Genomic DNA, 72,089 nt, shown 5'->3' with positions numbered 1-72,089 from the left:
TTTCAACATTCATATTGATACTACTTCATCTAAACTGAGAAATGAATTCCTATCCGTACTGGACTGTTTTGACTTGACACAACATGTTGATTTTCCCACCCACTCTGGTGGTCATATATTGGATCTGATCTGTACATCTGGACTATCTGTTGCCAACACTTACAGCATTGATTTGGGACTTTCTGACCATAAAGCAGTACTTTTCACTGTCTCATTACCTCTCCCTCCTCTTACCTGTAAATGACAAATTTCTTACAGAAATCTTAAAAATATCTGTCCCTCTGTTCTTTCTGGATCCATTTCTGATCTTTTACTGTCTGCATCTATTCCGTCAACACTAGATAGTCTTGTTGACCACTATAACTCAGCCCTTCATTCAGCATTAGATAAAATGGCTCCTTTAAAACATAAGGAGGTTTCCTTTAAGGCTTAAAGGCTTAAAGTTTAAGCATTCAGCTCCTTGGTATAACTCAGAATTGCGATCTATGAAAGCAGCTGACTGACGCCTTGAGAGAATGTCACGTAAAACTGGCCTCACCATGCATATCCAGGCTTTCTCTGACCACCAAAGAGCTTGCAGAGAAGCACTAACTGCTGCCAAGAACAGCCATTATGGCAGAATAATAGAAAGTGGCCATAATAATCCAAGGGTTTTGTTTTCTGTAGTTAATAAACTACTCGAACCCACATCTGGCCCAACTACATCTTCTACTGAAGTCTGTGAGGAATTCCTCCACTTTTTCTGTAACAAAACTAAAGATCTAAACAATTCAACTAACATAAATACATCATCTGTTTATATCTCTCCCTGTTTTCCCATTCCATCCAGCTCCTTCTGTAAGTTCTCACTCGTCACATCTGTGTTTGTTAATAACCTGCTTTGTAAGATGAGGCCGACTACTTGTGTACTGGACCACATCCCCAGCACACTACTTAAATTATGCTTTCATGCCATAATCCCGACTGTTACAACAATAATAAACTCATCCCTTGACACTAACTCTGTACCGCTCACTTTTAAAATTGCTTCTGTAACACCAATGTTAAAAAAGTCTGGTCTTGATACTGACAGTCTTAACAATTTCCAGCGTATTTCCCACTTACCTTTTCTGTCAAAAGTTCTCGAGCGTGTTGTAGCCTCCTAACACACCAATTACTTAACCTCTAATAATTTGATGGAACCCTTTCAGTCTGGTTTCAGGGCGCAGCACAGCTGTGAAACTGCTCTGCTACGGGTAACCAATGATTTGCTTATGGCAGCAGACTCTGGAAAAACCAGCATATTAATTCTATTAGATCTCAGTGCAGCATTTGACACTGTCAGACATGACATTCTGCTGTCCAGAATGGAGAACATGCTGGGTATCTCTGGCACTGCCCTCCAGTGGTTTAAGTCCTATCTGACTGATAGGCAAGAGTTTGTTAGTCTTGGCAACAGCAGATCCAGCTCAGCGCCGGTCACACAAGGAGTCCCTCAAGGCTCTGTCCTCGGCCCTCTTCTCTTCTGTATTTATAAGCTTCCCCTTGGCCATATTATTCGCAGCTTTGGACTGGGTTATCATTTTTATGCAGACGATACTCAACTCCATTTCAATGTTAAAAGTGGAACTTCATCAGAGCTTTCTTAGCTCACAACCTGCCTCAGTGAAATTAATACCTGGATGGAGCAGAACTCTTTAAAACTAAATTGCAACAAAACTGAACTCCTGCAAATTGGGACTAAAGTGCAACTTAATAAAACAAGCTCCTTCCAAGTCCATCTTGGCGGTGATCTCATCAGACCTGCCTCTACTGCAAAGAATCTTGGTGTAATTTTTGATTCCTCCCTTTCTTATTCCACCCACATAAATCACATTAAGAAACATTCTTACTTTCACCTCCGTAACATATCCCATATTCACTCCTTCCTCTCCTTTTCTAATGCTGAGAAACTTGTCCATGCGTTTATCATATCCCACATCGATTATTGTAATACCCTACTGGCAGGTGCCCCTTCTAATCTTATATCACACCTCCAGCTTATTCAAAACTCGGCTGCAAGAGTCCTTACATGGACCAGCAACAGCGAGCACATAACACCCATCCTGCTCCGCCTTCACTGGCTCCCTGTGTCTTACAGAATCAAATATAAAATCCTACTAATAACCTACAAAGCCTTAAATGACCTTGCACCAAACTACATCAGTGACCTTCTCCATCACTATGTGCCTGTCCTGAATTTACTGTCTTAATCTTCTTTACTTATTTATCCAGTTTGTACAATGCTATATACTGTATACCTTGCCATTCTTCTTAAATTCTGTGAAGTGCCTTGATCGTGGGAAAGGCGCTATATAAATAAAATGTATTATTATTATTATTTTGGCAGGAACATAGAGGTAATTAACGTAGAGGTATCATCATGAAATCTCTTACTGGACTCCAGGTTCAGAGACGAAAATCCACTTTTCTTGCCTGAAAAAGTCATTGATGACATCTTCATAGTCTAATCTGGATGCAATGTCTTTTCTATAGATAGGACAAGCCAACCCAGCAATTAATGGGCTATACCTATTTTAGGAAGGGATTATACTGGTGACCCTTTTCGGGTGATGAATTTGGACTATGGAATGTTTTCAAAGACGTACATGTATGGAATTTGACCTTGAAGAGGGGTTTTTAAAAGGGTTCCTCTTAGAAGCATCTCAGATATATATACACTGGAGAAAATAACTTGACAAATCCACTCGAACGGGACACGCAGACCTCAAAAGCGGGGCCCCCTTAGGCGTGGGGCCTGGGGCGGTGGCCCCACTTGCCACCCCAAAACACCATTCTTGATTCCGATGCTTACTTTATGCATTCAGTCCTTGACCTTATATATTCAGACATTGACTTTAAATATTCAGGGATGACTTTTTATTATTTAGAAATTCAACATATATTTGCCTGCTTGGCACCCATAATATGTATGTATCTGTATATATAAATATGTATATAATTTATTTATTTCTTTTTTTGTTTTTTAACTTATTGCTAATTTGTGGGCATTTGTTGTATTTTGTTTGTGGTTATCATTCCATCTGTATCTTTTATTGTTTGAGGCTCAGTGCTGCAGTGGTTAGCAGATTGTCCAGTTCAGAGAATTCATAATTACTGAAAGCATTTAATCTGCACTATGGCTTTTATGGTTTCTTAGAGAAATAAACTTGGAGATGTTACTTTCAGGCTTTACCTGACATTGCCTATCACAACTGCAATTGGTGAACGATCTTTCTACAAGCCCAGGTTAGTCAAGAACAGGCTCAAATCCACAACGGGACAGGAAAGGCTGAATCACTTGACTCTGATGTCTATTGAGAGTAATTTGGTTCAAAAACGGGATTTTTGTAATCTGATCACGGACTTTGAGGCAAAGAAATCCAGTAAAGTACAGTTTTGAACAGTACAGTATTTGTCTGTGTTAATATACAGAATGGCCTAAGCAGTATTCCAACTTTTGTAGCCATTTCCAAAAGGGTTGTTGGAGTGACTTTTTAAAACTTAGATTGTGATGGTTACTTGGTTACTTGTCATCTGTGCAGCAATGGTTAATTAAACATATAACCTTTGATATAGCTTACTTTGTCTCTCATACTTTTGAAGAGTAGGCCATCTTTTTTCTGTTCTTCAGATTGTTGCCTTTCATTTGAAAGCTAATATGCTGTAGTTGTCATTTACTTTACTCTATGTGACTCCAAGACCTTGAAGTTGAAGTGCACTCATGGCATTTTGTGTTGGTAGGGCCCCACAAATGCCTCTAGCCCAAACTCATTACTCTGGCTCTGCCCATACCTCAAAATGTACACTGCTATCGCTAGATGCTTACCTATATAATATGATCTGTCTACTAAAATAAAAGTGCCTCATCAAACTGACTATTTAAGATAAGTTTGAAATTGCATTACTTCAGAAGACTCTATCACCATTGGAGCAACTGGTGCAGCTGCTCAAACCCAGTCAACGTTCCCCTTTATCTTCTTGGTGCACCAAGTTTAACTTAGTTTGGTGCAAATAAGGCTTAAGGGTAGAGGAGGAAAGTATCTTGATTAGTGCCAGATGTCAGATCCAATTGCATAGTGTGGGAACCCGGGGTGCGTACAGCCAACCCAACCCGACACAGACAGGCAGAACCGCAGGTGCAACACACAAGACACTTTATTGAGAGGGGAGAAGTGCTTTTCTGTTGCTCCCCACAGCAGCACAGTTAAAATAAGCACCCGTACACATTCCTTCTTCTCTCTTTGTCATCCGCCTCCACTCCTCCTCCTGGCAAGCTTTGTCCCTCTTCCTACTGATTCTGGCTCACGAATGGAGTGAGGCGGCCCCTTTTAAGCAGACCCTGGGAGTGTTCCAAGTGCCTCATTAATTAGACCTGGAATCACCCCCCAGGTGTGGTGAAAACCCCATGTAGGGCTCTGCAGCTCCCCCTGGTGGCCCCCACAGAACCCAACAGGGCTGTGCCACACTCCAACTCCCAGCATGCCCTGCAGAATCCATGGTGCCACAGCTACCCAGGAGGGCTGCCATCCAACATCTCGGGGCAGGTAGTGTCTTGTAGATGCTCTCTTGCCTGGTCCTTCCATCCAGCAGGCATCCCGGCTGGGTAATGGCCGTGGATGCCCACCACAATAAGTACAATTTTGCACTGTAATGCAGTTCAGAATGACTGCATAGTAGTGTCTGAATGTTCACTAGGTCAGTCAGACATTACATTTTATCAAGGATATTTGACTCCTAAAGTCTGCGTCATTTATAATTCTTATTTCTCTATTCTTTGCCAAATGCCTTACCTTACCTTACCTTACCTTACCTTACCTTACCTTACCTTACTTCACCTTACCAGTAATGAAACTGAGAATAACTGTTAAAACAAAATGTTAATTTACAGTATATTTCAAAGGTTTTTAATTGTATTGTTGCCTAGAAACATTTTCCATGTCACTTTAGGTTTCCTAGTATCAGTTCCCTTTTAAGGCCCATGATTTTGTTCTGTTTACAAATATTTCTTGCCTCTTGGCTTCCGATCTGCTCTGCTAGTTTGCAGACATTTCCTAAATTTGATTGTGCCCTCATTAATTGAAAATGAAGCCTCTTTTCTGGGTCCATCTTCAATAGTGCCTTGGTACTAGTAGTAGTAGTAGGTTTAGTACCCCAGGCCAATTGAAGATACTATGTTTAAGCAAGTCCTGATAATGGAAGACCACACACACAACTGGGATTTGTGAATAAGCAGGTTATTCAAACAATCACAGTTAATCTATGTTGAGAATGATGCTGTAAAAGAGTATGTGGAATTAAACTGAATATAGTTTGTTCCAGGCCCACTGAAATGTAGCCTATCCTTTGGTCAGGTCACCGTAACTGACACGTGTTACATTCAGATGTCAAAATCAGTATTAAAGAAATATTTATTGCCTTGAGAAGAAGTGTTTTTTGCTTGGTAGTAATTCGTTGGACTATATTTGACTGAATTACTGTTTGTCTTAACAACTGGCTTTGCAGTTTTAAGTCCAGATTTGTGACTTACCATTTATTTTAAAATAATGAATCCTTATTTTGTTGCATATTATACCAGTAGTAGATGTGTTTATCAAAAAAGGAGTCTTACATATGCTTGCATCATAAGATTCCTCTTAACTTTAGCCACAGCCTCCAGGTTTCATTTGGTATTGGCCTCTTAAGGTGCTCTACTCTTCAATAAGCTTAGCTTGCCACTTTATATCTAATAGCAGTATTTCCTGTCTGTGCTTTCATGCATTCTGCAATGTTCTACAGTCGTCATATGATGCCTATATTAGTATATACTGTATTTTATACAAGGGCTTATATATAGGCCACAATTAAAATACATGAGCTCCGTCTCTCCACTTTTAAAGCCCCCCCTCCCCTTTTCCTTGGCAGGAAATGGGCACGTGCCAACTTGTGTCATTTTATCCAGTTCCTATGCCATGTTCCTTTTATTTCCGTTCTCACAGCCACCCACTTCCTGCATCCCAAAGATTTTCCTACTGTCTGCTTCTGTCAGAAACTGACACTTCCTGTCCGGCACCAGGGCCCGGGGACAGCAGACTTGACAGGAGGTGGGCTGACAACTTCTCTGACTGTTGCAAGCAATCAGGAAAGCATTTTTTTGTTTTACCCCTCCTTTAACCGCCACCTTATCGTGGTGGAGGAGTTTGCGTGTCCCAATGATCCTAGGAGCTCTGTTGTCCGGGGCTTTATGCCCCTGGTAGGGCCACCCAAGGCAAACTGGTCCTAGGTGAGGGATGAGACAAAGAGCGGCTAAACAAACCTCCTATGATGAAAAACAATTTTGGACGGCGTTTTCCCTTGCCCGGACACGGGTCACCGGGGCCCCACTCTGGAGCCAGGCCTGGAGGTGGGGCTCGATGGCGAGCACCTGGTGGCCGGGCCTGCACGAAGAGGCAACGTGGGTCCCCCTTCCCATGGGCTCACCACCTATGGGAGGGGCCAAGGAGGTTGGGTGCAGTGTGAGTTGGGTGGTGGATGAAGGCGGGGACCTTGGCGGTCCGATCCTCGGCTACAGAAGCTGGCTCTTGGGACGTGGAATGTCATCTCTCTGAAGGGGAAGGAGCCTGAGCTAGTGCGCGAAGTTGAGAGGTTCCGGCTAGATATAGTCGGACTCACCTCGACGCACAGCTTGGACTCTGGAACCAATCTCCTTGAGAGGGGCTGGACTCTGTACCACTCTGGAGTTGCCCCCGGTGAGAGGCGCCGAGCGGGTGTGGGTATACTTATTGCCCCCCGACTTGTCCACCGGGGTAAACCCCAATGTACAGGCTCCGAGAGGGTAGCCTCCCTTCGCCTTCGGGTGGGGGGACGGGTCCTAACTGTTGTTTGTGCGTATGCACCGAACAGCAGTTCGGAGTACCCACCCTTTTTGGAGTCCCTGGAGGGGGTGCTAGAGGGCATACCTTCTGGGGACTCCCTCGTTCTGCTGGGAGACTTCAATGCTCACGTGGGCAATGACAGTGAGACCTGGAAGGGCGTGATTGGGAGGAATGGCCCCCCCGATCTGAACCCGAGCGGTGTTTTGTTATTGGACTTCTGTGCTCATCACGGATTGTCCATAACGAACACCATGTTCAAGCATAGGGGTGTTCATATGTGCACTTGGCACCAGGACACCCTAGGCCTCAGTTCGATGATCGACTTTGTGGTCGTGTCGTCGGACTTGCGGCCACATGTCTTGGACACTCGGGTGAAGAGAGGGGCGGAGCTGTCAACTGATCACCACCTGGTGGTGAGTTGGCTTCGATGGTGGGGGAGGATGCCGGTCAGGCGTGGTAGGCCCAAACGTGTTGTGAAGGTCTGCTGGGAACGTCTGGCAGAGCCCCCTGTCAGAAGTAGCTTCAACTCCCACCTCCGGCAGAACTTCGACCACATCCCGAGGGAGGTGGGGGACATTGAGTCCAAATGGGTCATGTTCCGTGCCTCTATTGTTGAGGCGGCTGACCGGAGCTGTGGCCGTAAGGTGGTCAGTGCCTGTCGTGGCGGCAATCCCCGAACCCGTTGAAGGACACCGGCGGTGAAGGATGCCGTCAAGCTGAAGAAGGAGTCCTACAGGACCCTTTTATCCTGTGGGACCCCGGAGGCAGCTGATAGGTACCAGCAGGCCAAGCGGAATGCGGCTTTGGTGGTTGCTGAGGCAAAAACACGGGCGTAGGTGGAGTTTGGGGAGGCCATGGAGAACGACTTTCGGACGGCTTTGAGGAGATTCTGGTCCACCATCCGGCGTCTCAGGAAGGGGAAGCAGTGCAGTGTCAACACTGTATATGGTGGGGATGGTGCGCTGCTGACCTCGACTCGGGACGTTGTGGGTCGGTAGGGGGAGTACTTCGAAGACCTCCTCAATCCCATTAACATGCCTTCCAATGAGGAAGCAGAGCCTGGGGACTCAGAGGTGGGCTCCCCCATCTCTGGGACTGAGGTCACCAAGGTGGTCAAAAAACTCCTTGGTGGCAGGGCCCCGGGGGTGGATGAGATACGCCCGGAGTTCCTCAAGGCTCTGGATGTTGTAGGACTGTCTTGGTTGACACGCCTCTGCAACATCACATGGACATCAGGGACAGTGCCTCTGGATTGGCAGACCGGGGTGGTGGTCCACCTCTTAAAGAAGGGGGATCGGAGGGTGTGTTCCAACTACAGAGGGATTACACTCCTCAGCCTCCCTGGAAAAGTCTATTCAGGGGTCCTGGAGAGGAGGGTCCATCAGATAGTCGAGCCTCGGATTCAGGAGGAACAGTGTGGTTTTCGTCCTGGTCACGGAACAGTGGACCAGCTCTATACCCTTAGCAGGGTCCTGGAGGGTGCATGGGAGTTTGCCCAACCAGTCTACATGTGTTTTGTGGACTTGGAAAAGGCATTCGACCGTGTCCCTCGGGGAATCCTGTGGGGGGTACTCCGAGAGTATGGGGTACCGGCCCCCCTGATAAGGGCTGTTCGGTCCCTGTACGATCGGTGCCAGAGCTTGGTCCGCATTGCCGGCAGTAAGTCGAACCCGTTTCCAGTGAGATTTGGACTCCGCCAGGGCTGCCCTTTGTCACCGATTCTGTTCATAACTTTTATGGACAGAATTTCTAGGCGCAGCCAGGGCATTGAGGGGGTCCGGTTTGGTGGGCTCAGGATTGGGTCACTGCTTTTTGCAGATGATGTTGTCCTGTTTGCTTCATCAGGCCGTGATCTTCAGCTCTCTCTGGATCGGTTCGCAGCCGAGTGTGAAGCGGCTGGGATGTGAATCAGCACCTCCAAATCCGAGACCATGGTCCTCAGCCGGAAAAGGGTGGAGTGCCCTCTCAGGGTTGGTAGCGAGATCCTGCCCCAAGTGGAGGAGTTCAAGTATCTCAGGGTCTTGTTCACGAGTGAGGGAAGAATGGAGTGTGAGATCGACAGGCGGATCGGTGCAGCATCCGCAGTAATGCGGGCGCTGCATCGGTCTGTTGTGGTGAAAAAGGAGCTGAGCCGCAAGGCGAAGCTCTCAATTTACCAGTCGATCTATGTTCCTACCCTCACCTATGGTCATGAACTATGGGTAGTGACCGAAAGAACGAGATTGCGAATACAAGCGGCTGAAATGAGTTTCCTCCACAGGGTGTCTGGGCTTTCCCTTAAAGATAGGGTGAGAAGCTCAGTCATCCGGGAGGGGCTCAGAGTAGAGCCGCTGCTCCTCCGCATCGAGAGGAGTCAGATGAGGTGGCTCGGGCATCTGATCAGGATGCCTCCTGGATGCCTCCCTGGTGAGGTGTTCCGGGCACGTCTAACCGGGACGAGGCCCCGGGGAAGACCCAGGACATGCTGGAGGGACAATGTCTCTCGACTGGCCTGGGAACGCCTTGGGATTCTCCCGGAAGAGCTAGAAGAAGTGGCCGGGGAGAGGGAAGTCTGGGCATCTCTGCTCAAGCTGCTGCCCCCACGACCCGACCTCAGATAAGCGGGAGACAATGGATGGATGGATGGATGGATGGACCAAAAAAAAAAAACACACAGAAATTGCTATTTCCACAAGGTTGGCACCATTTGGAGATTTATCATGTTTTTCCAAATGACAACATACTGCATTTTACTTTCTGAATATTGTTATTTGTTTCAGTGTATTCTTTTCACAATTTTGTTGAATGTAAAAAAGTTAACATACTTCTTTTAATGAAACTATTCATACATCCCAAAGATTAGCAGGTTAGGTGAATTGCCACAGTATGCATTACGTGTAGATGTGTCTGTGTATAGGAGTGTTTCTTTTTAAATTTTGTTTTAGCATTAATGCTTATTATTAGTTATTAGCAGTACTCCAGTGTTCCTCACTCATCCCAGTTATGTGAATGTTAAATCGCATTGATGAATGTCAACTAGCCTATATGACGAGTGTGTGTATGTGGCATGTGATGGACTGGTACTCCATTTAGAATTAGTCCCCTCTTTGTATCTAACATAGAGTGATAAGCACTGGTTCCCATGAACCTGTACTAAGTCAGTGAATTAGGATACTGGATGAATGGACGGACCACTTCTATACTTGAGGCTACAGTTTTTCTGTTATTTCATCAGCATAATAAGCTGTTAGCATTTGTAAGGGCAGTGCAATGCCACAGTAAGTTGCTTGCCAAAATCAGAGTCTAAGTTAGGGTTCAATCTTTGTGTAAAGTTTATATACCCTTTGTATATGTTTTGAGAAGGGTCTTTCTCCCACAGTTTAAAGCCATTCTGTTAGAAGGATTGGTTTTGTGTGAGTGACTGGACCAGTTCCTGCTTTGTGAGTGTGGCCTGTTATTTACTTTGTCCTGTAAGAAGAGGGTTCTGTATATGGATGGATGGATGGACTGAACATACTATATATTATATTTAAAACCGTTATATAGAGTGACATGACGTTGGTTAGTGTTGTTGCCTCACAGTAAGAAGGGGTCTGAGTACAAATAAGCTACCCTCATTGCCTTGCTGAGTGTCTACTTTCTTTCATGACTGCATACTTTTTCTCCAGATACTTGAGTTTTCCTCCTTCATTTTAAAGACATTATTTTAATCCTAACCCTAACCCTAAAGACAAATTAATTTAACTGTGTGTTTATGAGTGTGTCATGATGGACTGCCACCCTACCCTTGCCGGGTTTCTCTTGTGCACAGTGCTGTAATCTGAAATCCCATCGATGCTGAACTGGACCACACATTATTTAAACAGAGTATGACAGTGGCGTAGGGAAGAGTGTGCCCAGCCAATCAGTTCATTGTATATGAAATTTTCTGCTAAATTTTGTAATTGATTGGGTATTTGTTATTTTATCTTTCCTTCGATTTTGAAGTGATATGTCAAATCCCATTGATTTACTGAACTTTCAATAAATAAATAAATGGGGCAGTGTTACGGTGTAGTCATTTGAAAGTTAACAGAACCTTAAGTTGCTTAATTGAGTATCTTCGGCGAATTCCAAGAAAGAGTTTCTTATTTTGAGGGATTATTTCTGATATGGCAAAACAAACAGAAATATCAAGGTTTTTCAAAAGACCTTGTTTAGCTATATGGAATAAATTCCCAGGATGCAGAATACATAGTGTTGGTCCAACAAATTAACAGAAAAGAGGAAACAAGACAGCAAAATGGTCATCTCTTTTGGAGGTGCTTGACAACTGCCCTGCAGACATTTTCACTAATCATAATGCTTTGTTGCGGGTAATGGTCACACTTCCAAGTACAACTTGCAGTGTTAAGTTTTTTCATCCATAAATCAGATCAAGATGCCTTTGAGATCATCAGTATCATCAGTTTGTTTCAGCAACTTGACTATCTTATCATTTGAATATGATCTTGCTGAAAATCGAGATTGTGACGAAATCTTCAACCAGTTCAATCTAAAGCCCTGACACCTGGGTCTGACATAAAACTTTACAAAAATGTTTGATTGCCAAATTAATTTTTGCTGAACTTTTGCATGGTCCTGATAATTCAGTTATGTGAATGTACCACAGTAAGAACAGATGTGTTTTTTGGAGAAGTGCCTTTATATATTGTCCTAAAAACACCCATTTTTACACAGGCACACCATAAAATCTATTCCTGGCTACGCCCCTAGAGTACGATATGGTCAACTTAAATAAGAAACACCAAAGAAGAGATATAACATTTATTTAAATTGCAAACTCATTTATTAAAGAAAAGAAAAAACAGGAACAATCAAAAAAAGGAAACAAGGTTACATATTCGTAGGTATCAAAAACAATGTAGAAAATATAAAATATTAACAACTTGTGCCCAGCAACAAATTGCAAAAATTATTTGAATGAGATTAAAAGGCTTTTGCATTTTTTCTTTTAATGTCATGATACAAGTAAATACATTCATTTAAATATACATCTTAATAATTCATAACAGTCAACTGTCACATTGAGTTCTTTGTAACCTTTATTATAATTTTTTTCTGTAATCAGTATTATGAATGTAGAGACTTATGCTCTCAGGCTGCAGCTTTGTTTACAAATCAAGACATTTAAGCCTGGGACATAAACAACTTGAGAGTTAACCATGAAGCAAGTTTGCTACCTCTCAAATAAACTCTGTTTAGACATAATATATTTGGAATGCTTTGACGTCCAGGGTTCATAATCTGTCCACCCTTATGAATGAATGAGACCAAGAGGAAATGTGTTTAGTTGGACTTCCTGCCCAGATCTGCACCAGCTTCATAACCCCACAGAGCTAACAGACCAGTGATTGTGTGTGAGCAATATGAGAGTAACAAAAAATATACAGTGGATAAAAAAAATTTTTGATAATAAGACTCTTGTCTTTGTGTCTCACTACCATCCAGAGTGGTAGAGGTGTATTTAGTTTTTTCATGAGTCCTGCTAGAAATAAAATATTCTCTGTAGGAAAAAAACACTGTGGCCAAAACAGCGGACTGTACTTATTAAAACATTAGCTGATAAAACTAACACGAGTAAAAGTGGATTGTCATCAAAATGAGAAATACAGTACTGAATGCTTTTAGGAGAAACAGCACCCCAAATGCAACTTTACACATTTATAATTAGATTACATGGCAGTTATGCAGTGAACTAGTGTTTCAGTCCAACAATGACCTGTGGAATCGGCTGTTGCCAGCCACAAACCTGTGACATTTAGCTTGCAAAGAGTTGGGAAGTTGCCTCTGAGTGTGTCATTGTAACCCAAATGTGATGGCTTTGTAGCTGGTGATCACCGATTTAACAGGTGAATGATGGACTGGATCTGACAGAGTTTTGAAAAGGCAGTCATAATTCTATTAATACACAAACAAGTTCCAGTATGTGTATTTGTGATGTGCACATATTTTTATCCATGCATCACAAATTTTATTAGTTATTTTCAAAAAACAATATCATTTCATACATACTGTATACACTATAATCCTTTCACATGTGACGGGAGGCCTATCACTATAAATGTGTTTATTTTCAGGTCCTGTCCGTGGTAACATCCCTTTTTGTTGGCAGCATCTCCTAATAATTGGTGATGACATAGTCATTTGCAGCTTGTCAGTTATTTTTCTGCTTATGCTGAATTTCTTAATCATTTGAGACTCAGATTTAAGAGATTGTTGTTTGTGTTCCAGTTTCTTTTTTTCTGTGTCTTGTGTTTCATCCATTCCTCATACAGTATTTTGTTTTTATCATTCACATCTAGATCTCTCACTCTCTTCAACAATTTTGATTTCCAGCTTTGTCCATCTGCTCAAGTTACTTATTGTTCGGACATTGACCTCTTTAGACCAGGTCTCTGCTAGTCTCCCAGCTATTCTGGATTCTTTTGAAGTAACCCTGAAAGCAGGTTTTGCTGTTTTTAGAAAACAGTTTTATTGTTCAGGCTTTACGGAGAGACTATAATCTCATTTGAAGGCCAAAACAATTAACATTGAAAAAGACCCCAGCATTACACAGCGGGGGTTTAATGATGTCAGATGCTGCTCTTATTAGGATAAAAATGCTTTTTTCTTCTTTTCAGCTTTTTGTTGGTGTGTAAATATGTAGCACTGGGAATCTATCATTAAAAATAATGCTAATTAATAATAAGAGTATTTCAAAATATAATTAAACATTCGTGGTGGTGTCCATATTCATGGCATGCATTTGAAGGCTTTACTTTGTATTATAAATAAACAAAATCATCAAATGAGGGACATAAGCAAAATCTGGAAGTAAGTAATGTGCGCTAAGCCAATCAAAACAAGATGAAAAAGGAAGCTCTTCAGGATGTGCCGTGTATTAGAAACCCCAAAGGGATAAATGCTATATACCTGCTAAAAAAAGAGGAAATCATTTAAACACCATGGCCTGCTTTTGAACACTGCATGTTTACTGAGCATTGGCCACATTCTAACCACTGAGGCTTATGGCTTTTAGGAGCATGCTCTGTTAAGAGGAGACTCTGCGTGCAGGTCCGCCGAGTGACGAATATGAGTGCAGTAAAACATACACACTGCAGCTGAGAAATTTGTAGGTTTTAACAGTGGGGTAATAACTTGAACGCTTTATCAGGTTGACATGGATGGTGATATTCAGATCCAGTGAGGTTCTGTTTGCATTTTTGTAGTATTTTTTGTGATATTTTATTTGATCTCACTACACATGTGATTATAAAATACACTAATGTGATTATCATATGGTTTATGCATTATGTTACAGACACTGGCATCTGTTTATTTTTGTTGGTTGTTCATATAAGATATCCAATCCTTTTGTTCAAAGATGACTCGTCACAAGAAGGACCCTGGGCGCAGTCATACTGTAGTGAAGTCCGATTTCACAGTCAGTATCAGTGTGGCCCTTCTGCAGTGATAACTACATCCACATAAAGGGATGGCTTTGTGTAGAAGATTTTAATGATTCCTAGTCCTCTAGGGTATAAATCCAAAAATATTACACATTGTTGTTTTCTCTGTGATGCTCATAAATGAGACCAGAGAGCTATTGGGGTATCCCTTTGATCTTGGAGGCTTCTGTTGCTGTTATCTCTAAGGAGAGTGAAGCTATTGAATCTACAAGAGGCTGGAATGAACAACAGTTACACTCTCACTTGTGCAAATCACCATCTGCGTAAATCTGCTCCTGATACTGTAGGATTCTACTAGCACATCAAAGTCCTGCACTTTGGTTCAGGATGCAAATGTGCAACCTCTTGAACTTCTTTCCTTTTGCAGACTACAAAAACAATCACTTAGCCTTTTGAGCTTAGACAAGTCTAGCAGCCCAGAAGGCAATTTTGTAGTTCACTGTTAAATTTCTGATGCCATCACAACATTTTCAATATATTCACACTAGGCCTTTAAAAACAGATCCACTGTGTGATCCTAAGCAAGTCACTAAATCTGCCTGTACTGCAACTGAAGGAAATTATGTAACCAATTATTTTGGAATGTGTGTTGTCCTTGCTATGCTATGTTGTTTTATACATTTAAAGTCACATGCAGCCTTAAAGTTGGACTTATTTTTGATTGTACTTTGCAAAGAATATGTCATGCTTTTCTATTATTTTCAAAAGAAAAATAATTTTAAAATGTAATGGTTCAACAGTAAGTAGTAATAAGGCTAAACATTTTTACAGAATTCATGACCTTCTGCATGGAGTAAATAACAGTCAAGACTTGGACTTGGTAATTTTGTTGTCATGAGTGTCTATGAAGATGAAAGTTAAACAATGTGTCTTATACACCTGCAATGTAAAAATAAATAGCTGGCTAGAAAAATACTATAATTAAATTTAATACCAATACAAATTGCATTTCTAGAGTGTTTTAAGTGACAGCAGCCTGATTAAACTAAGAAGTTTTCTTATCAAATACAGTGGAACTGTGAAAAGTAATAAAGAAAAAACCTTTGCGCCTCATAATAACAGACACAAGTCCTGAGCTTGGCGGCAAACATGGAGATTGAACATTTCAATATTAATGCTCCACCACTCAAAACTGCATTAAGAACCATCCTTCCTTATTCTGACAATGCATTGTTTCCCTTAAGCGTCATTTCTTTTTAAAGAAAAACATGTTGTAACAGTAATTTGTTGGTCGTCTGTTTAAAAATAAAATCAAATATTTAGGCAACAAATGATACTTAATGAACACACAATGACATGATAACACGATGATAATATAATGAGCAGGAATATGGAATGTTTCTTGTAAGGTGAAGTTGACTTCCGTTGTGATGGTAAGGGTAATGATTATTGTGCTGGTAAAAGTTACATTTTTTTCCAGGGTTTGTTTTTGCTAGGGGAATGTTACAAACAGGTAAAAATTGTTTAATTGAAAGATTAAACTAAACACAAAATATTGCACATCGATATAATATAACCATGAATCATTCCTTTTTATTAAATATGTTCTGCAAAACTTAATTTTTAATTGATAATTGATTCATCATGTTTTCTGCTTTATTGTTCTGTTCCTTTGGCTTGTTGTCTAGCTGTAACTATAGCATGGCACCTAAAGAGTCAAAGGCAAGAGAAAACAAACTCGCACATGACCATCATAATAAATATCATGTGAACCAACAAAGGTAAACTGGTTTCTCATGCTTTTAACTATATTGTGTCTTTTAGGTATATAAAACATAGTATTGGACAGCAGTAGTATTCCAGGATTTTTTTCAAGATAAGTTTGTTTGTACAATTTTAGATTGAGTAGGAACCCCTATATTGATGTGGATAGGACGGGATATTTTACAGTGAGAAAGAGAAGACCTGTGATCTTCAAGAATTCTTACTGCAGCCACTTTTCCAACACGTCCAGGTTTGTCTTCACAATCGATTTCCTTCTTCACATAATGGTGGGAAATCAGGGAGTTTCATCAGACACCCAAGCCATATACACTTTCTGAAGTTGGTGCAAGCAGGTAAAATGCTTCTTACTTTTGGGACTGGCCTCAACCACAAAATGTTACATTTTTATGGCTGCCCTTTGAAATTTAGGGAAATAATGTCGTCATGGAATTTTCTAAAGGCAGACACCCACTATTTCCCATATATAATACACTCAGTTCTTGGCAAATTCACTCCTGATGTTAGCAAAATTTTCATCTTCATTGTTATCCTCCACCATAACCAAGTGGGTGAAAAAATCAAAATGACTCTGTTGTGTAATCATTAAGCAGTCTAGAAGTATACGATGAAACGTCCAGTGTTTGCAGTAAGAACACTACACATGAAACTGATTGTGCTTTTAGAACCAAATTTGAGCATAGGTGCTGGGAACAAAAACACAATTAAATGTATATTTCATTATGATTCCAAATGATGTTCATTCTTTAGTGATAGCTGTGCAAGTCACCACTGAATCTGAGTGGTTAGCTATATCCTTAGATGGAAGATCATTCACCTTCACTGGGTGGAGGGTGAGCCCAGCTCAGGATCTGCAGTACCTGGAAGGAACGCTTCAGGCTCATTCTCCTGCTGGTGGAGATCTTCAGTTTCCCGATCACAAGGGCTGCGTAAGGTCTTCTCAAAGTCTAACAACTGGCCCATAAAGTTAAAGTTAGGAGAGATGTTGGATTTGCGGCGTTTAACAAAGTCATAGGCATCGTTTAGAGACAGGTTTAGCCGCTGCATGAGGTAGGCCACTGTCACAGTGACTGATCGGCTCACTCCAGCCAGACAGTGCACCAGCACACCGCAATTCTGAGACAGTGCCTCATCTAAGGGGAAAACAAAAGAGTTTGATCAGTAAATGTTTATAAGCTCAGAAAAGAGAAACATCATTATAGAACTTGTCAGAAGGTAAACTAGAAAGCTGGATTTCAAACTGGTTAACTAGCAGGAGACAAGGAGTACAGTCAAAAGTTCAATGCTTCACGTGAAGTGAGGTCATCAGTGAAAACCCTCAAGGTTCTATTAATGGACCATTACTTTTTCTAACTTACATTAATAACATACATTTCAGTACTGTACAGTTAATAAACTTGTGAAATTTGCAGATAATACTAAAATCGGAGGAATGGCAGACACAGAGGAGGCAGCAAAAACAATTCAAGAAAATTCAGACAAACTTCAGAACTGAGCGAACACTTAGAAAGTAAATGTATATTGTAAAGAAGAGTAAAGTGCTACACATGTGGGCAAAAAGATCGTCACTTATAAATAAAAGATGGCAGGCACTATCCTAAAAGAAGCAACCTCCGTAAAGGATTTAGGGGTTTATGCTTAACATCATTTTTGTCAACTGAAAGAATGCACAAAAACTATTAAAAAGGGGCAGCAATATTAAAAAGGGGCAGCACGGTGGCGCAGTGGTAGCGCTGCTGCCTCACAGTAAGGAGACCTGGGTTCGCTTCCTGGGTCCTCCCTGTGTGGAGTTTGCATGTTCTCCCTGTGTCTGCGTGGGTTTCCTCCGGGTGCTTCAGTTTCCTCCCACAGTCCACACGGGTTAGGTGCATTGGCGATCCTATATTGTCCCAAATGTGTGCTTGGTGTGTAGGTGTGTGTGTGTGTACCCTGCGGTGGGCCCTACCCTGCCTTGTGCCCTACGCTGGCTGGGATTGGCTCCAGCAGACCCTGTGACCCTGTGTTAGGATATAGCAGGTTGGAAAATGACTGATTATGACTTTTAAAAAGCAAATAAAATGTTAGGTTATATTATAAACACTGTTGAATATAAATCAAGGTATGTTATCCTTGGGCTATATAATACACTAATAAGACTGTATCTGGAGTACTGTGTGCAGTTCTGGTAACCACACCACAAGAAAGACATAGCAGCAGTTGAAACTGTGAAGGGGTCCATCCTGGGACTTAAGGACATGTCCTAGTCTGACAGATTCAAAGAATTAAATCTGTTTAGTCTCGAGCAGAAGAGACTGTGAGGGGACCCATGTATAAAGAAGATCCAGGGAACTCTTTCAACTAAACTGCGAATCACTTACTCAAGGACACCAGTGTTAAGGGTAAGTGTATTTAGGACTGAAAACAGGAAGTACTTTTTTATGCAAAGAGTGGTGGTAATCGGGAACAAACTACCAAGACATGTAGCTGAATCAGAAACCTTGTCAAAGTGTCAAAGTGTCAAAGTGAACTTTATTGTCATCTCAACCATATACAAGTATACAGATAGACGAAATTGCGAAGCTCAGGGTCCACAGTGTAACAACATGATGTGCAAATAATAAATGAAACATAGAATTAAAATTTAAATTTAAAAATTAAAAACACAAACAAGACAAGACATTGTGCAAAGACAGGACAAAGAAGTAGCAGCAATATTGATGTGTAAAATATGTACAGTAATATAATAAATAAATAATAGGTATAGATAATACAGAAATTATCAGTGTATGATAATAGTTGTTTAAGACCTGTGTAAACAATGACAGGTCAGAATGTTTCACAGCAGAAGGATATCAAGAGTGTCAAAATACTTAAAGGTCAGTATGAGATTTTCAGTTCTTTTCTACATGCACACTCGTCTTTGCAGGAAAGTGGCTCGCATGTATAAAAGTTCTGTTTTTTGAGGTGATTGAGGCAGTGTGAAAGATCCCAGGGGGCAGCCTGGTGTTAAGAAGTCTAACAGCTTGGGGGTAAAAACTATCCTGCAGCCTGGCAGATCTGGCTTTGATGCTGCAGTATCTTCTCTTGGATGGCAGAAGTGTGAAAAGTCCATGTGAGGGGTGTAAGGGGTTCTGCACAATGCTGCAGGCGTTGCGGACACTGCGTTTGTAAAATATGTCCTGTAGTGAAGGGAGAGGCACCCCAATAATGTTCTCCGCTGTCTTCACTATCCCTTGCAGGCGCTTGCGGTCAGATATGTTGCAGTTGTTGCAGATATGTTGTCAACCGTATTGAAGTATCTGTATGAGATACTGGGACAGCTTAGCTATTAACTAAACAAACAGGCTTGATGACTGAATGGTTTCCTCTAGTTTGTCAAATTTCTTATGTCCTTATGTATCCAAAGGCAAACCAATGTGAAAAGGACAATAAGCAAAAAAAGGGGTAAGATGTAAGTACTGTACTTAAAGTTAAGTCACACTCCAGCTGGTATAGGGACAGAAGTGGAAATGGCCCTAGTATGTACAATAGTTACCCAGCTCAAAACATTACAGGGGTGCTAAACAGGGGCTTGCTCGCGGTGACTACCGCAATATAAATTCCTGTGGTAGAGATGATCCCTTATGAATATTTTATTTTGATTGTCAAAATGGGAGAAATATTATCTGCATCTTTGATTACATACTTGATTGCTTAGTGCAGCATCCTCAGACTGAAGGTTTCATTGTCAGTGCCATAGACCAGTACTAAGATGGCGTAAAATATCCACAGACTCAATTTAACTAACATTTATAGTATTTTAGTGTTCACCTGCCATAATGATGCACCCTAAGCCAATAACCATATACCATAGTCCATATTTCCAACCAACACTTGCATAAGACAAATGTGCAGAACACCTACTCACTTGCACAAAAGCAGTAGGATCCTGTCAACAATTCAGTACCAAAAGCTAAATGGGAATAAGGAGCTCCACTTTGATGTCATGTCACAAACTATACATTTACTGTAAAAGTACACAAGGAAGGGATCAAGTTAAACAGAAGAAAAACATAAAGTACAAATGAGAATACAAAACATGAAATCTACTGCCCCCCTTGGCTGTCCTTAAATTGGCCTACATACCTGTCTGTGAGGCAGAGAGGCTTGCCCACGTGTTCACCTCAATCCAAGCACTACTCCTGACTTCAGTTTGTTGAGCATCTGGCAAGATGTGTCTGTACATTACATATTAGGATCAGTAATGGTCTACTTAGGCTACTGGAACAGCATGGTGTTCCTGCAGCCCCAACTCCTATGTAATCCTTGACAGAACAAGTCTCTGAGGAAAGTTACCCGTTCTCTTGAATGGGTAACATATTACCAATTTCCAACACTCAGAGACTATGTTCTGCAACACAGCAGCTTGGTGGGAAGATACTGGCCCCTTTCAGCCCTCTCCAACCACACTGCTAAGGAAGTCATTTGTTTCCAGCTTCCTTGCTTAGGGACCTGTGCTGTAAATTATTGTCTAATTGGTTTAGTTTTTCATCCTAGCCCTGCATGGTCCCTCTTTTTTTCTCTCACCCATAGAGAACTAAAGTACAAAAATAAGAGTAAACCTCTCAAAACCACAATATTAAACCAAAAAAAGTTTTCAAAAACATAGTCAACAAACAAGAAATCCCACTAGAAAACTTCTTAATAAGAAAAGTTAAATGGAAAATGCAAAAAAGGAAAAACACATAAAAACAAAGTCTTATCTGTAAGAAGAAAGCTAGCCTGGAAAAAAGGAAACTGGAGTCAATGCCTCAACAAAGACTTGAGGCTGCAACATCTTCTTACAACACACCATACTTAAAAGTACATCTTGAAAGTTAACGGTAAGTGAAGGCTCTGTGCTCAGGTGCTTAGTCTTAAGGACAAATAGGGGAAACATAACTCAATCAGAGTAGTAAAAGGGCTGATGGTGTCACTAAAAAGGCCATTAAAAGTCTAGAAGTAGGAGGTTGGAGCTTGACTGGACTTAAGAAGTGGCATACGTTATGAGATGAATCAATGAGGGGTAAATGATATTATGGATTATGTGTGTCAATTAGAGAACCACCTAGTATGTGGAAACAGAAAGGACGAAATGTGATACACCCAGATGCAGTTTAGGCATTTTGGTTTAAATGTTTAAATTTAACTTTGGCTCTTATGGGTAACCATGACAGTGGTGTGTGTGTGTTTTAAGTTTGTATCAGCTGTAGCTCTCTTCACAACAACACAGACACAGGTCAGTTCTTTGAAATGGGAGTTTATTGCTTGGGCTTGTCTTACTCACACCATCACGCCTCCACGCCGTGAGAATTACATGGTGAGTAATCAGTACAAACACATTAGCAAATACACAGTAACTTGCATACACACACGATGAAATAAAAAACATTTAGTGCAAACATAAAACAAAAGATGTTTCACAAAAAAAAATACCTCGTTGGCTGCTTGTCATGAAAATAGGTCCTTAAATCACTTTGATTATCTGTTTTAGCTTCAGACATTTATAGTTTGAAACCATTAATGCAACATGGCAGAGCCTCATGAGAGACATCTGCCCACCTGCAGTCCATGGGGCAGGTCTTTCTCATGTTCTCCTGATAACTCCTAAGTGCGTTCTCGCGAGACACATTACTTTACATACAGTACATATTATCTTAAAGTCACTTAACAATAACAAATGAATTGTAACATGTAAATTTACTATATACATCATGTTTTAAATTTAAACTATATATTTATGAAGTTATGTAACCCATTATAAATCAATTATCTAAAACAAGAACTTTACATTAAATATTGTTCAACAACATTTACAATGGCCGACCCTTTTACCCTGACCGGCAACTACACAACAAGACTAGTGACTTGGCTAAACTGAGGATTCTCAAGATAATAACAAGCCCTTAAAAACAGTCTTTTTCCCCAAGCGACGATATAATAGGCAATGCAAATCAGTGATGTAAAATTAAGTGCAGATATATTGAAAGTGAAACAAATATATATACTGTACATATATACAAGGACAGACAAATACTCAATATTATATATTGTGGCGGACACCCCTTTGACACTGGATCCAGGGGAGCAGCCATGGGATGCACGCTATGTCCCCCGGAACACTTGGTGGAAGCCCCCTGGGTTGCATCGGGGCCGGTAATATGGAACACCGGAGCTCATCCTGGTTGGGCTCTGTGGCCATCACCAGGGGGAGCTGCAAGGCTTCCTGAGCCCATGTGGACAGCAATGCAGCCACATCCAGAAGCGCAGCCTAATTGAGGTTAATTACCACCTGAAGCACTTCCGGGTGGGCTATAAAGGGAGACTGCAGCCACTACTCAGGGCGCCAGAATCGGGAGGAGGAGGACAAAGCTGCCCTGGGAGGACTGGAGGAAAGAAGAGTGTGATTTGGGGTGTTTTATTTGTGTTTCGGGATTGTGTAGGGCCAGTGGGACACGGGGAAGACGTGTCCCACAGCTGAAAAAAATGACTTTTTGTTTATTTTGCCTGTGCTTCTGGTGTCGGTCTGTTTTGGGTCGGCGCCAACCATGTGCCAATATAACAATATATATACATAAATACGAAGCCCTCCCTTGCCCCTAAACAATAAATGAATACACACAGAACACGAAATACAAAACACAGATCAAAAACAAACGGCAATTGGAGTGGATGTGGTATATGAGTCCAGAGTTACTGAAGTCCTGAATTATATGAATACTGGCTGAAATGATATTTTGCTCCTTCCTGAAAAAATACAAAACGACCTCACCGTGTGAATCCTTGGCAATGGCTGAACTGGTTGTGGTTATGATGTTCCGGATAATGAAAAAAGCAAACGGTAAAGTTGCGCACTGAACTTAGGTGATGATTTGGAAAATGAATGTGAATAAATGACACCTTTCTCCTCTCAATCTTCTTTCTCCTTCTCTCTCCTTGCTCTCCTTTTTTTGGTTCTTCCCTCCTCTCATTTATATAACAAGTATTCCGGATGTAATTGGTGGCAAAGGAAATTCCAGTCTCGGGGTAACTGTCTCCCTGCTTTGTCCTTCCCCGTTTGTTTTCCAGGGATAACAATACACACACACGATATTAAACGGGATGATGTAAACAAAATGCGATTCAGCACAAAACACAAAAAATATCTACTATTATGTAGCCCCGCCAGAAGTTACTATAAATGATGGAACACAATGTTTTTTCTAAAATACCATACTGCATGTATTTTAGTGGAAAAGTAGGGGTCAAATGAGGTACATACTGTGGTGCTGCAATTGAATTTTTAGTTAAAACAGGTCTGGGTGATGGAATCTAAATTTGTCATACCTACCACACACTCCAGTACAATGCATTTTTCAAACGGGATGTGAGCCACCATATAAACATAGAAAACGTGGTGACTGACAATTAAAGGAGACATGCCAAAAAGGAAAAGGAAATCAAGGTAAGAACTGTAGTGGAAATCAATTTCAAACCTGACAGCAGCATGAGCAGAATTTTTGTGACATTAAATTTAAAATTCAGGTTCATTGGCAACTCTGAGTTGTCCCATTGTGGATGTGTGTACAAGTGTGCCTTAAAACAGATGGCTATCCCTTCCAGTATTGGTTCAAGTTTTACTGATCATCATGCCCCAACAGGCAGGCTGAAAAAATAATTATATTGTATTAGCAACAAAAATGAATGTGAGGCACATCTATCTTTAGTTTCCTCTAATTTCAAATTTCAGTTTAAATTTTTAATTTTTGATAAAAACAATAATAACTTTGTGACACTCAGTTTGTTTTTTATTTTCTTAAAGCCAATTGAGAAAAAATCAAAAAACAAAGTAAAACTGCCAACTTGATAGAGATCTGCACAGGACAGATTGCAGCATTTTTGACAAAAACTTAATATTAAAAAGGAAAGACCTTGAAAGTTAGAGTGAGAGACCAGATTATTATAAAATAAAAATGGGTTAGTGAATGTTTTATTTACAATAGATGGAAGAACACATTGATTTAAAATCATCAAATAAATATATGATCATAACAAAATATTTATATCCCCTACACTGTGCTCTAAGAATGTACTGTAATTATTTCAATGTCCACTAGGAGTTTCACTACAGGTTTGCAAGGGGCAGGAGGACGGCAAGATCCAACACTGTTTGGGGCATCAGTCCATCATGAGGTGTGCTCATACATCACCCACAAATGCTCTCTCCGGGGTATCTCAGAGTAGCCAATTAATTTAACACACACATTTTTCTGATGCAAGAGGAAACCAGAGTTCTCAGAGGAAGATGCACACAACCATGGTGAGAATGTTCAAACACATTATAGAGACAGTTCCTGGTTCAAGATCTGATGCAAGAACTTTGGAATTGTAGTGGTGCAGCCTAATCACTATATAAATGATAACAGGCAAATAGCACCATGGATAAAAAAAATTTTTTTCCACAAATCTTAATGATGATCTAAATGCAATTTAGGTAAGAATCCTGACGTTCTCTATCACATTTCCTAAACATATTCTGTTGAAATTACCTCCTGCTCAGCAACTCGAAAGGTGGGAGCCCCAGAATACATCGAAAAAATTCAGCTGAAGAAATGCTTGCATTGCCCCAGCCACACCATAACTCGCAGTGGATTAGAATATTTGTTAGTTATCTTTGTGCCTTTTGCTATGACCATCAGGAGGAAGCAGGGCTGCCTGACACAATTAATGGTAATAGCACTTTTTTTTACATTACCACAACAGCAAGATAAAGCATCTAACAAATACATAATTTTTAAATTGAAGCCATCTGTCTCATATGTACACAAGCAACACACAGATCGATCTATCTATCTATCTATCTACACATATATTACAGTATGGAGTGTTGCTTTATTTCTTCTACATTATTCATAACTTCACTTTTGTTTTATGATATTAAAACAGGAACACAGCATGTTGGCACAGCACACACAACACAATTTGCAGATGAAGAAGCCAAGAGTGTGCCTCTTTTTTTAATGCAGCAATTTTATGCAAATGAAAATACTTCATATGAATAGCACAATAAGAGTCACTCTTATAATTAGGGGTGGATCAATTAAGTGACTTACTCAGGGTCACTCAGTGAGTCAGCAGGAGAGATTAGAACTGATGCTTACAATCCCTGCTGCTGTGCTACTATTTCACACTGCCTGTCAATGAGGGGGTTAATGCGGCTGGTTTCTCTCTGCAGCAGTTTTCAAGATGACTTCTGCTATTTTTGATCGTGACCTAATTTACAGTAAGTCACTGCAGACTGCCAAAGCAGTTTCTTGGTGAGAAAACTGAAGAAAGACTAAGGCTTTCCATTGTTTAACTGGAGCAAAAAGGAAAATGGACTTAACATACAAACTGAGCCGGATTTTGAGCTACACTAGATACAATGGGCACATTAAACTTTTGCACACTTTGCACTGAATTCTGGTTTTAATAGATGAGAAGGCCAAGTAACTGAATTTAGAAGGAAATCGTATTGATCATTTGTGCACAATTGGATGCAGTAGTTGAAGCAGGGATTGTCTGGTGAACTGAATATTTATGAAAATATAAATACAGATTGGGGTTTATAATACATATAACTGCTATTATATATTAACAGAAGCACCTCTGTGGGAAACCAAAAAAAAAGAAAATGAAGGAAAGAATGTCAAGCAAAAAGAAGCTACATCTGTCCCACTGGGCTTACCTAGAAAACTGTTTAGTCCTTACTGATTAAAAGGAACTGTGGCTTGCCTACTTATCCACATTACACTGCACAACAATACGCAAAATAATGCATCTCACATTCTGATATCTGTCTCATTCTAATATCAGGTCCATCTCCTAAAACAAATGGCACATGCATATATTCGTAAAGCATTTTCACATGTTATGATCAATGTGTATAAAAAGTGGTGCAGATCATTATCATATTGACAGAGACATTTTGGATTGTCGTCTCTTTACTTCACAGCATGGAGCTCACTGGCTGCAGCATCTGCAGATCTATCTAATAAGGAATAATAAGGTGTGCAGCAGTTCAGAAATAGAGGGCAAAGGTGTAATCTTTAAAAAAAGAGATCATCTTACAATTTCAGATGGAAATGGATACTCATTAGATGTAGCAGGCTTACATTCTCATACTTTTCCAATACAGTGAGCTTTTTTTATTTAAATATATTACTACTATAATGTTCAAAGGAACTGCATCCAAAGCTCTAGATACAGTTTACAAAAAATGATAACAGGAAAAATTCCACACTATAGCAACAGGGGACTATTTACTACATGTATGCTCAAAAACATCTGTGTTACAAATGACAAGGTGAAAAGGCTATCCCTGTCTAGTGAATAATCTCAGGCTATCTGTTTTATCAATTCACATCCACTCTTTTATTTTCTGGGAGTGCACATTCATTGGAAAGATGGAAGTAGTAGTTACCTAAACTGATGTTAAGTTTGCTAGGCCCAAAGGATAATATTATCAAAATAGTTACAATCAGTTAACATTAAAACAAAATGATGTAACAGCTCATTCTATTCACCCTCCTAGTCAGCACATTTCACTGTATGTATTTATATCCTTAAATGTTGTCACCATTAAATTATTGTGAATGAAATTGATTAGTTACTCACCAATGAATTCAATTGCATCAGGAAAGAATTGTGAAAGATTCTGGCTCCAGTGATCTGAGATTGGAATCTGTTTGTAGCGAAAATCACCATTCTTCTCAAAAATATTGGGCACATTTGGTGTAACATTAAGTATATAACGGATCCCAAGATTGGCCAGCATGGGGCGATTGGATGAGTGCTTGGCACATCCCAGGTATAGGTTGGGCAGGATCTGCACAGGAAAAGCAGGTTGAGCACTGGGGCTCCGATCATCTGACTCGATTCCCATGCTGCTGAGACTATCTCGATCAGGATCTGAATCTGCCTCTGAGCCAACAGATCCCAAGCGGAGTCCTCCCATGCCCAGAACTGGTGCAGGAGGCCTGGACTGACTGTAGCAGGAACTGGATGAGTTGCTCTCGCAGTGGTGAGGATACAGAGTTTGGAATGTACTGAAGCCTTCTGTAAAAAAAAAAAAATCAGACAACTATAAGACAGGACTCTGCTAAACCTGCCAATACAAAATGCTAGCATAAGATAAGATGATGAAGTGTCTGTTCATTAGGCTTCCAACTGACAGGACTGATAGGTGAGTACCTAAGAAGTTGTACTAGCATCCACACATGCTGTGTATAAGTTCACACAAATAATGTTTGTTTTGTTTGTCTTACTGTTCTTCTTAAATATTTAATTTCTACCACTTGAATTATTTTATGCCTTTCCATCATAGCCCAGTACTCAGGTCCATAACCCATTTGTATACTAATCTATACATTTCAAATTTTGCCCTTCTTCCCACTTCTTTTTTCCCTATAATGCCATTACCTAACCAATAGTAAACACAACTGGATTTATGCATGCTTGAATCATTCTTAATCTATATTACTATTATTATTTATAATAATTCCTAAATATTCATATCATCATCCATCCATCCATCCATCCATTATCCAACCTGCTATATCCTAACTACAGGGTCATGGGGGTCTGCTGGAGCCAATCCCAGCCAACACAGGGCGCAAGGCAGGAAACAAACCCAAGGCAGGGTGCCAGCCCACCACAGATCATCATCATTATCATTTTCCAAATCGCTCTGTCCTGAACAGGACTGTGGGGGTACTGCAGACTATCCCAGCTAACATAGGGCCAAAGGCTGGAACAAACCCTGGACAGTATGCCAGTCTATTCCAATAAATATTTGTATCTATCCATCCGTTTCAAGCCCACATTTCAACATTTTCCTCTTCATATTTAAAAGCACTACTTTACTTGTAGTAGTAGTAGTAGTAGTTATTCCATTCTGTTCCAGCTCTGTATTTCAGATATTTACAGATTCCTGGAGTTTTTCTAGGGTATCTGCAGTATATCATCAGGTAAAAATACATTTTGTATATACACTGTTTGAATATTTCACTTCTCCAATTTTGTTTTTGGTTGTTTTTGTTGGCATTAATAATTTTGTCCATGAAATTTATAAAAATAATGGGGTTAATGATTCTCCTTGTTTAACTCATTTCATCATTCTGATACTTGTCCTTGTATTCTAGCTTTTCATTGTACAGTTTTACACATATTTTCTGTGACTTTTTTGCATTTTACCAGGTACCCCAATGTCTTGCTCGGTTCTCCATACATATTTTAAGGTTAAGAATGAACAATGATAAAATACATAGAAGAGTGCTGGAAGTGAGAACAAAAGGAGGTAGAAAATGAGGAAGGCCAAGGCAGATGTGATGAGAACAAACAGGCAAAATTGCTATGAGAAGAGATACAACAATGAACAAAGTGAAGTGTTTCGTGACATTAAATGATGCTGTAAAGACAGAGAGAAAGATGAAGAAGAGGGAGAGTTAAATATGTTGTGTCAAAAAGTGAACATTACAGCCATTTAGCTAAAATAAATGATTAAAACATCTGAAAACTACTGATATCTTATTTTTATTGCTAATTCTGACATAACAGATAATCCAGGGCTGATTACTGCTTTGTCTGTTGGTGTTAAGATAGCTACCAGATAGAGGCCATCACAGTTTATTAAAAAACTTTTGGTGGATAATAAGGGATAAAATGGATTGATGGAGACCATCAAAGTTTACTTTAAAATGTCTTAATATAGTTAATCTTTAATTAGGCAGGTATTTACTGAGTACCACTTGCCAAATTACTAAACAAGCTTAATCTATTACACTGTCATGGGGAACTGAAGTCTATCCCAGCAGCACCTGGTCCTGGATGGGATGTTAGTTCTTTGAAGAGAATACTTACTTACACAGAGTCATGTAAGGATGCTGAAAACTGGGAGGAAACTGTAGTATCCAGAGAACTTAGATCATCCTTGTTTGGTGGTTCATACTAACTATTGAGTGTTGTGCATTATGTCTGTATGAGACTTATCAAAGTATAGTGTTTGCTCACAAATACTTTGTTTCTGGTTGCAAATAATGGGCCACACTGTACTTTTCACAGCTCTTTAGAAGGATTTTTCTTTGCTGTCTTGTCAGCTGCACAGGAGCAAGTGAGTTTGAGGGTGGCTAAAAATTGAGTTGTGTTCATAGTTTGCAGTGTAGGGAAGCATGGCAAGGGAAAGTATAGAGGCCTATGGGACAGTCAATAAATAATCAGCATTGTATTTGCTAATAGTAAAAGGTATGCAGTGTAAAAGCGTAAAACTGATTATTGGATAAAGCAGTACATAGCACTGAAACCAGGAATTGTTAGATCTAGTAGGAGAGAGGGGGCAAAAATGTACATTTATAAGGATGAGGACATTTCTCTGTTCTCTGTTTCTCTTCTCGGTACTCAAACGTGGCACTTGGTGCCACGGCCCACCTGCCAAGTTGTTTTGCCTGCCTAAGGTAAAGTCATCCCTGATGGAGGATCGCATGAATCGTGGGGTAGAGGGGTCCTTTCATCGGATTGGCTGGCCAAGCAATGTTTCAGCTGTAGAATGGCCAAATGGGGGAGGCAGATTGATGGTTGAGGTCTCCAGGACTCTAAACAATCCAAATCATATTATGTGATATCATCTACTGTTAAATACTGGTCCGTACTTGTAAAGTTTTTATTTTTATACTGTATTGAGGATTTGTTCTGTTCTGTGTATTGTATTGTATTGTATTGACCCCCTTCTTTTTGACATCCATTGCACGCCCAACCTACCTGGAAAGGGGTCTCTTTTTGAACTGCCTTTCCCAAGGTTTCTTCCATTTTTTCCCTACAAGGTCTTTTTGGGAGTTTTTCCTTGTCTTCTTAGAGAATCAAGGCTGGGGGACTGTCAAGAGGCAGGGCCTGTTAAAGCCCGTTGCGGCACTTCTTGTGTGATTTTGGGCTATACAAAAATAAATTGTATTGTATTGTATTGTATTTATTTAAATACAGTATAGGCAGAGGCACTGAGCTTGAAAGAAAGAAAGCAAAACTGTGGTTCAGCATTAGCAAGCAGTGAGGCAAGCAGGACAAAGATAATATAAAGTCACTACAAATAAAGTCACGCAGGCAGGCAGTCAAAGAGAGTGAATATTACAGGCACTTAAAAGGAACCAGCAGCTGTTAAAAGAGCTACTGCAGTTCTTTTGAATTGATATACATGTATATTTATGTTTTTTTAGTTTTTCATAATATTTTTTCTTAATTTAAAAAATATAATCCAAATTTTAAAAACGCGGCCAATACAGTGCAAGTCCTGTTTAATACTGGAATTTTTGGAAGCTTGCTTGGTTGAGGCCTGCCTCCTGGAGGCCTACTGTACATTGGAGATGCCAGTTAATCCAACAGCTTGAAGAGGTACTAGCCTGCAGTGTGGTAGATCATATTTGGATCTTGCCTGGGTGTCTTTTAGGGAGATTGTGTGCACCTCTAAAGTGGCATGGGAGGAGAAGCCAGACCACAAAAGTACCGGCAGTAGGTCACAGTCAGATGTAAGGACAATGTAGAAGAGTGAATTAAAGTTTTCTAACCATCTAGAGTCATTACAGAGGACCCAGGACCGAATATGGGCTTGGACAGATTTATGACACATTTAATGTAAGTAAATGGAAAGGAATGCGCAATGTGATGGTTTGAAACTTGAAAGTACTTCTTATGTGGGTTTGGCCCGAACATTTGTGCATGGATCAAACTATCCATCCATCCATTTTCCAACCCACTGAATCCGAACACAGGGTCACGGGGGTCTGCTGGAGCCAATCCCAGCCAACACAGGGCACAAGGCAGGAACCAATCCCGGGCAGGGTGCCAACCCACCGCAGGACACACACAAACACACCCACACACCAAGCACACACTAGGGCCAAGTTAGAATCGCCAATCCACCTAACCTGCATGTCTTTGGACTGTGGGAGGAAACCGGAGCGCCCGGAGGAAACCCACGGAGACACGGGGAGAACATGCAAACTCCACGCAGGGAGGACCCGGGAATCGAACCCAGGTCCCCAGGTCTCCCAACTGCGAGGCAGCAGCGCTACCCACTGCGCCACCCTGGATCAAGCTACTATATACCAATCCAGAAGCTTCAGTTTGTATTAACAACATTTGTTCATACTACTTTAAACTAGAACGTGGTCCCAGACAAGGTTGCCCCTTGTTACCACTGCTATTTGCAGTCACCATTGAACCACTGGTGGTCCACTGTCGAAATTCTTTTTAGATAAAGGGTGATTTTCAGAGAAGGACTGGAACAGAAAATTTCTCTATATGCAGATGATATGGTACTGTATATATTAGATCCACAAAATTCTGTGCCTGCAGTCTTAACAGCACTTACAGAATTTCAAAAGATCTCTGGTCTCAGAATTAATTTGAATAAAAGTGTGCTCTTTCCCTGCGGTGGGCTGGCGCCCTGCCCAGGGTTTGTTTCCTGCCTTGCGCCCTGTGTTGGCTGGGATTGGCTCCAGCAGACCCCCCGTGACCCTGTAGTTAGAATATAGCGGGTTGGATAATGGATGGATGGATGGATGTGCTCTTTCCAATGAATTCTCAAGCACACAATATTAGATTGGACACCTTCCCTTTTATCATCGAAGATCAGTTTAAATACCTAGGGGTAAACATCACAAGTAAATATAAAGCTCTTTATCAACAAAATTTCGCCGTCTGTATGGAAAAAATTAAGCAAGTCTTGCATAAATGGTCAACCCTTCATCTCACTCTAGCTGGAAGAATTAATGTTGTTAAGATGAATATTCTTCCTAAGCTACTTTTTTATTTCAAACATTCCAATATACATTAATAAATCATTATTTAAGCAATTAGATTCAACAATAACCTCATTTATTTGGAACTCAAAACACCCACGTATCCAAAGAACAACCCTACAAAGACCTAAGGCAGAAGGTGACATGGCTCTACCCAACTTTCAGTTTTATTACTGGGCAGCAAACATACAAGCTATAAAAACCTGGATACAAGTAGGTGAACATACACAGGCTTGGCCCGCAATATAAGTAAAATCCTGCAGTACTTCTTTATATTCCCTGCTTGGTGCCCCAATAAATGCAAGTTATTGGTAATAATATACTAATAACCCAATTGTGCTTCACTCACTCAGAATATGGAACCAATGTAGAAAGCATTTTAAGATGGAGAATCTTTTATCTGTGGCACCTCTGTAAACATATGCAGTTTTTAATATCTGGAAAATATTTGAGATTAAATTGCTTAGAGATCTTTATATAGACAACATCTTTGCATCCTATGAACAATTACACTACAAATTTAACTTTCCAGCCACACATTTCTTTCACTATCTTCAAATTAGGAACTTTGTTAAACAGAACCTGCCCCATTTTCCTCATCTTGCACCCACCTCCATGCCGGAAAAAATATTGCTCAATTTCAAGGACTTAGACACCATCTCTGCAATATATAAAATTATCTTGCAGTCCCTTCCTTTCAAAGATCCAAGAGGACAATGGGAAAAAGATCTCTTAATCAATATATCAGAAAAGGAGTGGAAAATAGCAATGCAGTGACTTCACTCGAGCTCCATATGCGCAAAGCATACAATTATTACAACTCAAAATTATATAACAAGCACATCTGTCTCACCTAAAACTGTCCAAAATGCTTCCAGGGCAAGATCCAACCTGCGAACGCTGCAATCAAGTTCTAGCCTCACTGGGTCACATGTTCTGGGCCTGCACCAATTTAACATCATTTTGGACCAAAATTTTTAAGTGCCTTTCAGACAGCCTTGGTGTCACAATCCCTCCTAACCCATTAACAGGAGTATTTGGTGTTCTTCCAGATGGGTTTAAAGTGGAGAAGAACAAACAAACTGTGATTGCATTCACTACACTTTTGGCATGCAGACTTATTTTGCTAAACTAGAAGAATCCTAACTCTCCTCTTTTAAGTCAGTGGGAAACCGATGTTTTATACTATTTGAAATTGGAAAAAATCAAATATTCAGTTAGAGGATCTGTACAGAATTTTTTCAGAACCTGGCAGGATCTAATCAATAATTTCTTAGAATAAGCTCTTAATGCACCCAGGAAGCAATTATCTCCACATTTCTTTTTCTTCTCCATTTATCTCTATTGCCCTATTAAACTCATAAATTTAGGTATGTCCATAAGCCTTAAGTTTTACTTTGTTGGCCATGCTCACTCTCTCAGGAGTGGGGGCGACTTGTTTTCAATCCTATCTTTTGTAAAAATTGATCTATTTGTATGGAATGATTACAATTAAATTAATAAAATTAAAAAAAAGAAAGTACTCGTTATGAAAAGTACAAACGAGTCATAGTGGACTCATCACTGTTTAAGTACAGGCAGTATACAGAATCTACTAAAGAGGCAAATAGGATGTTAGGTTATAGTGCACAATATGTAAAGCACAGGTCGTGGAGATAACTCCCTAGGGAAGTCTCACCTGGACCACTTTTTTGAGTGTAAAGTATTTGACATAGACATTTGAAGACCTCAGCTCCAAACATGAGTTTGGTACATTTAAGCTGGCCTATTTAATATACAATATGAAAGCAATCTCATTTTTTGTAGGTGTTTTTATTTTCCTTTGCTAATAGTAGGTGTGCCTTTGTGTCCATGGCACATCACCCCCCACCTATATGGGGCCATATAATTTAAGATTTAGTCATTTTGAGAAGATGGGCAGTTATTTTGAGGCTGGATTTGAAACTAGTAGTAGGTGAAAGTAGGTTCAGAACCTGCTGCTGACCTACAGTGTGCCTCTGAGGAATGTGTTCAGTTTGCCTTTGCACCCAAGGCATCTATTTTGTTAACTACTACAGTATACAATATAGTACATTATAAAAAGCACTGTGCAGAACTTCTGGCTGATTTAGTCTTGTTCCAAGTCTTGTTTAGTCTTGTCTTAACTTCAATTTATGAAACTCTTTACATTAGAATGTTACTTTTTAAAATAAATTTACACATTTCTGTACTGATTAACAAATATGATTTTCCATTATGAAATAAACATTGCCACACAAGTTTGCAAGGAAGGGCTTAACTGGGGGTAAGATGCAGAGTCAGGGGTTGATAAACAGTATTAATGCCTTTTTTCCCTTTTCCACAGACCACCAGAAGGAAAGCCCAGCTAAGACTCCGCCAACTTCCGCTGCTACATCACACCCTCCTGCACACCTCATTTCCATCTGAGATCCCTTCACTTCATGTTCTGCACCTATAAAAGCCAAGTACAGTGGGACAGCCAAGTAATTTCCCCCATAGGATTGAATGTAAATATAATTAATCCGTTCCGGACCATATGAGCTGTATGTAAATATATATACCCTCGCTCGCGCTCTCTCTCTCGCACGCTCGTGCTCTCTTTCGCTTGCTCGCTCACTGAACAAGGAATGCACAAGGACAGACTGAACATGTGCGGAAATCATCGGCGCTTACGAACTGGAAGGGAAACTGCCTTGTTCGTCACCCAAATGTGTGGTCATGAACAGATGCAAAAGTTTTGCGAACTTTTTGGCCATAACCCGATTTGTACGTGGTCCGAGACGTTCGTGACCCGAGGTTCCACTGTACTCCACTCTCCAAATCGTTGTTTATGGCTCTGTCCTTTGTGACTACTCATTGTTTCTATTTTTTTAATTGTTGATGAGAATATATGGGGTGGATCCTCCAAACCTTTATCATTCTCTCTCTGTTTCTTCCACAACATAGGCTGGAGCATGTCTGAGTGGAACAACTGGATCATATAGTTTGCAATGTAGACTAGTTAATGAGTAATTATGACTTATTTTACATTATATTAATTTATAACAGAAACAGCTAAAAGACATTGGTGCACATTCAGCTCCTTAGCACATATTTTATATTGTAACTAACCAACCCGCGGTGTAGCATACGCCGCATAATTATGTATTGATGGGTGAACACTTCCTGAACGACACAGTTGTCCAAATGGGGTGGGTTTGAGGATATGGCTGTGAGTTAATGAAAAGATGGACCTCTGGAGAGAGCAACATACAATTGTCCGTGACTGAAAGCGGGATCGTCTGTGACGATGGAGGCCACGCTGGTGAAAGTTACTTCGTCGGTAGGGATAAATGTCAGTACTTGTTCATTAAGGTGTAGCGAGTCTTCGTTGTTGACGCTTAACACTAGAATTACCAGAGCCTACGAAAAAACTCGTATATCCGGCCCACCTTAAATCGCTTCTTAAAACCTTTCTCACCTCTCCGCCAGCGTCTTTTGTCATCTAAATGTACTGATAAAGACAAGCTGCCAGCAGCCGGCTATTCCATCCCCCCAACGACTTAGAACGTAAACAGGCTTTTCCCAGCTCTTGCCTTGATTGATTATCTGGGAGTGAAGTGGAGTTTTAGAGTAGAAATAATAAGATTGTTATTTGAAACACACGCATTTCATATGTGTTGCATTTCTACAGTAATCTGTGTAAACACATTGTTAAAACAGAAACGTGTTATATATTCTAGTAGCAATTGACAAAATGTAGGCATAAACTATATAATGTATGAAGCCTGAAGTCCAAATATCAAAGACACACTTTCACAAAAGATACAAAAAAAAGCCACCGCCAAAAAAACCCACCTTAGTGTGAGACATTTATATGAGTTAACTATCACTGTTTCTGTGGCGTAACAGTATCAGTCGCTGACTACCCATCAGATGGTCATGAGTTCGATCCTGCACAACTCCCATTTGAGAAGTGTTCTTATTTTCACTATTTTAGAATAAAAAGATACATTTAATTTCAGTCTGTAACAGCTGGTGTAACTTATGATATTTGTAAAGGTTAGCTTTATTTTTTTTAAATTCACTTTTCATTGTCTCAGTCGCGTTCAGGATCCATCCCTACCGCCCCCAACCTGACACTGCGATTTTTACATAAAGACGCGCTATAGTTCTGCAGTGTATCACGATACATACGACCGCGTGTTTTTTCCCCCCAGTATTGCCAGTCCCCACGTGTTGCTGTATGCTGTTTCTTTTGTGCTCCAGGACATGCAGAGGAAAGCATAGTAAAGAGCAGTAACTTCAGCGCTATATGCAATCATCAGACACTCCCCATCTGACACTGCTGTTTTCACATAAAGACGCGCCAAAGCTCTGCAGTGTACTTGTGACTGCATTGTCGTACCAATGCTTGCGAACTGAAGTGTCTGCATGCACTTTTCGTGGCATTACACGCGTATTTTTTGAGCATGCCCATGTAGCTCAAACACAGGAACATATGTTGATGTAAAAGTATAACAAAACAAGTGCACTTTTATGCAAGACTATAACCGAAGAAAAAAGAAAGCAAGTTACAGTAGGCGGTTGATATGACAGCTTGCGTGGTGGAATGCTAAGAACTGCTGATTTCCATTCTGTGCTATAAAACTTAACATTTGAATCTGATGATTGCATATAGCGCTGTCTGATTTAGTGTGCCCAAGAACATGCAGGTGGCCAGTTGCTGAGTGCTACAACGCACATTTTAAAAAAGAAAGAGACAAATATATGTGACGTTTTGAAGAAATCATTTTATGACGCGAATAGTACCAATTAGAAAACATCGTCGAAGTAATGCAATATTATTTGAAAACGAACAGCGTCAGGTTGGGTGTGAAGTTATACTGGCGCTGTTTGAGTCAGATCAGAAGCTGAATAAGCTGAAAAAGCTCCTGTTCTGACTCTAAGTAAAAAAGCATGAATTAATCAACAGAAATAACCGCGATTGACATTTTAAAGTTAACGATTTACAGTGCATGCCAATTTATAAATTCAATGTCCGTTTGAGGAAAAAAAAATCACTTTCTTCAAAGCTGGGAATCGAACTCATGTCTCTGTGGCACAGTAAGGCAGTGGTGCTCCAAGTCAGCAAACCGTCCTTATAACTTATTTTTTTCAAGATCCATAACACACAGACAGACAGAGCACTGCGTAATACAGAGACAGACAGGCAGAGATATACAAACAAACAGGGAAGGTACATGTACTGAAAGAAAAAAAAAAATCAACATTTGCGTTGTTTCTGCAGCACGGAATGAGCTCACCTGGTCTAACATCACCCCTCCCCCCGATCTGACTCTCTAAGTAACAGCGCAAGTACAGACACAAATCAAGTGCATGTGTGTACTGTATAATATTAACAAAAAGAGCAGCTTACTACTGAAAACGGCAAATATAGGAGTGAGTGGGGATCGAACCAGTACTCTTGATTACACTTGGTTTGCGTCTGTACTTGCGCTGTTACTTAGAGAGCCAGATCGGGGGAGGGGTGACGTTAGAGCGGGTGAGCTCATTCAGTGCTACAGAAACAACGCACATGTTGATTTTTTTTTCTTTCAGTACATGTACCTTCCCTGTTTGTTTGTATATCTCTGCCTGTCTGTCTCTGTATTACGCAGTGCTCTGTCTGTCTGTGTGTTATGGATCTTGAAAAAAATAAGTTATAAGGACAGTTGTTCATGTTAATTGCAGTCTCAATTGTTAAAAAAATATTTTAAAAGGAGCATCCCACATGAAAATATAACGATCTCATTAACTGACAGTGTATACCAATTTACAAATTTTATGTCCGTTTGAGGTTAAAAACAAAAAAAAGAAGTAACACTTTATCTCCAGCGGGGAATTGAACTCATGTTTGTGAGGCAGAGAAAAGCTACTTGGTCTGAGAAGCAAATCTTACCGTGCTACGCCATAGAAACTGTTATATGGAGTGTGAAGCTTTTGTGGAAGTGTTTATTTGATCTTAGGAACTCGGGCTTTACACATTCTACATTTTGTAACATTTATTACTAAAATATGAAAAAGTTTCTGTTTTAGCAATGTGTTTACACAGATTACTGTAGAAACGGAACACGCATGAAATGCATGTATTCCAAATAGCAATCTATTATTTCTATTCTAAAACTCCAGCAGTTCAGTCACTCCCAGATAATCAAACAAGCCATGAGCTGGAAAAACTTAGTGAACGTTCTGCGACGGTGGGGAACGGAATAGCCGGCTGCTCGCTGCTCCTCCAAATCGGCACATTTAGAAGACAAAAGAGAGGTGAGAACGGTTTTAAGGTGGGCCGGATCTACGAGTTTTTTCGTAGACTCTGGTAATTCTAGTGTTAATATAGCTTGCGTACTGAGTTGTTCCGGAGTCACAGTTGAGAAACACTTTTTTAATGTCTTTTAAGCACAGGGAAAAAAATGAACATGTGAAACATCCATAATGTAATAAGCCACCAAGAAAAGTAACATTGTAAACAGAAGTGAAAACAAAATCGAGCCCGGTGCATTCTTTAACTGCCTTGTGGCACAGTGGTAGTGCTGCTACTTTGCAGTAAGGAGACTGTGGAAGATTGTGGGTTCGCTTCCCGGTTCCTCCCTGTGTGGATAGCGCTTTGAATACTGAGAACACTGCTATATCAATGTAATGAAGTATTATTCTTATACGTCCAGCCCTCTCTCTCTCACGCGTGTGTCTCTCTCTCGCACGCCTGTATGTGTGTGTGTCTCTCTCGCGTGCCTGTGTGTGTCGCTCTCTCTCTCTCTCTCTGGCTCGCTGCACGTGTTCCTGCAGGCATACGCAGCATAATTATTTACTGATGGCTGAACACTTCCGGAAAGACACAGTTGTCTAAAAGGGGTGGGATTGAGGATACAACAGTAAGTGAATGAAAAGATGGAACTCTGGAGAGAGCAACATACAATTGTCCGTGACTGGAAACTGGTTTTGGCAGATACATGCATATCTTTTTAAAAGTTTGGCCCTGTGCTTTATTAATTGTCATCGCAAAGGCCAATCTAACAGGAAATTGTCTTCGTGTAAAAGTAAAAGGCAAATTATCTGCAACAAACAAACTGTTTTACATGCTGCATACAGCGATTCACATCCGCTAAAAACATGCCTCTTCTTAGATGGTCCTGCCGCATCCACCCTCGTTCTCGAAGCATACACACCGCCTGGTCATGTGCCCGCTCACAAGAGCAACTCACAGAGACCCGCCCACCAACTCTAAGACCATGGTGTATAAAACAGTTTGCGATGGTGGACGCGGTCGTGCGTCATAACCGAAAAGAATAATGAAAAGTCAACGTGGCTCAGAGGTGCATTTGGACAGTAGTAGAGACAAACGCGAATGACGCCGTGTTTTGTGAGTTGCTGCGTCCGAGTTGGTGGGCGTGGCTCTGCGAGTTGTCGTCGTATCCAATGGTCTTAGAGTTGGTGGGTGTGGCTCCGTCCTGCATGCTCCATGGGTGTCTTGCTCGCTGGCGGCTTAGTGAATTATATATAAAGATGTTCAAGTGGAGGAGCTTTGAACAAATTTACAAATATTGAACATTAATTAGTTCATCCAAAATTGAAATAAGGTACAGTAGATGCATAATAAATGTATGTCTATATGTGTGTGAATAGATAGATAGATAGATAGATAGATAGATAGATAGATAGATAGATAGATAGATAGATAGATAGATAGATAGATAGATAGATAGATAGATATAATTAACTCATTAATTTTTTGCACCACCTTATTCTAATACAGCAACATTATAGGGGCATGATCTTCTGTACTAGAAGTGCTCAGTTCAAGCCAAGAATACCATTTTAGAGTCAACAATCAGTATGAAATGTGATTGGAAATGGAGGACCTTGACAAACCTCACACAGACATTGGGAGAATGTGCAGACTTCACATAGGCTATTATTTGAACACAGGACTCTGGAGCTATAACCACTATTGCTGCATGATTCTAATTCAATATACAAATTTATTCATCTATTTTTCACATATATTTCACCCAACACAAGGTCATGGAGAACCACAGAATCATCCCTGGATGTGACAACAGTCCATCACAAAACATGAATGTACATGTACATGCATAACTATAGATGACTGACAAAATGAAATTGCTTCAAGAGTGTTTGAACACTGGAGTCTGGATTTGTAGAGGATGAATACTATATCATTATTTCAATAAATGCACCATCATTTGTTGTTTTGATTTTTGTGATGGTTTAATTGTCTTAGGTAATACAGAGTCTCAAATACATGGGATTCGTCTGAATGGATCAGACATGCTATTCAAACTTATCAATGGTCTTTTGTGCTCTGAAGACAGGAAAATTGTCATTTTGGGAGATACCACTACTGTCAGGAAAGAAATGGATACATGTCAACAGTTGGGACTACTTTGTATGGGTTATCGTCGATGTTGGATATAACACATTAAAAGTAATATGTGTTACATGGTCAGATTAATTTATAGAGTAATGAGTAACATAATGCAATACTTATTTTATTAAAGTAAAAACAGATAAAAAAACAGACTTTTCATTACATTGTTGCTTTTATTATTTTTAATGTTAAAAGAACTTTCCATGCCTTCTGCATTTGCTTGAAATATGGTGCATGTGAAGGGTGCTTGACACACAAGCGCCGAAGACAGAAATTGCAAAAGATGCATTAATTTTTTTATTTCTCTGACATGTTAACTAATATTACATTTTCTGCACATATGTTTTTGGCTGTGCATTATATCAAAGTGGCAGTTTAATAATTGTAAAATGTGGTGTGCAGCCATGGGTAGAGTTTATAGGGCAGCCTGTGTGCCTGACCCCAATACGAATGCGCTACTCAGGGGTTTCCATACAACTGTCCACAAAGTTGTAAGAAATGGATGGAGTTACTGTTTTATTATGTTCTTTCAGTCATCAAATAACTAAAAAAGATTACAATATGCAAGCTTTTGAGGCAACTCAGACCCCTTCTTCAGGCAAAAGCTTGCATGTTGTAATCTTTCTAGTTAGCCAATAAAAGGTGTCATTTTGCTTAACTTCTCATCACACCCATAATGGTTAACACGGTACAACACCCTAATACTACAGTCATCAAATAACAGATTTAAATTATATGCAGTTCACCTGTATGTTAAATTGTTCTCAAATTGTGGTACAGCGTGCCGCTTTAAAGCGTCATCATGACAACTCAATCATTAAGATTGGCTTATTTCATATTGTAGTGCCAGCCTGCTTTGGTGCTCACTGACGCCAAGTGCTGATGGATTATTGATCATTGACATCTTTCTTTTACAGTAGGTAGCTTGCTCAACATTGGCAAACTTTTTAGAATTTTTATCCGACCTTGACAGGCTCACTTCTACAGCTGGCACTGAAGCTGCTTATTTCTTTGATGGAATACCAGCTCACACTATGAGTGACACGTTACTCAGAAATGTAAAAAAACAAAACTATTTTTGCTTCTTTTTGCATATGAAGGCATAATTTTTTTGCTCACACACAGTAAAATATTGGCACAAGCTGGCTCTGGGCTTAGGATTTATTAACAAATGCTGGCCAACTACATGCAGTTTTTAATACAAAAGAAGAAAAAGTAACGGAGAAGTAATACACAATTTGTAACTTGTTACATTTTATAATAAGTAACTATATAACATAGTTACTTTTTTGTTAGTAACAACTAATGTAACAAGGTTTCTTTTAAAAGTAATGTTCCCCAGCACTGGTTGGCATTCAAGCAAATCATTGGCCTAAATCAAATCAAGAAAATGAATTCCATTCCAAAACAAAGCTACTAGAACCTTTCACAGTGAGAAGCAATCATTCAGGCCTACAGGCCTTCTTTTGTGTACTCATCCATTACTTTAGAATATCCTGGAAGTTGACTTATCTGACAAAATGTCTTATTTTCCTCAGATGCTCAGCAGATCCCTGATTAGGTCATTTGAAATACTTTATCCACAAAGGTGAATTTTTATGGGTAGTATGGATTAATGAGTCACAACTGCAATGACAATTAAAAACCTCAGCCTTATCATTATATTTGTAATCAAATAGTCTAAATTTATTGTATCTCAAATGAATCTTCTTCTTTCAGCTACTCCTGTTAGGGGTTGCCACAGAGGATCATCTTCTTCCATATCTTTCTGTTCTCTGCATCTTGCTCTGTTACACCCATCACCTGCATGTCCTCTCTCACCACATCCATAAACTTTCGCTTAGGCCTTCTTCTTTTCCTCTTCCCTGGCAGCTCTATCCTTAACATCCTTCTCCCAATATACTCAGCATCTCTCCTCTGCACATGTCCAAACCAATGCAATCTCTCCTCTCTGACTTTGTCTCCCAACCGTCCAACTTGAGCTGACCCTCTAATGTACTCGCTCCTAATCCTATCCATCCCTGTCACACCCAATCCAATCTTGGCATCTTTAAGATTTAGATTGGGTGTGACGAGGATGGATAAGATTAGGAACAAGTACATTAGAGGGGCATGTTATGGTTAAAGGTATTATGTTGTCATAGATGATGAATGCTTTTCTCCCAATGTCCATACTAACATCACTTTAGAAACAGATCCTCAAGAAACATCTACAAGATGAGCTGTCTTTATCACTGAACTTCATACTAAATGTGCCCCAACACTCATCCCTCTCTTAATGTCACCCTTTAAGGCAATCAACCTTATAAGCAACTGGGCCTGGCTCATATACTGTATTTATCCATTGTCTTAAGCATGATCAGATGCTCATGCTTCATCACAATGACCAGTTTGAAGAGTCAACTCCAAAGATAAGTGAGGTACATTATTTTTGTGAGGACATTTGTATTTCTATTCTCCACTTTTTGCGTGATGTATCTCATTGCTACAAACAATGTAGTAAGTCAGTGGGTTAATCCCTACATGAACATCATGTTCAGTCTGATTTTGATATGAAGCTTCTGAAAAAGATTTGACAGTTTTGATTATGGTCAAATGTTACTGTCAGCCAATCAGATTACAGTGAGAACATGGCGTTATCTTGACACTTATTATGGAACAGAGGGTAACACTGCAACCTCACAGATCCAGTGCACTGAATTCGATTTCCACATCCAGTCATTTTCTGTATGGATTTTGAATGTTCTCCCCACGCCTGCATGGGCTTTTCCACCATATACTCTGTTTATTCTCTTATATTCCCAAAGATGTGCTAATTATGTTAACTGGTGATTCCAAATTGTCCCTCTGTGAGTGTGGGTGTGCATGAATGTAACCTGCGATGAACTAGTGCCCTGCTAAGGGATGCTGAAAAATTTGTCATTTTGAGAAGCTGACAGAAATGGACTACTCTTCTTCTTCTTTTTTTTTTTGTAAGCCTAAATATCACCCTGTAAAAGAAGGATAAAGTGCTTAATGTTAACATTAAGCTGGATGGAATGGTACAGTAAGTGTAAAGCTGATTGGCTGGCTTTACTGTTCATGATGAAAGTCATTCACTCAGACTGGGCCTTTAACTGTCAGATTGCATTGACATATCTCAGACTTGGCTGCAATGCCTGAGATGCCAGCCTTGATGGCTTCTTGAAACTTGAATATGTTTTGGCTGACTCTTGTCATTGAGCTCTCCTGCTAAAAGAGATGCCTGGCTCTGTATTTCTGACAGTTTTTGCCCTTTCTTCATCAGGCATCAGAATTATGTAAGGACAGAAGTTCTGGTGAACTGGCAGCTTTTTTGTTTCGGCTTTTTGAGGCCAATGTTTCTTAGTCATCTTTGAGTCAACATGCAGCATCTGTTAACAATAATAACACTGAAAGCTCCTACCTACTGACAAGAAAAAAATGCTTGCTTACAGATTTCTCTCTTTCATTCCCTAGAGGCTGTATAATAGTCTTCAGCATAGATCATAATGAAATACAGCCAAGGAAACCTTACAACAAGCCTTCATGCTGTTTTGTGATACTATTTTTATTTTTTGCACTTTTGCTAAAACATTATGCCACTTGCCTTTCAGGTAGTAAGCGTTGCACCCATCTTGCTTGAGAGTCTTTAACAGGATGGGTAGCACGTGTTCCTCTGGTGAGCTGGGGAGTCTGCTCAGATCCTCTTCTTCTCCCACCCAGGATTGGCCACCATCATCATACAATAAGATGGTGTGAGAAGTGCAGCGCTGAGTGAAACATTCTCTGTCCTTGGTGCTGCAAATCAGTGCAGGTACTGAGAGCTGCCCCCGATGCAAACGCCGCAGTAGCAGGGTAGGGATGGCCACACTGATAGCCCTCTGCACCCTGCATGCCTCGTAGGAGTTCCGTGGTCGACAATCAAGGATCAGAAGTCTGGGATCTGCTGAAGAATCCAGCTCGGCACAAAGCCAAGCAGCTGATCTAGCCAACCCCTCCATAATGTTGGTGTAGTATGAGTGTCAAAGCATTCACATGACCTCTATAATGTGAACAACTGGAAATTTTTGGCCACTATTTATGATCCAGATTTGGAACTGGGTATGTTACTTTTTACACTTTGCAGCACAGTTCTCTGCTCTTATGATATTATTTGTTTTTAGAAGGCAACAGATAAAAAAAAAATAAATGTATATTTTGAAGGTAAGGCACAACACTGAATATTCCAAGTTAATGAAAATGATGTCCTGTTCAATGTAACTTTACAACAGCAAGTTAAGTTTGTGGGTAGAAGAAAGAGTAAATGATTGTCACAGAGGAAAAGGCACTGAGCTGCACAACTTCATGTAACCACAAGTAAGAATGGCACAGCAGAGATGGCACCCACTCTTTCGGGATCAGGTTATATAAGACATCTGGAAAAAAAGCTTTACTAGACTGACTCTGTTAGATACAGGCAACCCAAAAGGCCGCATTTGAGATGATCCTTGGATTACTTAACAGTCTCAAAGAAGCAACTTCTTGGCCTGGCTGTGCGAAACTGAAGTTGCCCCATCTTTTCTTCTTTTTCAGAATAAACAATTAACTTCTTCAGTTGTTGCATTTAGACATTATTATTAGAGTGCTCCTGATAGGCTAACAAACATGTTGTAGATGATTGTCTGGAACCTTCGAGCTTGGTTACAATACAACTATGCCCACATTTAAATTTCTACAGCTTTTTTAATCCTCTGCTAATAACAAGGACTTTCCAGGGACCTTGCTGGCACATGAGATGTCTTCTAGACCTTTATTTCAATTTTTTTTCTTCACCATTCAAAAAGCTCCTCCAAAGCTGGTTCTTCGCAAGATCTGTAGAGACATAATTGACAGGACTACTCAGTATTCAAGAAAAGAGCTTCTTATGTTCCCCGTATGCTAACATATTTGAACAATTCAGTTGATGACCACTGCCCTGTCATGAAAAAAAAATAAATGCCACGTATGACTTTTGATACCCTATTAGGTAGTAATTAGAAGCTGCTTTCTATGGGTTTCTGTATCTTTTTCTTTTCATTGCCAAATATCACTTTGAAAAATAATTGAAACATTTTGCCCTCTAGTTTCTTTTTGTTCAAGTCGGTATATACCATACTATCTTCTAAGCCCACTTAATCCTGAGCATAGGGTGCAAGGCAGGAACATCTCAAGGATGAATACACACAAACATGCGCGTGCACACAGCCAAGCCCATTTAGCATCACCAATCTTCCTAACTAACATGTCTTTGGACTGTGGGAAGAAACCTGGATATCATGCACAAAACATTTTGTGGAGCAGTTTCTACCATGTTACTGGATAAATGACCTGGAAGTGAGTGGCTGTGTCATCACAGGGTCGTGGACATAAAAGTCACAATGTACAATCCAACACACATATCCAACCAAAAGACAATACATAATGGAACCAGTACCCTCTTTATACCGTCAGGTCCAGTGATGTCACAGATGTGACAATAACAGTCAAGTGACATGGGCAAAAAAATAGGACAAAATGAAAATGAAAGTGAACTTTGTCAAAATAAATCAAAACAACCAACAAACTGCCACTGGTAATTCTCCGTAAAAAAACATAAAATAACTCAAGATATACAGTACATATAAAAATCTGTTATTGTTAATTGTTACAAACTGACTTGTGTTTTACTTCATTTTTAGTATTTCTGCTCTTTTCCTATTGTGATGGACCCCCCAGAATGGAAAAGATGAAGGAAGGCAGCAACCTTTGGACACTGCCTTCCCCAAGATACTAGATGGTAGCTCCCCTGGAGTACAGTGGTGCCCCGGATTCCCGCAGGGCATCCTGGGACTTGGAGTTCGGTTTCACAGCCCTGTTGGGTGCCACCAGGGGGAGCTGTAGAAGGACCGTGGGAGTTGTACTTTCCCTATAGCCCAGAAGTTCTAATGGATCACATGGACAGGAGCCCCGAAGTACTTCCAGGTGGAGTAAAGAATTTGAGTCTGATCATCTGATCCGGAAGTGCTGGCAAGTCACGTGAAAGGAAGAACAGAAGCACTTCCGGGACAGGAACTATTTGAGGGACTGTTGAAGATCCAAAAAGGAGAGGCTGAGTCGGGAGGAGGTGGACAACGCTTGCTGGGAGGTGTGGAGGAGAAGAATATTATGCTTTATTGCTGAACTTATTGTGGCTATGGTGCTTTGGAGGCACTGTGTGGGAAGAAGAAATAATAAAATACTTCTTGGTGCTTTTAACCTGTGTCCAGAACGTTTGTCTGTTGGGTTTAAAAGGGGCAATAGTGCCTCCTAGCATCCATCCATTTACACTATGTTATTTTAATTGATCTGAATTTCAATTTATCACCTTTTTGAAATGTTACCATTTTAATTTTTTTAACTGTCTCCCAATATTTTTCTTGTATTTATTTATACATGATTAACTCTCTTTTATCATTTAATTGTGGAGCCCAAGAGGACAGAGCCTCTTAACTGTAAAGATGTGCTGCCATTAGGGCAACCACCTGAAAAACTGTCTAAATCCTGTCTAAGACTGATTGCTGGGACATTGAGCTCTTCTCATTGAGTGAGTTGTCACAAATGTGTGTTGGAGAACCTCCTCACAGGTTCAGTTGAGGTATGAAGTAAGCCATTGAAATGATAGGGGGCACTGTTGCTGACTTGGCCTTCTCCTTCTTTCTCTACAGCACTGAGAAGCTGCCTGGTGAAGGCATTTGACCCCACCTCTTCTGGTCCAACCAACATAAAACCTGGAAGGTGGTGTCATTTACTGGCTAAAACAACCCACTGGACAGAGCTTTACTAGAAGCAACTGCAATCAACTACTCTTGTTCACTGAATTCCCGCATACAGGACTCATGCCAAATAGCCTAATTTCTTTTGTTCTGCTTTTTTGTTGTCCATGGACAATAAAAGGGACAACCTGGTTGGCGCCCCAAACTTTCTTTTGCTGTCTGGAGACATGTCATTCCCACACCTGAACACAGGTGGTGTAGTTGGCAAGATCAAGGGCAGAGAAATGGCAGACCTTTCAACCTGGCAGTCTCATCTAGCAGCTTGCCGATCAGGTGATGCAAAGGCAGCTCCAGCACACTGAGCTGCTCAACACTTAAGAAAGGCAAGAGGTTGCTGAGGCAAGGACCAGCATAGCTGCTTGTGCCGATGAGACCATGTGATGATGTGGAAGTGTATCGCTTGATTTTCAAATACATGGACTACCACGCCAGCAGTTGCCGCAGTGTGAGGGGTTGCATCTCCTTGTGCCAATCCTGACAGGTGAAGCTCAGCAAGTTTACGATGATCTGGAGGAGCATGCCGGTACAGATCGCCCTACCCTAAAGAGAGAGATCCTGGCCTGGTAAGGGCTCATAGTGTCCGGGTTGGGCCCTGGGAGACAGGTACTGTTTTGTGGTCGCTCCTAATACTCTTGTGGCTCCTTTTTCAGGCACGGCCAGACTGAATGGTTACACCATTTTAGGCCTCAATGACTCCAACGGCCAAACTTCCATTGTTGCAAGCTGTTACGTCCAGCTGGAAGAGTATGATGGCAAATGGGCCAGTCTAACCTGTATTCACGATAAGACCCGAAGCTACCTCACTGCAGTCTGCTGGCTTGTTGCTCCAGGGCAGCTCAGATGGCTGTGAGTGGTGCTGTTCCCGGGACCGCCACACACCTTCAGTCTGGGGGAGACTGGCCCTATAAAAAACTTGACAGGGAGTCACTGTGCTAAACTGGAGAGATGAGCCTCACAGTAGACAAGGATCAAGCTCCTGGGGGAGAGTCCCAGCCATGCAAGAGAACAGATAAACGGGTGTCCACCCAATACGAACTTGTAGATCTCAGCCAAAGTGAGGAAGAAACCATTTCAGCAAGCCCGTTCTTCTCAGGCAAGACCTCATGGAGTTTCCGGGTGCTGGCCCTGACCCGCTCACCTCACTACAGCTTTGATTTTGCACCCTGCCTGCATCCTTTAAGTGCAAGCAGTAGAACAATTCCCTGAACCATGCAAGAAATGGGCAGCCCACCAATGGGTCCATGCAATCCGCTTCTCACTTTGTCCTCGACCATGATCTGTTGTACCTGGTGGTAGACTTTCTGGGCAAGGTCCTGAGCCAACTCTTGGTCCCCGGTCTTACCAGTGTGAGATCTGCAACCTGGCTCATACTCATCTACTGGGTGCGAACTTGGCCACTGAAAAAAGCCCCTGAGTGCATCATGGTATACTTCTATTGGCCAGGCATGCGTGAAGAAGTGTACACCAGCGAGACCATGCTCCTCTCATTCCCCTGCCAATAATTAACATCCCTTTCAAGTGGCTCTATATGGACATATTCAGATTGCTCAAACCATCGTCCAGGGGACACACATACATTATAATCCTGGTGGACTATGCCACATGGTACCCAGAAACCATATGTCTCCGGGTGGCTAATTCTAAAAACATAGCCCAGGATATTGTAGAGAATCTCCAAGGAAATCCTCACTGGCAAGGGCCTTGCAAGATCCAGGAGTGAAAGGGGCTTGCAGATGACCTCATCTACCAGTCAGCATCCAAGGGAATGTGTTCATCACGTCAACCTCCTGATGCACTGGGGTCATAGTGAACCCAGCAATCCTGTGGCTACTCCTACAGTGTCATTTTTTACAAATGTCTAAACTTTGGAGATACCTTTATACCCTGACAAAAGAAGGAATTGGGAGCCATGATCACCTTGTTGTTCGAGGGGGTTGTGGGTCCAAAGCCATTCCGAACAGTGTTGGTCGCTCACAACATCATCACCAAATCTGGAGGTAATGAGTGTCTGCGAGTGGTCTTATCATCTTCTTGAGGTAAAGAAGGAAGAGGTGGAGCCCAGAGGTACAATGCATGCTGGAGCTCGGTGTGATAGAGGCCTGCCACAAATCGTGGTCCAGCCCAATCATATTGGTCTCAAAGCTTGATTACAGTTGGCATTTTTGCAGTGACTTTCATCGGCTCAACCAGGTCTCCTGCTTTGATGTCTATCCCATACTGAGGGAGGAAGGCCTTTTAGATCACCTGGGGAATGCTTGGTATCTGCCCACACTTGATATGACTAAATGCTACTGGCAGAGTTCCTTGACGGCCACTGGCAGTATCGCGTCACACCCTTTAGCGACATGGGGCTCTAGAAACCTTCCAGTAGCTAGTGGGCAGACTGCTCTGACCCCACAACGCTTAAACTTCTGCCTACCTCATTATCTATTCTGGTACATAGGAGGAACACCTACTACTAGGGATGCTCTCAATCAAGTCTTTTAAGGCTGGTACCAATCATGGATTTCATGTCACTTGATCGTCCAATTCTGATACCGATTCTAATTTTTTTTCTTTATCCTTTTAAAAAACTTTTTACACTAGTCTCCTGCATAACCAGACAACTACAAGTTTTTATGTCCTATATTAAAGTGTACTTTTATAATTTAACTATAGACCACAGGTGTTAACTGTTCATTTGTTATTAACAAAATGAAATTCTGTAGGCTTATTGTTCAGTGATCATAAAATAGTAAAATAAATATAATTTTCTTAAAATACATACTTTAACTTCTTAACTTATGTAAAAAAATATTTATAAATAATACATACTGTATGGCATAACAAAAAAATGAAACGCTTTTCATAATTACAACCTGTCATATTCTTAGTTTTTTCTGTAATGTTCCTATCTGAAACAAGGCTTAATTAAAAGCAGTAGTTTTCACCATTTCTCTAACAACAAAAAAAAAAATGATATATATACTGTCGGGTTCGCTTCCCGGGTCCTCCCTGCGTGGAGTTTGCATGTTCTCCCCGTGTCTGCGTGGGTTTCCTCCGGGCGCTCCAGTTTCCTCCCACAGTCCAAAGACATGCAGGTTAGGTGGATTGGCGATTCTAAATTGGCCCTAGTGTGTGCTTGGTGTGTGGGTGTGTTTGTGTGTGTCCTGCGGTGGGTTGGCACCCTGCCCGGGATTGGTTCCTGCCTTGTGCCCTGTGTTGGCTGGGATTGGCTCCAGCAGACCCCCGTGACCCTGTGTTCGGATTCAGCGGGTTGGAAAATGGATGGATGGATGGATGGATATACTGTATATGTTATTATATATAACATTACCAATTTAGATAGTGCTATATTGGTATCTGCTGTCAATGGAAGGACCAAATGAAGTTTAGGTAAGTCCATAAATCCATAAGCATAGGTGATAAACTCACAAGCTAATTTTTTAAATATCTAAATATTCAGCTTCATTTTGACCTTCTATTTACTGCATTAAGTAAGTTTATTGAGCACATTTATTAGTAGTATTAATAGTTTTTCACTTTATTATTATCATTAATAGTAATATTTTACATATTATTATTATTAGTAGTAGTAGTAGTAATAGTAGTAGAGTAGTAGTTGTTGTTGTATCTCTCTATTATATTAAAAATATGATCCATTGTGTCCACGTTATTCAGCCTTGAGCACTCCCCTCCACAATGCCTGCCCAATCATTACTCCTACTACGCACATCCTTTCTCTACCATCCTGTGACACTCTCAGTGCTAAATTGACCTTCAATGCAGTCGGTTATAATGGCAAGGCAGAAAATCAAATTAATTATTCAAGAATGTTGAATTTTAGATTGCATTAGAAAAAGTGGCAAGAGCTGATAATGAACATTGAAAATAAGAAAATGAACAAAAAACAGCTGCATATAATAAAAATCAAGAACAAATAGAATCATCCAATAAATGAAAAATATCCCAAATAATATGTGCAAAACAGAAATGCAAAAAAGCAAGTTTATAGAATTTAAGTTAGAGGATAAAGTAATTCATGATATTGTTTTTTATTGAGGCATTAATGTAATTTAATTTTTTATTTTCTTTTCATTAAGTTTTATTACATTTTACTTTTTTACTTCTGCTTTTTTACTTTTATGTTTTATTACTCATTGGTATTTAAAATAGACAGCTATGGTGAAATACTCAAGTAACTGATTTTCTACCTATAATAACTAAGGACCAAACTGTTTTCTTTTCCTCCTGCACCCTGCATACTCTTCTATATACCAGCTCTTTAAATAGAATCAAATTCTTTAATGGAGGAGAGCCCTGATGTTCTTTGAGCAACTCAGCCGCAAGAGAGTGGGCGCCCAGCACTTACCCCCAGAAGTTGGTGAGCAAAGTGAGCAGGGGGCGGAGCTCTCTAGTTTTATATTATTTTTATCATTATCATTATCAGCTTGGCTATGGGACTGACCTCTGCAAAGGAACAGCATTCCGGTATATGTGCTTCTTGCCTTACACCCAGTGCTGCTGGAATAATAATGCAGGTATTTTTACTTCAATAAAATATGTTTTGAGTTAGGTTACTCATTACTTTTACTTAAAAGTAAATTGGACTACTTAAAACATGCCACTTTTAACATGTTACCCAAATGCTCTGTACTGTACGTTCAGCTCATCAATATAAATTTAATGATTTCTGAAATACTGAGATAGACTATTTTAACCAGGATAAGGAATAATGCAATCGTCTGAGCAATTGAGGCATTAATGTAATTTAATTTTTTATTTACTTTTCATTAAGTTTTATTACATTTTACTTTTTTACTTCTGTGTTTTATTACTCATTGGTATTTAAAATAGACAGCTATGGTGAAATACTCAAGTAACTGATTTTCTACCTATAATAACTAAGGAATGTATCTATAACTTACGAAATGTATCTTGTGAACACTTCCACCATCTTCTGCCTGTGGCTGCTGGAAGGTGTGCAAAGCAAACACATGCTCAGGCTAAGTGAGTGCAACAGACATGCGCAGAATACAAAATGCCCAGCTGTAAAACTGGTTAAGGGTTTACATGGCCAAATAACCTGGTTACTCACGGAGAAACTACTTGAACCCAATAATCCGCTTTCCCTAAATGAATAAGAGTTTACATGGCATTTAAGAAACCAGGCTTCTGTGAATAACCAGTTTATTAAAGCACATGTAAATATATTGATTATTGTCATCTCACCTTCCCTTAGTACTTCTTAGAAGTATTTTATATTAGATTCTCAACTTGTCTTTCTCAACTGGAAGAATCCATACACAAAACGAAGATTGTACTTAAAAATATACAAAAATAAAATTCACTTTATGAGGAATAGTTAAACAACTCTTTGCAATCTATGTTGTTCTTAACTGAGTATGCTGAACCACTACTAACCTTTTGGATATTTTAGTACCCTTGAGTTATTACTTCATATTGAAACTTTTTGTCAAAGTTTCTGTTCTGAAGAAATTGTTAGTTTAAGTTTTTTGGTTTTGCATGCCCCTACACTCCTCTGGAGTAAAGCCTTTTGAATATTTCAAATACATTTTGAAGCATATATTGGTAGTTTTTTGCTAACTTAGTTTTTGGGATTTTTGGAAGATTTTATGATTTTGTTTCTTGATTCTTCATTTCTATTAAATGTTTGGTTTTGTTCTTTTATTTGATCCTTTATTAATTTGGCACATCTGTGCTTAATTGATAATGAATTAAATATGTTAACTTTATAAATAAACATTAACATTTTGTTTATGTTTAGAGGGGCTCAGGGTCTTCTTTTAACATTTCATAGCACCTATTTCTTGTGAGTAGCTCTGTATTTTAGCTTGAACTGGATTATTTATTAGTCTAGTGGAATGTGTAAAACAAAACTGTTTCAACTTTTAATGTATTCTTGTAAGAATTAATATTGTCAGATTGAATATCTATCAAAATTTCTAGTTTTTGTATTACTAGGGTGTTGTACCGTGTTAGCCATTATGAATGTAGAGAAAAGCCAAGCAAAATGACACCTTTTATTGGCTAACTAGAAAGATTAGTTTTTGTATGCAATCTAATTCACATTAAAAATTCTTCTTTACAAAAATTCAATGCGATGGAAGCTGTGATTCATTCAGAATACAAATAAGTCAACGATAAAAATATAATTCTTTAGGAATCCATGGAAATAGCTAATTTTCACTTCTACTGCCGGGTTACAAATATTTGAAACTAGCAAAATACCCGCACTTTGCAGCAGCGAAGTACTGCCTTAAAATTTTTATTAAGAAGAAAAGTAAACCTTTTTAAACTGAGGGAAAATATACCAATAATTATTTGTTAAGGATCTGTTTGTATACCACGTTGTCAGTTCGGCCCTCCGGTTGTAATATGACCAAGCTGTGCGCTGAGCTTACTCTTGAGCATACAACGTACAGTTGGCCATGTGAAAAGCAATCTTGCCTCAAATCAATGCCAACCTTTTGTAGGGTCTGTCCCTGAGACTTATTAATTGTCATTGCGAAGCAGAGCCTTACTGGAAATTGGAGGCATTTGAATTGAAATGGGAGATCAGAGGGTATAATGGGGATGCGAGGAATAAAAACTCTCTCCCCTGAGCCACTGCCAGTAAAAATAGTTGCCTCAATTAGATTCTTTTGCAGACACGTGACCTGAAGTCTCGTGCCGTTTCAAAGTTTCTGTGGCTGTAAGTTTCTCAGTAACATTATTGGTGCCCCAACCTTCAAAATTAGATTATGCTCGGGAATGCCTGGAGGATTCAGAGTGTGAAGAAACTCTACCAGATAGTGCACTGCGTCTTCCACTTCTACAACTGAATCCATAGATTGATATGTTTTCAGTTGTGAAGGTAGATCTTGAAGTAAAATGTGGTTTATAGTCGTAGTCATGTCATTTCTTGGTGTCAGGATAGCTCTCTCCCTCAACCATGACACGTCGTTTTCGTGGAGATTTCGTAGATTGGGATAAACATTTTGAAGAAGGCTTTGTAAGAGGCATTGGCAGTTGTCCAAAGGTGTAAAATATTTGGCCATTTCGGTACACTTGAAAGCAACAACCGAACAATTCAGTGGCAGCCATCAACTCACATGCAGAACCATAGGTGAAGGGCTTAAGCATTTCACTCTTATAGTGCTCCTGTGTAGTATAATTATCTCCTGTATCGTCATCAGTCCACACCTTAAACCTGTCCCAGTCATTCAATACATAAGACACAATGTTCTTCTGGATATCAAGAGTGAGCCTGATATGGCCGTGCAATATGTAACACAGAGAATGGAAAAGGCAGGCACCATCTCCGGGGATGGAAACCACTCGGTAAGTGACAGCTCTTTGATCGAAGGTGATCACCTCGATAGACATGTTAATGGGGGTACGGTTGGAACGATAAAGGAAATGGGTACCTGAACAATGCAAACTAAGTCTAAAATACCTACACAATAACTATAATCATAATAAATGAACAATAAAACAGCAGAGAAGCCGTGGATTAAATAAAAAGGCTGCAGTTATCAGCAGGGAGACGTGAATACCGTGGCGAAGCAAGGAAGGGAATGAAGAGACCAGAGCGATGGACGGCTTTATATAGGCAGGCAGCCAACTATGTGGGAGGCGTGGGGATGGGGGACCCCATCCCCAACGCCGCCTCACATGGCGACCGAGCTACAGGCTATGGACGTATATATGTGACTATCTTACAAACAGACCTCAGTATGTGCGTCTCGGGAATTGCAGATCTGACATTGTGGTCAGCAACACAGGAGCGCCGCAGGGGACTGTACTTTCTCCGGTCCTGTTCAGCCTATATACATCGGACTTCCAATATAACTCGGAGTCCTGCCACGTGCAAAAGTTTGCTGACGACACTGCTATCGTGGGCTGCATCAGGAGTGGGCAGGAGGAGGAGTATAGAAACCTCATCAAGGACTTTGTTAAATGGTGTGACTTAAACCACCTACAACTGAACACCAGCAAAACCAAGGAACTGGTGGTGGATTTTAGGAGACCCAGGCCCCTCATGGACCCCGTGATCATCAGAGGTGACTGTGTGCAGAGGGTGCAGACCTATAAATACCTGGGAGTGCAGCTGGACGATAAATTGGACTGGACTGCCAATACTGATTCTCTGTGCAAGACAGGACAGAGCCGCCTGTACTTCCTTAGAAGACTGGCATCCTTCAACATCTGCAGTAAGATGCTGCAGATGTTCTATCAGATGGTTGTGGCAAGTGCCCTCTTCTACGCAGTGGTGTGCTGGGGAGGCAGCATTAAGAAGAAGGATGCCTCACGCCTGGACAAACTGGTGAGGAAGGCAGGCTCTATTGTTGGCATAGAGCTGGACGGTTTGACATCCGTAGCAGAGCAACGGGCACTCAGCAGGCTCCTATCAATTATGGAGAATCCACTACATCCATTAAACAGTGTCATCTCCAGACAGAGGAGCAGTTTCGGTGACAGACTGCTGTCACTGTCCTGCTCCACTGACAGACTGAGAAGATCATTCCTCCCCCAAACTATGCGACTCTTCAATTCCACCAGAGGGGGTAAACATTGAACATTATTCAAGTTATTGTCTGTTTTTTACCTGCATTTTTTATTACTCTTTAATTTAATATTTTTTGCTGCTGGAGTATGTCAATTTCCCCCTGGGATTAATAAAGTATCTATCTATCTATCTATCTATCTATCTATCTATCTATCTATCTATCTATCTATCTATCTATCTATCTATCTATCTATCTATCTATCTATCTATCTATCTATCTATCTATCTATCTATCTATCTATCTATCTATCTATCTATGTACGTAAGTAGGATTCAGTTAACATTGGGAACCCGCGTACCAAATTTCTTGAAGATGGGCCCATAAGTAACAAAGACCGTTGGAAAGTTCAATATGGCGGCCGACAGTGGCGTCATACCACTGAAATAAGTACGTACATCGGTTTCGGTTAGCGCAGGGAGGCCGCCTACCAAATTTCGTGAAGATGGGGCCATAAATAAGAAAGTTTAACATGGCGGATGTTGTCGACTGTTATGACCGTTATGCGTAGAATTTCGGCCGACAGTGGCATCATACCACCGAAATAATTACGTACATCAGTTTCGGTTAGCACAGGGAAGCCGCCTACCAAATTTCGTGAAGATGGGGCCATAAATAAGAAAGTTTAACATGGCGGACGTTGTCGACCGTTATGACCGTTACGCATAGAATTTCGAAATGAAACCTGCTTAACTGTTGTAAGTAAGCTGTAAGGAATGAGCCTGCCAAATTTCAGCTTTCTACCTACACAGGAAGCCGGAGAATTAGTGATGAGTGAGTCAGTGAGGGCTTTGCCTTTTATTATTATAGAAGATATGAGACTATACAAGTAATCAGACAGAAGTTGTATCCATATATATAGTATTTATACAAGGAAAATCCTGCTCCAAATCCTAATTGTATGCTTTGCTTTGTGCACCACTTATCACTCGTTAATAGCAGCTAAGTACAAGGATTTGGCAGTCACTTTGAACAAGATCTCTTTGCAGGCAACACATGAAGGCTGACATATTACTGTCAACTGCACCCTTACAAAAAATCATATACTTCTACCCCATCTAAACACACAAAATTCAATATATGAAATATGTTGTATATCACGATTTTAACCAATTTGTTTATTTGCATCCATTATAAACACATGCTTTCAAAACCTGTGCCTCAATTCTAAACTCTTCCCAAAGCATTTTATTTACTACATGGAAGCTAAAGCTTTCCTATCTTTACCTCACCACCTGCTATAAAAAAAGCTTTCTAGAAATTTAGATTCTATTTCAAAATTATACCAGTGTACATAAAGAATACACCACTAAATAATCTGAGATTATTAGCTTTAGTAACAGGACCCTTCAATCAGAAAATGAATAAAAATCAGAACTACATAAAATTCACTCTTCCTGTTTGTGTAAAATGTAGTCTAATTTAACATTGAATGGCACATCTCTCTCTTGTCTGAGAACATGTAAAATATATCCAGGTTAAGCCATCCTTGCAAGCAATGCCATCAGGCTTCTGCATCACTGGTCTACTGCTCATACCTTATTTAGGACAATGTTTTCTTTATTTATCAGGCAATAATGGATTTGTAATAATCCCTAATCTTTTAAAAGCTCTCTTTTGAATAGTACCCATTGGAATACTAGTACATTATGAAAAGTCTACTGTGATAACTTATATAACACTGCTAGACTGCCATCTTGCTTTGCTCAAATGGTAAAATCTTACAAAAATAAAATTCACTTTATGAGAAACAATTCTGTTTTTTTACAATCTATATTGTTCTAAGAGAGTATGCTGAACCACTGCTATACTTTTAAATATTTCAATATCAAGTGAACCTTTTCCTTCATCTGCTCTCTAGATTTTAACAAGATGTATGTCCATTGTAATGAAATCCATAAACCTGATAGAGATCAAAATTATCCCTAAATCTGTAAATGTTAGTATGTGACAGGCCACACTACTATATAGATACATATTCACTCACACTAGAAATAAACTAAATTCAAATCTCATATAAACTTATCAGCACACACATTCACTCACAACTAATCAGGGCGTAAATACATATATACCACTGTAATTTGTGCCACACACTTTCAATGTAATTATATATACTACATCATTGGAATCCCCTTCTTGTGTTGCACTATACAGTGAAAGTTTATTCAGAATAAACCACTTTACGTTTCAGTCACACTTTTAGTGAATTTAGTTATCCATGGTTAGCAGTGGCGGGCCGTGCATTTCACACCTAGGCCTGCAGGAGTGCTCCATCTGAATCAACCTGCCCCTCAAAAACTAATTTATGGTTATAAAAACCATCTTAACATGCAGAAATACAGTATAAAGAGCCGTTGCATCGCAGATAGATAACTCCTGTAGCCACACTAAATGCCTTTATTGAATAGACAAACCAGGGGTGAACAAGTTCCTTTCTACTGCAGCTACAACTGCGACACACATAAAAAACATCAATAATAATTCATAAACTTGCAATATTATTTAGGAAAATCGCAACATTTTACTCACCAAAAATTCGGATTATTTGTAAACAAAATCCATCCTCCTCTCTTTCCTAAAAAACAGTTCAATTACTCTGTTGTACAGATTATCCGTACGCTTCAGTTCCATCACAAAGTCCCTTTCTGTCGCCATCGAAGCTAATGCTGAAAGTCGAACCTGCCCTGTCGTAATTCTGGCATAAGTTTTAATTCGCTTTAGGGCTGAAAATGTCCGCTTGACAGAAGCAGTGGACACGGGAATGGTCACCGCCAAACATACCAATGTGTACAGCTGCCCCATGCTCTCATTCAGATTTTTCTGATGAAGGAAGTCAAGGAGATCAGTGGGAGATTTTCCTGCAAAATCATCCGTGGCATACTTACACCATCCTATCCAATCAATGGGTCTGAATACGGTGATGTTGCCGTACGCCTGCTAGAGGGCCCTAGTAACACCAACTCAAAATCTGATTGGTTGAAGCAACAGTTTAATCGACATTTATTTTGTCTTAGAGGGCCTGCAGAACGGATTGTGAAGGCCTCCGGACAGACTTCATTGACTTTGACCCTGCCTGGCAACAAATGATGGCTGAAATGTGATTGGTTAAATACTTTAATACGAAAATACATGTCTGGAAGCAGCACAACCATCAGAAAAGCTATGAAAGGAAGCGGACAGACTATTTGGAATTATTTAATAAGTATTCATGGACAAAATATAATTAACATCAGTTTGAGATTCAGATATTTTTTTAGGCCAGCAGAGAAGGCCTTGCAGGCCCTGACGGCCCACCACTGATGGTTAGAAGGTGCCAAATAATTTTATATTTTCAGAGGAATATTATAAAAATATGAAGAAATTGTTTTTATCACAGAATGATCCACAAAATGGGTGCAAAGAGTTTTACAGTTTGCAGAATGATTAAGTTGTCCCTTCCATTATTGACCTCATAACCCTTCCCATGGAAGAGAACTGTAGTCAAGGCAGGAATCTGACATTTCAACATAACATTAACACAACAATCTCAAACCCTATCTAATTCAGAGTCACAGGGAGCTGGAGCCTGATACCAGCCAGCCAGCAACCAGCCCTGGGGAGGGCACACACACACTCACAGGGCCAACATTTAGCCTAACACACTCATGTTTGGGGATGTGGGAGAAAAACTGGAGTACCCAGAGGAACACTTGTGAGTAAGTCAATAATTACCAGGGACAGGATTCAAACCTTGGGTCTTTAAAGAAGGAGCGCTACCCACTGTGCCACCTAATAAATGTAGTTTATCATATGAGTTGGTTTAGATTTTATGCTGTCTATGACCATTTCATTTGTATAGGTTGCAAATTAGGTGCCATACTATTAAGAAAATAGTGGAAAAACATTTTTGTGGAAAAAAAATTGGTGTTTGCCTTTTTTTCTAAGCGGCTTCTGTAAGGAGAAGCATCTCACTGATAGAAAGCGTCTTGAGTGACTGGACTGGTTCTGAGAAGCCTGTGGTGATGGGAAGAGTTAGGAGAGTCTTATGATTTCCTGACTCAAAGTTTTTATTAAAACATCTGCAGTACAATCCCATATTCTTTAAGTAATGGAAAAAAATTAATGCTCTGTACCTGTTTATGCACATGTGTATGTAGCCGTATGATTCTGGAATAACAGAGTAAAAAGTTCAAGAAACCAGTATAACGGAATAATAGTGGCAGAGTCTTGGAGCTCATTCTGTAACTTTATTGTTTTTCTCAGAAGGCATTTAACAGCTGTAGAGTGAGGTTAGAATTGTTTACAGAACCAAGGGGACAGGTTTCAAAGTAAGACTAAAACATCTGCAACATCTGTTTAGTGATTTAGAGGGGACATTAATGCATCAAATTGTCTTTTGCTTGGATTTTTAACAACACATATTTTTGTTTTGGGGATTTTAAAATATCTTATTATCTCACTTTGCCACTACTCTGAGTCAGGATTACATTAAAAAATATTTTGTTGAAAAATCTACTTTTTCCATGGGCATAGTTATGAGTGGGGAGGGGTGGTCAGTGCTCACTTAAAATGATTGTCTGTTTACCAAATGAAAAACAAGCTAATGTAAAGTTTTAGCTACATATCCAAATGTCCACCCCAGGATGACACCAAGCCCCCACGCCACACCCGCTCACACAGTAATGACATACTTCTTGAAAACAACAAATCTATCCCACCGACTTTAGTCATTTTTTGTCATATCCACACAAGGCTTGATACAGCAAAATCCATCCTTATTGGTCTTCAGCAATGTAACCAGTAAGGTGGACAAATTTAATGCTAAGGTGAAAGTTGTAATTGACAATGTTGCCCCAGAAAAAAATGTTAAAAAAATCCAACAGCACCAGAATACCTTGGAAGACTCTGTCTACCCTTAAGAGGATATGCCACAAGGCTGAGTGTTAATGGAGAAAAACTAAATTAACAGTTCACTATGAAATATTGAAGGCACATGTTACTGAATACAACAAAGCAGTCCGACTAGAAGAGATAGTCCCATTTTTCTAAAATAATAAATGAAAATGCGGGAAATCCAAGAGTTTTATTTTCTACTATCGATCATCTTCTAAACCCAGCTCAATCAAAGGATTGCCTCCTGAATACTTCAAGCGAAACATGCAAAGCTTTCACAGCATTCTTTAATCACAAAATAAACAATATTAGATGTACTATAATATATCCCTCAAAGGCCTTAACTATTGGTCCTTATTGAGCTCACTATAGTGAACTAAATTCCTTCACTGAAATAGGTTTACCTGAACTTCACAGTATAATTACTCAATTAAAACCTTCCACTTGTACCCTTGACCCAGTCCCAACATGCCTTTTTCAAGTTGTTTCTGATGCACTCATTGATAGTGTACCTGATATAGTTAACTCCTCATTAGATTCTGGGGTCTTCCCAGATTCTCTAAAATCAGCAGTAGTTACACCCCTGCTCAAGAAAAATAATCTTGATGCCTTTGTCTTTAACAACTTTAGATCCATTTCTAACCTGCCTTTTTTAAGTAAAATTCTTCAAAAAGCAATTTTTAATCAGTTAAATAATTACTTGGATAAACACACCATTCTTGATAAGCTTCAGTCAGGTTTTAGACCAAATCACAGTACAGAAACTGCATTGGTTAAAGTAGTTAATGACCTATGGGTAAATGCAGATGTAGGCAATATATCAGTTCTCTTTCTATTAGACTTAAGCGCAGCATTTGACACCATAGACCATGGCATTCTTATTAATCATTTTAGCCAATTGGTGTGTCTCTCTGGTAATGTCTTATTTAACACACAGGACATTTTTTGTTAGTTATGGTGATTGTCCAATGAACGAAATACAGAAAAATATCCCTGAAAGATCGATGATATTTTATATGGGGTACTATAAGAATCTATTCCCTGCTAGACCAGATTATCTCAAAACACAAGGTGAGCTACCACAGCTATTCAAATGACACACAGATTTACTTATCAATAGCACCCAATGACCCTGACACTCTGTGCCCTTTGATCCAATGTCTATCTTATCTTGTAACACCACTGATCATTTTAAAAAAACTATCAAAATACCAATCTTTCAATTTGGCCTTTACTTAATTCTCTTCTGTTCTACTTCTAATAGATCTAATATGCATTGCAATAGAATATCCATCCATCCATTGTCCAACCCGCTGAATCCGAACACAGGGTCACGGGGGTCTGCCGGAGCCAATCCCAGCCAACACAGGGCACACAAGGCAGGAACCAATCCAGGGCAGGGTGCCAACCCACCGCAGGCAATAGAATATACTTCATGAATGTGCTATCCTTATTAATCCTTGCTTTTCTCTGTTTCCAGTTCCAGTTTCTCTGGGATGGTGTGTTATGCCACCACCACCTGATCACAGTACTACACTGCCACTTGTTTTGATGTAATGAAAGAAGATGCTCTGTCTACTGCATCTAATTGACTAATATGAAGATTAAAAATAATAAGACTGACTTTAACACCTTTATGTTAGGTAGAATGGCCATTGGGGCTGGATGGTCTTTTGGCCTGGAGCCCCAGCAGATTTTGTTGTTTTTTATTTCTCCAGCATCTCACCCCTAGAGATTTTTCGCTTGGTTGTTTTTTTCTGTTCTACTTTGCCATCTGACCTTAGGATCAGACTTATCTTAATGGACTTTAAAAAACTTATCTTCGAATTAGAATTCTACTACCTGTATATCTGTGTTACATTAGTACATATTGATTCTTTATAAATTATTTTTTACATATTATGTATTTAGTTATATATAACTATCTGTTTATAACTTGCTGTTTTTTCTCTTGCACCTCTTGTTTTCCATCCATCCATCCATTATCCAACCCGCTATATCCCAACCACAGGGTCACGGGGGTCTGCTGGAGCCAATTCCAGCCAACACAGGGCGCAAAGCAGGAAACAAACCCGGGGCAGGGCGCCAGCCCACCGCAGGGCACCTCTTGTTTTATATTGTGAAAATCACTTTGAGCTTCCTTTTCTGTATGAAAATGTGCCATAGAAATAAAAACGTTGTTGTTGTTCTTCAGCACAGAAAATTAGAAACAGGTGGTATTGCACAATCCAGTAATTTAATCATTTCTAGATAACATGATGCATTATCAGTGGTGCTTTAAAATTCTTTACCTTCTGCATTTAATATGACACAATTTAATTGTGAACTAGTTAAACTATTTTTCATAGAAAAGTTAACTTCATTGCAAAAAAAATCTGAGAAAACCATAATGATGTTTTACATTTAATGTGCTAGTCTATGGCAGACGGTATCATATCTGTTTACGTGTCAGCAGCATTGTGGTTAGAGACCTTCCTGTGTTCTTTTTGTTTATCTTATTCATGATTAATTTAAAAAAGTGTTTTCCTTCCTGCTCACTTGTTTTCTCTCTCTTTCTGACAGATTCTCTAATCACTACTTGATACCAAAAATCAAAAATTGATTACTATTATAAAATGATCTCTTACACAGGAAAAATACTGTCTCACATTTAAAAAAATATATACAAAATATTCCCATTGCTATTATACTCCTATCGATTTCCTATGAATTAAGTTGAGCATTCAATTTAAGTGTCTTGATTGTTTGAAAGTACAATAACATCTTTTGACTTCTTTCAAATTTTCCATTGCCATCTTCTGTATTCTTTGTCTGGTGATACCGCCTCCACATAGCATCAAATGTTAATTCAGTGTAACCCCTGGTGGAATGAGCAACCCACATTGATCTAAAATGACACACTCTGTGTGTTTAAGATGCATTTGAAGGCTTTCCTGTTTTCTGAATACCTTAGTTACTGCTAATAGTTTAGATGCCAGGCTCTTTTTGTAGTTATTTTAAGGTTAATTAATAAGTCATGTGGTTTAATGGTTGTTTGCCTGTGATATCTAGATCACTTTTTCATTTTTTTTGGTCAATCTTTTCACCTAAAAAAAACCTTTGCTAAATGAATAAATGTAATTTAAACTGATTAGATCAGGGGTGGACAAAGTCAGTCCTGGAGGTCTGCAGTGGATGCAGGTTTTTGTTCCAACCCAGTTGCTTAATTAGAAAACAATCCTTGCCAATTTAATTTCATGGCATGTTAGTGTTTTAACTCTGCCAGCTCAGGTCATTCTCATATCCTAGAATTTTTGTTCTTTTCTAAGAATATCATCCAAATGTTTTGAAGTCTAAAACAGATGAGTAATTCTCAGCCCTTCACTTTTGTCTCTTCACTTTCCTTCCAAGTATTTAATTAAACCCAATAATGCATAATAAATACACACAGGTGTAAATGGAAACAAGTTAAATTGAAAAATGCTGGTTTCTTTTGTCATTTGCATCTTATTGCTAATTAGGAACAATTAAAAACCAATGATACGGCTGTTTAAGACTAAAATATGCAATAAAGGTTCAAAATCTTAAGAGCGACACAACTAAAATGAAGAAAAATTGTTACTTGTGCAATAAGTGCTTCTTATTAAGCAATTGGGTTGGAACAAAAACCTGTAGCCACTGCGGCCCTCCAGGAACAACCTGAGCCACTTCTGGATTAGATTACCACATCTCTTAAGAGACATCACTGTCTCTAGCAATCCTGCAGTAGTTTTTGTTAGTTCAAATGTCTGTGGACCTGCACAGTTCTTTAGCTATGATATTAACTGCCTCATACTTAATTAAAAAAAGAGTTTATCTTCAACCCACAGACACACAGGTTACAACTGGCAAATGTCCTGCTCTAGCTCCTTCAGTTTAAAAGTACACAAAGTCATTCTCGTCAAGCAAGATCAGTGGCTCGGAAGCAGCGGCTGGGCAAAACATAGTCTGGAGGAGGGAGGACAGAAAAATGAGCCATTTATCTGGTATGGGCTTGGTCTTTTAAATGTTCTAATCATCGTGTGAGAAGCATGTTATATAGTAAGCCTGCAAACCAGCAGCTGATTCCACAGAAGGCAGGTGCTTGTTTCCCATTGACATACTGTTCAGGAGGAAGATTTCGAAGGGCAGCTGTGTTTCTATGCCATTGGTTTACTGTTTAACAGAGTGTCAGCATGTCAGCTGCCGGCATTATGCTGTAGGAATTTGTAGCCGAGGAGCTACCAAGACTCTTCGAGCGACTGCTGCTGCAGTCAACAAATAGGTGGTGACACCGGTCATTATATATACATGGTGATGCAGTGGTAATGCTGCTGCCTCATACAGTGAGGAGACCAGAGTTTGTCTCGGGTCTACCCTGCATGGAGTTTGCATGGTCTCCTCATGTCGGTATGGGTTTCTTTCAAGTGTTCCACTTTCCTTCTGCAATCCAAAGACATGCAGGTTAGGTGGATTGGAGATGCTAAATTGTCCCTTGTGTATGTGTGTGAGTGTGTTCCCCTGTGATGGACTGGTTCTGTCCAGGGGATTGTTCCTGGGATACACTTCAGCCCCCCGAGCACTGCTCAAGATTAAATGGGCTTAAAAGACGGTTTGGTATAGTATATAAATCTATCTATCTATCTATCTATCTATCTATCTATCTATCTATCTATCTATCTATCTATCTATCTATCTATCTATCTATCTATCTATCTATCTATCTATCTATCTATCTACAGTATATGTGTGTATGTATGTGTGATGGGTTATTAAGCTAATATCCAGCCATCCATCCATCCATTTTCCAACCCGCTGAATCCGAACACAGGGTCACGGGGGTCTGCTGGAGCCAATCCCAGCCAACACAGGGCACAAGGCAGGAAACAATCCTGGGCAGGGTGCCAACCCACCGCAGTTAAGCTAATATAATATAATATAATATAATATAATATAATATAATATAATATAATATAATATAATATAATATAATATAATATAATAAGGGTGGCACAGTAGCGCAGTTGTAGCAGTGCCTCACAATAAGGAGATCAGGGTTTGTGTACTGGGACCTCCCTGCATGGAGTTTGCATGTTCTCTCCATCTCCTTCAGGTGCTCAGGTTTCCTCTCACAGTCTAATGACATGCAGGTTAAGTGAACAAAATTGGCCCTAATGTGAGCATGGTGTATGTATTTGTGTATCTGTGTGCATTTGCCCTGTGATGGACTGTCTAGGGTTTTTTCCTACCTTGCACCCTGTGCTAGGTGGAATAGGCACCCCTACAACACTGTTCTGGATTAATTGGATTAGAAAATGACATGACATAATATAGCAGTCAGACAGTCTGTCAAGTGATTACTTGAAAACTAATGGGTCTAGAACCTTTATCTTTGTCTTAATTGAATACTTATGGCCTGATATGTTCTGAAAATTCAAAAACATTAAAGGTGGCATCAAGCAACAACCTGGTGGCCATAAAAGACAGCAAAATGACCTGTGGTTGTGTGTTTACAGCAAAGTGATTGAAAAACCATGTAATAACCACCAAAATGGCAGAAAGGTAAAGAAAAGCAGCCACATCTACTGAGTGTTAAGCAAATTGCGGAAGGAGATTAAGTGACAAAGAACAAGAAAGAATAAAAAGACAAGATGCTGAAGCACATGGAAAAGCAAGAAGTAATTCTAATATAGTCTTATATGGTCTGGAAATTCAACAACTTGTAGGTTGTAGCAACCTGGTGGCCACTTTAGTGGTGGCCAGAAGAGTTTATTGTAATAAGACTGTGGTCACTGCAAGCTCTTCTACTGATAAATCCCCAGAACACAGTACATATGTCTTCAGAATTCATAATAAAGTGTATGCATTGTGTTTATTGATCATTGAACATAAAACTTTATTAACGGTAAATAAAGGATAGCAAAATCACCTGTGGTTATTGTGTTTATGACAAAGTGATGAAAAATCCAAGTGATAACCACCATAATGGCTGAAGGAAAAAGAAGAGAAGTAACATCTGTTGAGTGTCATAAAAATAAGAAGACATGACATGAAAGTACAAAAGACAAATAAGAAGTAATTCTGAATAAGGAGCAATTGAGCAGCACACAAACACCATGGTTCATAGGCATGCAAGACAATGTTCAGGATATAGATTGTACGAACGCCCCAGAGCATGGTGACAATCAAGAAGATCATTAAATAGCTAATGTCAGTCTGTAATGTCTTTTCTGGAAATTGAAAAAAAGCTTAGGTAGCTGTAACCTGATGGACACTTTACTGGTGGGCAAAAATGAACATCACAATTAAAGCACAGTCCCTGGAATCCATTCTATTAATAATCCCCCAGGACACGCCACATATATGTTCTGAATTCATAATCAAGTATAAGTTTTTCTGTTTGTAAACAATGTGCAGAGAGTTTGCTGTTATCTTGCTTTTTATAGGATTTTATTTTAGGAACCTACAACCCTACTGTATGTAAGTTTGTGTGTTTCACTAGTAAAATAATCAGTCTATAATATAATAAAATGCTAAGGTGTGTTTGTGCATGTTCAGTACCTCAGATTGGACAGTGTGTCTTTGGTGTGATCAGTCAGCTTGGCTTTGGAGACACAGTCGAAAGAAGAAGTGTGAGTGTGAGACACATGGGGAGGAGTAAAGGCGTAGGAAGCATGCTGAGAGTCGCCTTCAAAGATTGGAAATATAAAAGCAGACAGGGGGCAAGCAAGACACCTCAAAATAAAAGAGTTTAAGAAGCAGGCTTTATGGGAATGGGCTTGATAGAGGAAGCATCGGGCAAGAGAGGTTCAGACACAGGAAAGATGATGAAGGTATACAGAGAACAAGAGATATGAAACATTTTAAAAAATATTGTTCTGCCCATCCTCGACAAGTAATGTGGATAATATAATATAATATAGAAAATTAAATTTCCAAAAACTCAATTATAGCTCCAGTCACAGTCTGTGTGGAGTTTGTATGTTTTCACCCTGTATATGTAGATTTTCCTCCCACACCTTAAAGATGTGTATACTGAGGTGATTCGAAACTGGACTAATGAAAATAAATATTCTCAGGAATTAATTGGAACGCTATTCAGGTTGTCTCCTCTTTTTCACCTGATGCTGCTGAATTGTCTCTCCACAACTCTAAAACTGTCTTAAGCAGGCTAAGGAAAACGAGACAAGAAAAGATAAACAGGATAGCACAGTGGTTAGCACATAGATTTTAATCTTGTACCCAGTTTCCTGCCTTATAGTGTTTAAATATTCTCCACATTTATGCAAGTTTTTCCTGTGAGTCCTCCATTTTCCTATCAATGGTGGACTGGGGGCTTCAACATATCTCCAAAGGATTTGTGCGTAAGTGGGCCCTATAAGGTACAGGCTTCACATTCAGAGTTGCTTTCCACATTGCAGCAGATACTGTTGGGAGAGGCTCTGACATGACATAAACCCAAACTGGATTAAGTGGGTTTGAGAATGTCGTATAATATTTAAATATAATACAAAGTCTAAAGAAATACATACAAATTTAATTTGTAATAGTACATTGGTTTGACATATGTTTGTCTCTGTGCCTTGGAGTTCCACCTACGACTGATCCCTGCCTTGTGCTCAACACTGCTGGGATTGAAAATGAATGGAAGGATGCATATTTTGACTTTTGTTTTGTTTGCACCTTAAACTTAAGTCATATTTATGTGAATAATTTTTAAGTTTTTAATTTAATTTTACATGCATACATTGCTAAATCTAAACCGTCTTCTCGAAATAGAGCTGACAGGTTGTAATATGCAACACTCAGTGAGTCAAACATAAAGTGGTCTTTAAAAGATATCGACTCCAATGTACTGTTTCAAAACGATAGATAGATAGATAGATAGATAGATAGATAGATAGATAGATAGATAGATAGATAGATAGATAGATAGATAGATAGATAGATAGATAGATAACGGTTCCTTGGCATAACTTATGCATTACACATCTGTATCTCGCCTATTTGGCAGTCGATGATGAGACAGAGCACGAATCCTCCTACGCATCCCGCGGAAGTGTTAATGGATCCCCTGAGCTACCCTCGCAGCTCCACGCAAGACTGTCCACACGTGAGCGGCAAAGAGTGGGTGTTCATTAAAACAAGTGGGACGAGATCAGGGTTAATAACGCAAATATTTTATGCCCCATCTTAGACAGCCTCCGATCTCCAAAGTACACTTCAGTATCGAACTCACCCCCTTTTCCCATCTAGTAAGAAGGTGACAAGTTAGTAGTGACATGAGGTCCGCAAGTTTGACTAGCTGGAGTGTCACAGCCGCCTCCCTGATGTGTAAAAGAGTTAGTCGGCGCCTCTAGGTAGCTCACCTCTTTTGAAGACCTGCAGTGTCGCCGCAGTTACCCAAAGCCAACGGTCCGTATTTGCTGGGTCGGCAGAAGATCGAAGAACCTTAAGCTGCAGCTCGTCTTAACCGTAGTCGCTGTCCGCAAGGAAAGGAGTCATTCAGAACGCTTCACTTGGCTTTTCGTGACCATCGAACCCTTTCTCATAAAACAAAATAACAATAATATAACATCAAATTGATGAGATTGATCCTTTTGGAAAGAAAACGACCAGAAAGGTAGGTGCAGTCGAAAGACAAGCGTTAGAGCAGCCGTTTTCTTTTTTGTTCGGTAGCACTCTCCCTCTTTCGCCTGCTCTCTCTCTCTCTCTCTCTCTCTCTCTCTCTCTCTCTCTCTCACTCTATATCTCTGCTTCTGCTCTGCTTACTTTCTTAGTGGCAGCCTTGCAGTTCATTTCGAGCCCCAGGGTGGCAGTCAGAACGATTCTCTAATGCGCGAAATCATTGTCTCATTTGACATTCCCTTCCAATTTCAGTTTAAAGAAAAGGGATTATGTTGTCTATTAAGGTGAATTAAGCAATCAAAAGCAAAATTAAAAATTCTATTGTTGTCTTGGAGGCGTCTGAGAAGTTTCTCCGTGGAAGCACGACTTTCAGTTTGTCACTGCACGTTCGCGTATCAAAGTTACTCGGCTGTCCCTCCCCTCCCGCGTGAACATTACAAGGAAGTTACAATTCTACAGAAATAACCTCCGATTGAGGATACGCGTGAGCTCATCCAGGATGAGACAACAATTAGGCAGGGGTTGAGGAATAGAGGTGCTACTGTACATTTACAAAAAGTACGGTTTCGTTTTCTGCCCCGTTCAGCAATGCTGACGCCCACAGATGTGAGAATCTCAAACCATACACGTATATTCACTTGTATAATTTCAAATGTATTAAGATATGGAGGTTGATATTCAGTATATGCGACGTTTATTCGCATATAAGGGCTTTCAATTTCAAGAAAAGCTGGACAGCTCAAGGGAGACTTCTTTTGTTGTTAAAAAATATGTACTTTTTGTTAATGTATATTATAGCTCATGAAATAGTAAAATGCATCATTTCATAATTAAGCCAATCAAGCATTAAAAAAAAACTATCTTCAAATGTAACCCATCCATCTACATGGCTGTTCTGAATTCACTTCATTTCTGTTTATTCAAACATAACACACTTCATAATAGACATACTGGAGGGTTTATTGTTAGTAAATCCTCAGATTGCGACTATCTTCTACCAGACGGTGGTTTCTGATACAGGAGCCTTGAAATATTTAGAATTGTGGGAGCTAAGACTGCGTTTCAAAAAAAATTTGCTATCATCTGGCCTGTCTCTTCTCAAAAGCACAAGGTCCAGGTGTCTGCAGCCCTCAAGTACAGAAGAGTTGTTCTTGGTAGGTACAGTTACCTATAAAAATGTTCATTAAAAAAAAAAAAATCAAACTTCTGTGTTTATGCATTTAGCAGGGGGTTAGTCAATAAAACATATTTTTAAATAACAGATATTTTCATACATTTTGAAAAACTAAAATAAAATATTTTACAGTTTGCTATTGTTCATCACATTGTCACCATAACTCTGTCACTTATAACTGAAAAACACATTTCTGCCAACGTAATAATTAACTAATATTATTACGCATTTGGTTGACACCTTTGTCCAGTACAACTCATACAGTCTGAATAGCATACAGTTGTTTTTCGGGTAGGGACACAGACAGGTTATGTTCAAGCAGAGACAGTATCTTAACTGAAAGCCTTATGATTTACAGTTCAGTGCCTTAGCCACTACACCACACTGCTGACATATTCACAATCTTGTTTTTTTTTCTCCCAAAATGTATTTCTGGTTGTATTTACTCTTTAAACTCAGCCCCATTGTTTTGGACCCACCGGAGGGACCAAACATTAAAGCAAAATTTAAAAACAACTGCATAAAATGATTCCCATTTCACACTGCTATTATTGAACCCAGTGTTCTGCCATTAAAATACTGTGTTGCATACCCCAATACCACGCTGCATTGTTTATCTTTCTTCACTCCAAGCTGGTCAAATTGCTGTATCACAGCACCAGCCCCCCACTTAAGTCCGTCATTGTAGTAATGTAAGTACTGTACAGTGAGTGGGTAATTCAGTACTGAAATGTTTTCTCCTCATTTATTCTAAGGGTAGTCAGAGTTTGTTAGGACATGATCTGTTAGCCCAAATCAACCCCAGCATGTCCCATTCAAGAGTTGTAGCATATTTACAGATGCTAGATCTATGCTCAGAATTGTTCATTCAATCTTAATCCTTCAGACGTCCATATGATTTGGGCATCTGCATTACATGAAATGTATTCTCATGTTATTGACACAGTTTGAAGATATTCATATCCTTACTTTAGAAGCATTAGACTGATGGAAAAAAAAAATTCAAAAGAGATGTATTTGACTGCCACTGATATACAGATATCTCATGACATTCAAATTTGTATCAAGGGATGACTGTGGCATTCCATGAAATCACAAATTCACACTGCCATCACCAGCCTGCATTGTTTACACTGTCCATAGAGTAGATTGTTTTTGCAATATCACGATCATCATATCAGTACGTAGAATGTCCTTCAGTGTCCAGTGTTTCTTTTCCTTTGTCCACTGCAACTAGACCCCTTTGTTTTTCTCTCACATGAATTTAATTTGTTGTGGTTGTTAGATGCCATAAATCTCCCTTGGAAAGGTACAGAGAGTGATGCATTCTGATTAGGTTTTTTTGGCACCACTGTTGCTTTTACTTGTCAGTTGTTTGTAACACATTTCATACTTAGCTTAAGTTGTGGCCCTCCTTTACCACCTCAATTTGTTTATGACTGTAAGATACTGTATGGAAGGTGGCCTATTCTTGATAATACATGTGACTGTATAATTTGTTAAAAGCATAGCACATTTGATTTTTCTTATTCATTCATGTCAACATGTCTGGCAGGATCTACCACAACCTGCACAAATCCTTCAAATATTTATTAAAGCTTTTCATGTATACATGTTTAATCTACTCAGTGTTGCTTTCCTGGTTTAAATAACAAAGGGTGCAAGCATGGGGTTACTAGTAATTAAAACTGATTACACAAGAAGAGGAAGGACATCTAGCAAAGTGGCCATGAAGTATAAATGGTAATGTAAAATAAAGTAAATTAAGGTACAGTAAGTAAAGC

At 39.8% G+C, this 72,089-nt stretch overlaps 1 protein-coding gene across 1 annotated transcript; it reads right to left on the bottom strand.

Annotated features, from left to right (window-relative positions):
• Window positions 1-14,193: 14,193 nt before the first annotated feature.
• LOC114660704 (dual specificity protein phosphatase 7-like) lies at window positions 14,194-69,251 on the bottom strand. Its single transcript, XM_028813577.2, has 4 exons — window positions 68,873-69,251; window positions 43,881-45,124; window positions 26,696-27,136; window positions 14,194-17,196 (listed from the first exon to the last, which is right to left on the bottom strand). Exons 2-4 carry the CDS (start codon window positions 44,272-44,274, stop codon window positions 16,883-16,885), a joined length of 1,149 nt encoding a protein of 382 aa, XP_028669410.1. The 5' UTR covers window positions 44,275-45,124; window positions 68,873-69,251; the 3' UTR covers window positions 14,194-16,882.
• Between the last annotated feature and the right edge of the window lie 2,838 nt (window positions 69,252-72,089).

Source organism: Erpetoichthys calabaricus, chromosome 11 (assembly GCF_900747795.2).
Source record: "Erpetoichthys calabaricus chromosome 11, fErpCal1.3, whole genome shotgun sequence".
Classification (NCBI taxonomy): Eukaryota; Metazoa; Chordata; class Cladistia; order Polypteriformes; family Polypteridae; genus Erpetoichthys; species Erpetoichthys calabaricus.
This window is presented reverse-complemented; position numbering and strand designations above follow the sequence as displayed.

What these genes read in the sequence shown, in the direction of transcription:
- LOC114660704 (XM_028813577.2), bottom strand. Translation starts at nt 44,274, where the DNA reads ATGGAGGGGTTGGCTAGATCAGCTGCTTGGCTTTGTGCCGAGCTGGAT. An exon ending in CAACGCTTACTACCTGAAAG is followed by an intron (nt 27,137 to 43,880) that starts GCAAGTGGCATA and finishes TTTTTTTTACAG; the next exon opens with AAGGCTTCAGTACATTCCAA. An exon ending in TGATGCAATTGAATTCATTG is followed by an intron (nt 17,197 to 26,695) that starts GTGAGTAACTAA and finishes TTTTCCCCTTAG; the next exon opens with ATGAGGCACTGTCTCAGAAT.